Here is a 63,800-nt window from a genome sequence, read left to right as displayed (position 1 = left end):
TGAGGCTTGGGGACAATCAAACCTGGGACAATGGTGGCTCTGGGGTTCGCTCAGAACCCAGCCCTGACCTCCTGGCCCTCTGCCTTCGCAGGTGTCCAGGGCACCCCACACTCCTCAATTGCTTGAGTCTCCCATCTCCCCACTGGGTCAGGGGAGGACAGAACCTTCTAGAGACTCCTGGAGGCATCTCAGCTCTTCCAGCTAGTGAGCCCCATCTCGTTCTCTCTGGGGTTTTGGGAAGCAGGTCTCCAGGGATTGCTCTTAGGGCATCTCAGGAGCATCGCCCCAGGCAACCCAAGCTCAGTCCTCACCACCTCCTGCCAAGTCACCGCCTGCAGCCGCCCCACCTCGGAGAGTCCTGCTCTGCCTGGAGCCCTCAGGTTGAGGGGACCCTTTGAGCCCCTCTTTTTTTTTTTTTTTTTTTTTTTGAGATGGAGTCTCACTCTATCACCCAGGCTGGAGTGCAGTGGCGCCTTCTCATCTCACTGCAAGCTCCGCCTACCGGGTTCCCGCCATTCTCCTGCCTCAGCCTCCCATGTAGCTGGGACTACAGGCGCCCGCCACCGTGCCCGGCTAGTTTTTTGTATTTTTTAGTAGAGTCGGGGTTTCACCGTGTTAGCCAGGATGGTCTCGATCTCCTGACCTCGTGATCCGCCTGTCTCGGCCTCCCAAAGTGCTGGGATTACAGGCTTGAGCCACCGCGCCCGGCCTTGAGCCCCTCTTTAATCCTGCACTCCCCAAAGCTGCAAAGGAAGCCCCCAATCTCCTTCTGTTCTCTCCCAGCCCCTGGGAGAGATGTTTATCTCCCAGATATCTCCCAGGGGCTGTTTATCTCCCAGCCCCTCCCTCACACAACAGACTTCTAGTGACTTGCTGTGATCTGACTCCCGGGGTCCTATGGCAGCCTAGAGATCCGGCCATCTCCGTTTTGGTAACAGACATCCCCGTTTTGGTAAGAACAGCACATCTTGGCCTTAACGCCTTAATGCACACTGTCTATGCACTAGGAGCCATTCTAAGCAGTTCCTATACCTTAGCTGGTTTGCTCCTCACGAGCAGCGTGTGAAGCAAGTGCTATTATTTGCACACATTTTGTGAAAGAGGAGACCAAGGCACAGGGGTCACCTGAGGAATGAGAGGAAGAGTCGGGTCTTACTCGGTGACAGTGGGCTCCAGGGTCAGTGCATCTAACCGGAGGACAAGACTGCTCAGGACTAGTCCTCAGCATCCTTTGGAGAAGAAGCCAGAACATGCATAAAGAATAAACTGACTGAGGCCGGTCATAGTGGCTCATGCCTACAATCTCAGCACTTTAGGAGGCTGAGGTGAGCAGATCACTTGGGGTCAGGAGTTTGAGACTAGCCTGGCCAACATGGCAAAACCCAATCTCTACTAAAACTACAAAAATTAGCTGGGTGTGTTGGTGCACTTGTAATCCCAGCTACTCGGGAGGCTGAGACACGAGAATAGCTTGAACCCAGGAGGCGGAGGTTGCAGTGAGCCAAGATCGCGTGACTGCACTCCAGCCCGGGTGGCAGAGTGAGATTCTGTGTCAAAAAAAAAAAAAAAAAAAAAGAATACCCTGAATGCAAGAGTGGAACCATCTCTTTGTGTTACCTGTTTCTCTCTAGAGCAGCAGTTCTTGAATTGGGGTTGGCATCAGGATCACCTGGAGGGTGAGTGAAAACACAGATCGCCATAACCTGTCACGAGATTAGGAAAAACACAGAAACAAATGAGGATTGCCAGGTCCGAGGCTGGAGTGTCTGGCTTAGCAGATCCAGAACGCGCGTGAGAATCTGCCTTTCTAAATGCGGTCTCCAGTGATGTGGATTCTGCTGGATCTAGGAACCTCACTTTGGGAACTGCTGCTCTTGTAATTTTTTTTTTGAAACAGGGTCTTGTTGTGTTGCCCAGGCTGGAGTGCAGTGGCGCCATCACAGCCCATTGCAGCCTCCACCTCCCGGACTCAAGGAATCCTCCCACTTCAGCCTCCCAAATAGCTGGGACCGCAGGCAAGTGCCACCAGGCCAGGCTAATTTTTAAATTTAATTTTAAATTTCATGTAGATAATGGGGTCTGCCTCTGTTGCCCAGGCTGGTCTTGAGCTCAAGCAATCATTCCACTTTGGTCTCCTAAAGTGCTGGGAGAACAGGTGTGAGCCACCGTGCCTGGCCTCTTGTGAACTTTTGACCATCGAGGGAGACTAGGACTAGGCTGGTACTGCCCTGGTCCCTCCTAGGATACAAGGTGTGGTGGTCCCAGCTGGAACTTCCCAAACCAAGTGGTCCTGTGACGATGACCTCGTGGTTATGTTAAGAAAGATAAACGAATACATCATCCTCATGTGTTCAAGGTGCATTCTGGGCCCAGCACGACAATTCACGCCTGTAATCCCAGCACTTTGGGAGGCCAAGGCGGGTGGATTGCCTGAGCTCAGGAGTTTGAGACCAGCAACATGGTAAAAACCTGTCTCTACTAAAAATACAAAAAATTAGCTGGGCATGGCGGCTTGAACTTGCAATCCCAGCTACTCAGGAGGCTGAGACAGGAGAATCGCTTGAACCTGGAAGGCAGAGGTAGCAGTAAGCCGAGATCGCGCCACTGCACTCCAGCCTGGGTGACAGAGCGAGACTCCATCTCAAAAAAAAAAAAAAAAAAAAAAAAAAAAAGCGTTCTGAAGCATTTACAGGTGACATAGGTGATATCTGAGATTTGCTTTAAAATATTCCAGCTCCTGTCCCTGCAAAAAGTTGAGGGTGAAACAATGGCAACTGGTGAGAAGTCCTAAGCCACCCATTACACTGTTTTTGATGCATTGTTTATTTTTAAAGTGTTAATAACGGCCTTACTTCATGTAGAAACAGAATGTTCTGGCTCCCTCGCTTAGTAACTGTCTGACCTAGAGTAAGACATTGACTTATTAGGATATTGAAGCCTTGGTTCTTTCTCCCGTCCAATGGGGATACTGGCATCTTCCCAGCTGGGCTGGTTGTTGAGGATATCACGGATGCTGAGTGGCACTCAGCCTGGTGGGTAATTAATGAAGCTGTCATTACCCGAATTTGCTTCTTGCTCACACATTCTGCAGTCCCCACCTGGCCAGGGCAGGCCCTCCTGTGCCCAATGGGTAGGGGTGCTGCCCATTTCAAGGCACCTGCTCAATGGGTTCCTGGGTTGAGTGTGGAACTTGCCAGAAACCTGTCCATCTGGGAGCAGGAGGCGCGGGTATGGGATGCACGACAGAAGGCCTCTCGGCCAGCACAACCAGGAAGTTCTGGCTCGGAGCTCCCGCGGCTGCCCCACACCGAGGCTAAGGCCTGCTGGGTTTTTCTTTACGTGGTGACAGGGTCTGGGGCGAGAATTCCCTGGCATCCAGATCAAAGGGGTTTCCAACAGAGTTCATGGGGCTCTTGGCCTGCCAAATTGTCTCAGTCCAAGTGTTTTTTGAGTGTTGGTTTCGTTTGGTTTTGGTTGCAAATAACAGAAATCCATGTGTGCTAGCCTAAGCCAGAATCAGAGGTGCTCACTACCGGGGACCATGGACACATTGCCTGGAACCCAAGTTCGAAGAGGGCAGCCCCGTCGCCTATCAACTGGAAGCGAATCCTAGAAAACTATCACGGTGGCTGGGAAACCAAAGAAAACGGAGAAGGTGGCTTTTCTTTCTCTGTCTCTCTCCTCTCCCCCACTCCCTGTCTGTGGGTCTCTTTCTCTCTCCTCTTCCTCCTCCTTTTTGGCTTCTCTGTCTCTTTCTCTCTCCTCCTCATATCAAAGATTAAAGAGGCAGGAGCTCCAAGTTCCATCCTCTCTGTTCAGACAGCCACCAGGTTAGGACTAAGTTTTGCCCAGTGTTTTCCAAGTACCAAGCATGTGGCAGGAAGTGTCACCATCAGGAGTTCACTTAGTTCCACCATAGGCCGGGAGGAAAGTGCTGGTTTCATCTTTCTCACTTCCAGAGAAGGAAATGGAAGCAACACAGAAAGGTTCACAGAGAGGTGGTGCAAGAAGCTGCCTGAGCCCATGCCACTGAGCGCCTCAGTCCGGAGCCAGGCTCTAAGTCAGTTGTCCTGTGCATCACCCTCCAGCATCAAAGACTCAAGAGAAGGCCAGGTACCCAGTTCCGAAAGCCTTGCTCCCTTCTTTACTCCTGGATAACCCACCTCTGCCTGCCACAGACACCCAGAACCCTGCTGCCTCCATCTTCCCACTCATGCAGCTGGATGAGGCCTGAGCTCCAATCCCACGCCTGCCATTTCTCTAAGGGTCCACTCTTGGGTCAGTGACTTTGCCTCCCTGGGCCTCAGAGTCTCCATTTGTAAATGGGGCCATAATTCTGACCTCTCAGGGATCTAGGGAGAGTCAAGTGACATAATGACCCAGGTAAAACTTTCTGCATCTCCACATCGTTTTCAGGGTTGAGAAAAGAAAAATGGCTTGGTGTAGTCTGAGCTTTGTGGGGTGTGCAGAATTCATCAGGCCTGGAAAGATGACAATGTGGGGCCTGAGTTGTGCCCCTGCCCCCAGGCCTAGGGCCAGTTACGGGCATTTTGTTCCTGACTTGCTGCCTCACCGTCTATCTTCATGTTCCAGGAATTTCCGACACAAAGAACAATGCCTAGCGAAGCAACAGATTCTGGTATTTTCATATAAATTCTTGGTAAACAGCTTGGGAACTGCCTCTCCTTTTTCCCTTTAAAAACCTACTTGTAGCTGCTGCCGAGCGGAGTGTCTATTCAGAGCAGCTTGAATCCATCCTCTCAGGTTGGGATCCTCAGGCTTGGCCCAAATAAACTCTTCATTTAGTTTAACTAAGTAATGAAGTTAACTTTGCCTCTGTCATTTTCCCTTAGATCAACAGGGTCAAGTTCAAACTCAGTGCGTGAACCGGCTGGCATCGGCCTAGCTTTCCAGCCCACATCCTCTCGCTCTCGGGTGCCCCCTTGCCCTGGCCTCGCCCACCTGCTCGGAGGTCCTTGAACTTCTCTGCCCTGTGCCTTTGCCAGTGCCCTTCCCTCTGTTTGGAATGCCTGTCCTCCTCTTCCCTCTCCTGACCTCGCCACTTGCTCCCCGGAGCGGGTTCAGTGGGGTCTCCCCAGAATGTCCATATCCTCACCCCTGAACCTGCAGATGTGACATTATTTGGAAACAGGGTTTTTTGCAGATGGGATGAAGTTAAAGGTCTTCAGCTGAGATTATCCTGGACTTAGGAGGGCCCTAAGTCCAATGACAGGTGTCCTTCAAAGAGAAGAAATCCTAGAGGGAAATCTGGGACACAGAGACAGAGGCGAAGGCCACAGGAAGACGCTGCAGAGATGGGAGGGGCACATCCTCAAGGCCAGGAGCACCGAAGTGGCGGGCTGCCATCAGAAGCCAGGAGAGAGGCACCGGGCGGATTCTCTCTCGAAGCCCAGAGAGAGGCACATGGTGGATTCTCCCTCAGAGCCTCCGGAAGGACCCATCCGTGCCGACACGTTGGTTTTGGCTTTCTGGCCTCCAGAACTGTGTGAATGCATGATTGTTGTTTCAGATCACTTGGTGTGTGGGCATTTGTTGCAGTAGCCACAGAAACTCATACTCAGAAACTTCGCTCAGACATTGCCTCCTCTGGGAAGCCCTCCTTGACTTCTCACCTCGACTGACACCCAGAGCCCAGTATGACCTTCTCCTACCTCTTACCTTGGTGGCTGTGATCAGCGACGCACCTGTGTGGCTCCAATCCAGAACGTAAACTGAAGGGCAGGACTCCCTAACGGCTTAGATTACAGCAGCCTCTCCCAGAGAAGTCCACAGTCTAACAGGTCTCACAGCTGTCAACAAAACATGGTTCTGCAATGGTGGAACTTCGGCAGCTCACAGGGGCCTGTGGGAAGGGTGTTTTGGCGGCCAGGCTCCTTCTCACCCAGGCTCCTACTCCAGGCGTCAGCACGGGAAGAACCTCTGTGGGGGCTATAAGATCAGGTTTGTCCTGAAAGAGAGTCACCTGAAATGGATCCACCTGCCTTCTCTTTGGACCAACTTACTGATCTCCATGAGAATGTTCTAGAAAAAAGGCTCAGGGTGCGAGCTTATACTGGCAACTCAGATGGAAAGCAACCCAGGGAGGAATGTGGCCACATCCGAATAACAAAGGTCCAAAGGGATTATTATTATTATTATTCTGAGACAGGGTCTTCCTTTGTTGTCCAGGCTGGAGTGCAGTGGCACAATCATGGCTCATTGCAGCCTCGACCTCCTGGGCTCAAGTGACCTTCCCACCTCAGCCTTCTGTGCTGGGACCTGAAGTTGTGCACCACCATGCCAATTTTTTTTTTTTTTTTTTTTTTTTTTTTTTTTAATAAGAGACAGAGTCTCAGGCCAGGCGCGGTGGCTCAAGCCTGTAATCCCAGCACTTTGGGAGGCCGAGGCGGGCAGATCACAAGGTCAGGAGATCGAGACCACAGTGAAACCCCGTCTCTACTAAAAATACAAAAAATTAGCCGGGCGCGGTGGCGGGCGCCTGTAGTCCCAGCTACTCAGGAGGCTGAGGCAGGAGAATGGCGGGAACCCGGGAGGCGGAGCTTGCAGTGAGCCGAGATCGCGCCACTGCACTCCAGCCTGGGCGACAGCGTGAGACTCCGTCTCAAAAAAAAAAAAAAAAAAAAAAAAAAAAAAAAAAAAAAAAAAAGAGACAGAGTCTCACTTTGTTGCCCAGGCTGGCCTTGAACTCCTGGGCTCAAGCAATCCTCCCACCTCGGCCTCCCAAAGTACTGGGATTATAGGCATGAGCCATCATGCCCGGCCCAAAGGGATGATTTGGTTCAGTTTGCCCTTATGGAAAAAGCTGCTTTCAGGGGACTTGGATGGCACGGGGAGGTTTGTCTCCAGCAGGCCTGGAGTGGCCCACGGGCTTGCCAAACAATTTCCAGCGTCCTGGTGCCCTGTCTTGCAGTGGGGACCCAAAGCACCCAGGGTCCCATCCCGCAGCCGTGCGTTGAGACCCTGTTTGCTGTCAGGAGGGACAAAGTCCCCTCAGGCCCTGGCCACCCCTGCCTCCTGTGGCTGTGGAACTGTCCCCAGGTGGTTAGAGAGGTGGCTGCGCCTGAGAAGTTGCTTCCTCAATACAGGAGAACTTGTGCCGCAAGAGAGAAAACTCCAGACAGAGATTCAGAGAAGTGGGGCCGGCCTCCTTCTGCTCCCGGAAGAGTGGGAGAACGGGAGGTGGGGCTCTGATGTCCCAACAACCTGCCCCGCCAGTTTCCAGCTGTGAAGCCGTGGGGAGATTGCCACATACTCCCATCCTCCTCATACTCCATCCACACACGGGTAGTAAAACCACCTAGTGAGGAGGAGGCGACAGTGCAGTCAGGATCTTTGGGTGGTGATGGTTGCTCTTGCAGCAAGATGGCAGAGCTACACACACATGCAAAACACACACACGCACCACACGCCCATGCAGAACGGGACACAGATGAGTATGCTCCATGGAGAGTGCCAGCGTCACCTTCCCCGTTCTGATGTCACGTCATAGCCGTGTGAGATGTTACCATGGGGGAGGAGGGGTGGAGGGATCAGGACCTCCCTGTATATTTCTTCGCATGTCTTGTAAATGTATCAGAATTTCAAAGCAAGGAGTTTTTTTAAAAAAAATTTTTAAAGAAAAAAATCCAGCCAAATGACCTTAGTATAAAATATAATTTGACTTTGACAATTAATGGCAATAAAAGGGAACAAATTTGTTCGTCTTTCAGAACCAGGTCTTGAACCCCATCAGCCCAGGCCCACAGCCCCTCACCACTCCTGCACACGGCCCATCCTGCAGCCCTATCTGCCCCACCTGGTTCCGGCTGGGTTTCTGTCATCATCACCAAAGTGCGGGGGTCATCCAGCCCCTCAGGGCCCTTGAGTCCCTGGCTGGGGTCTTCAGTGACCCTTCTGTGTTTCTTTGCCTCCCAGCCTTGTAAGTTTCCTGACCGTTTTCACACCCTCATCTCATCTGGTCCTATGGAAGGCACGGCAGATGTTACACCCATTTCATAGCAGTGGAAACTGAGGCTCGGGGTGGCCAAACTCTTTGTCCAGGGATAGGCAGCTCAGGACCAGCAGGGCCACCATGGAACTCAGCTTCAGTCCAGAGCGCTCCAACATTCTGAGGCAGCCGGGTGTCTGCTCAGATTTCAGCTCAGCAGAGAGACACTGTCACCTGTCTCCAAAACGATCAGCTCCAAGGGAAGCTCTCAAGGGGAAACTGTATTAGGTTCAAAGCCAAAAAAATACAGCTGCTTCCCAGACGGGCCGGGCACACAGCACCTGCCTGCGATCACTGATCCATCTGTGTCTCTCCTCCCAGGCAGGAAGGAAGCAGGAAAGGCCAGGTAGGAGGGAAGCGAGGCTCTTTAGTCATCCCAGGGGCAGTGTGATGAAGGGGAGAGTCCCTGGGAATCAGCAGGCCATGGTTCAAATCCCTGCTTCTCCATGTACTGTGTCCCTCTAGACTATAGGCACCGTGCAGCTGGGACTGTTTCTAGGCTGTTCCAGGCTGAAACAGTGACAGACAGCAGATACCACAACTCATGTGCAACTTTATACACAATTAAAAGAAAAAGCACCACTAACCAGGCTGTTATTATAATGCTTTCCCCTTAAAAAATTAACTCTAATTTTTTTTTAATTTAAAATTTTTGTGGGTACATGTGGAAACAAAATGAGTTCACTGTAGGGGTATGGATTTGTTTCTGGGTTCTCTATTCTGTTCCGTTGGTCTACGTGTCTATTTTTATGCCTGTACCTTGTTGTTTTGGTTACTATAGCTCTGTAGTATGATATGAAGTCAGGTAAAGTGATTCTTGCAGTTTTTCTCTTTTTGCTCAGGATAGCTTTGGCTATTCTGGGTCTTTTGTGGTTCCATATAATTTTAGGATTTTTTTTTTATTTCTATGAAGAATGTCATTGGTATTTTGATAGGGATTGCATAAATCTGTAGATTGCTTTGGATACTATGGACATGTTAACACTGACTCTTCCAATCCACAAACATGGAATATCTTTCCCTTTTTGGTGTGTCCTCTTCAATTTCTTGCATCAGTGATTTACAGTTTTCATCGCCGAGCTCTTTCACTTTTTTGGTTAATTTCTAGGTTTTTTGTTTGTTTGTTTGCTTGTTTGTTCGTTTGTTTTTTGAGATGGAGTCTAGCTCTGTCCTCCAGGCTGGAGTACAGTGGTGTGATCACAGCTCAGTGCAGCCTTGACCTTGGGGATCAAGCCATCCTCCCACCTCAGCCTCCCAAGTAGCCGGGACTACAGGTGCATGCCACCACGCCCGACTACTTTTTGTATGTTTGGTAGAGACAGGGTTTTGCCATGTTGCCAAGGCTGGTTTCGAACTCCTGGGCTCAAGCAATCTGCCTGCCTTGGCCTCCCAAAGTGTTAGGATTACAGGTGTGAGCCACCGGACCTGGGCTGCCTGTCCTTCTTGGGAAGACTTTCCAGGTATTTGAAGGGACTTAGGGCCACAAACTCAATAACACGGTGGTTCTTGCAGACTCATGGAAGTGTCACCTCGGTGGTCTTGGATAAGAACTGGAAGAATTATCTGGATTACCAGGCAGCGATTCTTATTCTTTTATCTTTCTTTCTCCCCAACAAATGGAGTCTCTGTCTGTGCTGAGCCACCTGGAACTGGGATTGGGGGAATAAGCCTCCCTGCAGCCACCCCCACTGGGACTGCGCTGGTTCAGACCTGAAGCCAGTACAGCACTGGGTCTTGCCCAGGGCCCACTGTAACCATCACCTGGCTACCACCTATGTTCCCTGAAGGCCCTAGGGCTCTATGATCAGCAGGTGGTGAAGCCAGCAAGGTTTGTGTCTTTCCCTTCAGGGCAATGAGTTCCCTCAGGCCCTGGATAGGCCCAGAGATGCTGCCTGGGAAGCAGAAATTACAGTCTTAGACATCTACCTGATGATCTATTCTGCTGTGGCTAAACTGACACTCAAATCACAAGACAATGTCCTTCCTGCTCCTTCCTCCCCTTTCCATAGGCAAAGGAGCCTCTCCCTGTGGCCACTACCACCACCGGCCCATGGTCAGGGGTTCTGCCAGCCACTGCTGCTGTTCACTTAAAGCCCAAGCGCTCTTCCATCAGCTTGTAATGAATGCTGCCAGGCCTGGGACTCACCCTTCAGGGCACTGGGTTCCCTTCTGGCCCAGGGCAGCTCCAGAAATGCTGTCTAAGAGCCTAGGCCTGGACTCAGAGACCCTAAGGGCCTGCTTGCTGCTCTATCCCACTGTGGCCAAATGCGCAAGACAAAGTCCCCGTTACTTTTCCTTCCGCTTTTCTCAAACAGAAGGGGCCTCTCCCTGTAGCCACCGTAGCTGGGAGTGTACTGGGTCACACCTGACACCAGCACATCTCAGGGCCCAAGGCCTGTGGCATATTACCTGGGTATCACTGTTGGTTATTCAGGGTCTGAGAGCTCTTTAGGGAGCAGGTGATGAATCCTGCCGGGACTCGGTCCTTCCCTTCAAGGGAGTGGGTTCCTTTCTAGCCCAGGGTGTACCTAGAAATGTCACTCATGAGCTAGGGCCTGCAACGGGGGCCTCATGACTCTGCCCAGTGCCCTCTCCAACGGTGGCTGAGCTGGAATCCAAGATGCAATGTAAAGTCCTCTTTAGTTTTAACTCTCCTCTCTCCGAGCAGGAGGATGGAGTCACTTTCATTGCTGCCAACTGTGCTGCCTGGAGTTGGAGGAGGGGGCTTCAAGCACTCCCTTAGCCTCAAAGCCTGGTGTCGCCCTAGGTCATGTGCCCCACAGGTCCTCTGGCTCTAAGCCCAGCCTAGTACTAGGAGTTGCCTAGGAATGAAGTCCTTGTGTCCTAGACAGCTTTTCAAGTTTACCTAGTACCTCAAAGCACTTTAGTCCATGGTGGCAGGGCTTGCTGAGAAACTCAAGTTCTGACCACTGGGATGGGTGAGTCCCCTCTGCCTAGGGTTGGTCCAAATGCTCCCTCTGTGCATGGGCACTGGCTGAAGCCACCACGGCTTTGCTCTCTGCTGTGACAGGGCAGCACTGAGTTCAGTGTGAAGCCTCCTAGTCGCTCCAGTCCTCCTCTCCCAAGTGCACAGATCTCCCCCTGCCTCGTGGCTGCTGCTGAGGGAAAAAGGAGGGGTGGCACTGGCGATTCACGACTGTCTTTCCTAGCCTCTTCCATGCTTGTTTCTGCAACATGAAGTGAAAACCAGGGACTGTGATTGCTCACCTGAGTTTTTGTTCTGGTGATGGTGCTTTCTGTGTGTAGTGAGTTGCTAAAGTTGGGTGTTCCTACAGGGGAGATGAATGGAGTGGGCTTTTATTTGGCCACCTTGCTCTTTCCCTTTTGATTTCAAGGTCATTAAAGGCCTCTCTTAGACTTATACGGACATAGGTTTTCATCATGCATCATTCTTTTTTTTTTTTTTTTTTTTTTTTGGAAACAGAGTCTTGCTCTGTCCTTCAGGATGGAGTACAGTGGCACAATCTCAGCTCACTGCAACCTCTGTGTCCCTGGTTGTGCCTCAGCCTCCCCAGTAGCTGGGATTATAGGTGTGCACCAGCACAGCTGGCTAATTGTTGTATTTTTAATAGAGATAAGGTTTCGCCATGTTGGCCAAGCTGGTCTCGATGTTCTGGCCTCAAATGATCTGCCTGTCTCGGCCTCCCACAGTGCTGGGAATACAGGTGTGCACCATCGCGCCCGGCTTCCCGCAGTGCTGAGATTACAGGTGTGCGCCACCGTGCCTGGCCTCATCATGCATCATTCTTATGTGTGCATCAAATAAAAAATATAAGTGCAATAAATGAGATAAGGTATTTCGTAGGACATCTTTCTGAGAGCATTGGTGATGCAGAATTTGTGGTTCCTCTGTTGTTTCCGGAAGTTGGGTGCTGACACCCAACCTACATGTTTTGATATTCATATGTACAGGCAATGGCGCCTCCGTTGTGTCTGGGCCTGGAGGACAGTGGCCATAAGACAAGCCCTAACTGCAGGAATGTCAAAAGGTGAAAAAAAAATGGTGCCTCAGATTTGATTAAAGAAAAGGTGGTTAATGCCTGGGAATATTACTTGATAGAATGAGTGCATGAGTCAGTGCATAAACAAGCGATGAGTGAGCGGAAAAGTTAATTACCCTGAGCCTAAGGGAAAGTGCCCCGGGAGAACTTGCTGATGGATGAAACGATACAAAGCAGTCGAGCTTCATTATTTTGGGCTTAAACCAGAAGTTCTCACCGGGTAACTGTACCCCAGGGGACTTTGGCAAAATCACATTTTTGGTGGTCCCAGCTCGGGGGAGGGTGCTTCTGGCATCTAGTGGGTAGAGGCTGGTGTGCTGCTCAATATCCTACACCGCACAGGGCAGCCCCCACCACAAAGAATGATCCTGCACAAAACACCAATAGTGATAAGGTTGAGAACCTCTGCCTTGAGCCAAACGGACAGCAGTTCCCCTTGAAATGCACATGTTCCCAGAGGTGTTCAGACATTATGACCAACTAGCACATCACCACCTCCTGGATGTCTTCTCTGATTGCTCCCTTCCCTGCCTCCTGCCTAGGCTTAGCATCCCTCACTGGGCTCCCTCGGCACCTCCGGCCCCTGCTCCCATCTGTGCCTTCCCCACCCTGGATCATAACTCTCTTATTTCTCTGACTCCCTCAAGGACTGTGGGCTCCTTGAGAGCAGAAAGCAGGTCTTACTTTTCTCCACATGGCAGTATACAACCACCTTCCGGCCTTGGTATTTGCATCTTGACAGTTCAGTCCCATGCATATGATCTTGATTAAGTTCACAGTAATAATTATAATGAGTTTGGAGTTCTCATTGACACTTTAGAAATGTGGAGCCTGAGGCTGGGGCATGTTCAGTAACCTATGAGGGCCGCCCAGCTGCTGGTGGAGACTCAACACAAAGTAGGACCAGCCTGTCTAGACTTGGGCATCAGCAGCTCTGGGCTCAAAGTCCAGCTCTGTCATTTGCTTTCTTTTTGATTCTAGGCAACTTGCTTAACTTTCCTGAGGCTGAATTTCCACAGCTGGAAAATGCGGATGCTCATACTCTTCATGAGGTTTCGTGAGTATTAAGAGAACTAGTGTGTATTGTGCCAGGCTAATGATAATAATTATAACCACCCCTGTGTGCTGAATACTTACTATATAGCATCTCACACAATAGCTACAGGAACTCTCAAAGGCAGCTGCTTTTATTACACCCCGTTCAGAGAAGTGGAGACTGAGGCTCCGAGAGGACAAGTGCCTTGCCCGGGATTGGAACTCAGGCTGAACAGGCTCCAGTGTCTCCACCCCATCTAGTGAGCAGCCCTCCAGGGAGGAGGGATGAGCTCAGCTCTGTCCCCTCAATCCAGAGTCCTCCGCAGGATGGCACACCGTCTACACCTTCTACACCTCTGCAGGATGGCACAGTGTCTACACCTTCTACACCTCTGCAGGATGGCACACCGTCTATACCTTCTACACCTCTGCAGGATGGCACACCATCTACACCTTCTACACCTCTGCAGGATGGCACACCGTCTACACCTTCTACACCTCTGCAGGATGGCACACCGTCTACACCTTCTACACCTCTGCAGGATGGCACACCGTCTACACCTTCTACACCTCTGCAGGATGGCACACCGTCTACACCTTCTACACCTCTGCAGGATGGCACACTGTCTACACCTTCTACACCTCAGTGGCGGGAGGGAGCCAGCTTCGACAGGCCAGGCTAGCAGAAGAGCAGGGTGTCTGGAGCCTGAGTGTAGGGTGGGACTGCCTGCTTGGAATCCTGGCTTTGGCTCTTACTGACTTCACAGCTTTGGGTGGGTCCTTTCAGATCTCCGAGATCCACGGTTTCCTCATCTGAGAGATGCGCAGACATTGCCGGGCCCCCTGGAGTCTCTGCTGGTTGTAATTATTCGCTTCCACCATATGTGGCTAGCTGGGGGTGGATAGTCCCTTAGGGCCTCTGTCCTCAGCTCTGGTGAGCCCTGGGGACTTCAGCCAACTCTAGGCCAGTGAGAGCAAGCCATCTACAACAGGTGGGGCACCCATGATTTAATGGGTGACCCTGGCTGTGACCCTCGGCTTACCTAACCACAGAGCTCATGTGCCAAAATTTCATGAAGGGACTCAAGCTTGGAATCCACATAAACCTCACCCTCCAAAATAGAGATTGCATTTGTCTCCTTGTGTTGTATTTGTTGAACTTGCTGCTCTTGGGGGATGTCATCTTGCTTTTCCATCCAAGGAAAAGTCAAAACCTCTCCTGGCAGTGACAAATGCCCCCTTTATATGCTTGTACACGAGTCACTTGAACACGCACATACCAAAAGCAAGAAGAAAATAATTCTTGAATGATGTGAATGCCCTGACGCTCAGAAATGACAAAGACACAAAGGCTATTAGTCAGCCATCTCCACCTGAAACTGGATTTGGAGTGTTTCGTAGAGAACGTGGATTTAATGGGAAGAGAGTGTGAGTGGGGGTGCACGGGCTGTGAGTGGGGGTGCTCGGGCTGTGAGTGGGGGTGCTCGGGCTGTGAGTGGGGGTGCACGGGCTGTGAGTGGGGGTACTCGGGCTGAGTGGGGGTGCACGGGCTGTGAGTGGGGGTACTCGGGCTGTGAGTGGGGGAGCACGGGCTGTGAGTGGGGGTGCACGGGCTGTGAGTGGGGGTGCTCGGGCTGTGAGTGGGGGTGCTCGGGCGGTGAGTGGGGGTGCACGGGCTGTGAGTGGGGGTGCTCGGGCTGTGGGTGAGTGGGGGTGCACGGGCTGTGAGTGGGGGTGCACGGGCTGTGTGAGTGGGGGGGGTGCTCGGGCTGTGAGTGGGGGTGCACGGGCTGTGAGTGGGGGTGCTCGGGCTGTGAGTGGGGGTGCACGGGCTGTGAGTGGGGGTGCACGGGCTGTGAGTGGTGGTACTCGGGCTGTGAGTGGGGGTGCACGGGCTGTGAGTGGGGGTGCTCGGGCTGTGAGTGGGGGTGCACGGGTTGTGAGTGGGGGTGCTCGGGCTGTGAGTGGGGGTACATGGGCTGTGAGTGGGGGTGCACGGGCTGTGAGTGGGGGTGCTCGGGCTGTGAGTGGGGGTACACGGGCTGTGAGTGGGGGTGCACGGGCTGTGAGTGGGGGTGCACGGGCAGGGCTTTTCAAATGCAGACACTTGGGTGTTGTCTCCACACCAGAGCATTTTGGAATGAAAAAGGTTGAATCCTGTCAAATAATTGATTAATACCAATTTCCATGGGGCTGTTTTGAACAGAGCGGGTTGTTGGTTGAATTTAATCATTTCTCACACGAGCCTGTGTATATGTGTGTGTGTACATTCTGTGCAGACACCATTGGAATCTGGATTGTGTAACAGATTCCCCAGGGGCTCTGCCCATGTCCCCGTGGGTGTCTTTGTACCTCTCCCTGCCTGGCAGCAGGTGGGCTGCCTCCTCCCTTCGGGGAGCCTCGCCACTCACCGATGGGTGCTGGAAGCGTTACGCATACTCGGGTTCACTGCCCAGCCCCAGTGGGGCCGACTCCACCGTGTGGCTCAGGGCTACTGACATCATTTGCAAAATGAACAAGCAGGCCCCTTGTTCAACAATGACTAAGAGTTTTTAAATGGTGACAGCAGATCACTAAACCAAGCATAGGGTCCTTCTGGATGACAGCACAGGCTGCACAGCCCTGGAGACAGCCCTGCTGGGACTCAGGCTTCCTCCACAACCCGCACAGGGATTGCAGCAAAGGTGCCCTCCATGGGCCCTCGTCACCTCCCCCCGTCTGACTGTCTCCTCCTGTTCCACGTCCCCACTCTCGTGCCGATTTTTCCCAGGAACCTCCCTAATGAATCACTTTCAACAAATCCCCCTCCCAGGGTCTGCTTCAGGGGCTCTATGTTAACACAGGGTTCCAGGAGCAGACCCCAGCTGACACGTCATCCCAGCGATACCCACGCTGCTTCCCGCCCCTGAATTAAACAGTGACAAAGTATCACAAAACACCAGAGACTCAGCATCTTATTTGGTTGTTTTTATTGTTCTGTGGCCTCCTCCCATCTGCTAACATTTAGGCCTCAGCACATCAGGAGGCTAGAACTAGGAATCACACATTAGTAGGCAAGTTCATTTCCATTTCTTGATGGATGAATTTATTCTGGGAACATTTGAGATGGGTACATACCTCCCAGAGCCAGACTGGGGAGAAATCTGTTGAAAATATCAAGATGCTGAGCCTTGTCTTAGAAAGGGGCTTCAGAACTGTTTGCATGGGCAGCGGCTTCTTCCCGGGGTAAAGGTCTTGTGGAGTGGCAGGGCCTTGCTCCCAGGATGGTAAAACAGGGACCCAGAGCGGTTAAGTGGCTCCCACAAAGTTGCCCAACCAGGCTGGGCCAAACCGGGATTGACGGCTAGGTGTCCCATCTCTAAGCATCTTGGAGTCTTGCTCTGCTGAGCTGAATGTGAACTTTGAGGGTCAAACTACTTTTCCCATCGGTTTCCAAGGCTTAGCAGAAAGTGGAGGAATGTTCTTGCAACCCAGCTGGAAAGGAAGCAAAGAAGGATCAGGGTGAACCGCTGCAGGGCAGACCACAGAGTCACAAACCTTTCATCTCCCTGCCATCACCGCCACCGCCAGACACACCAGGAAGATACCCCTTTCTGAGAAGACCCAATTCTGAACTCACGGTGACATCTTCACGGCATCATCTTGTTTAGTTCCTAACTCCTCCCTTACCATCAGTCCCATTTTGTAGATGAGGAGGCTTGGAGAGCTGGAATTATTTATGGAAGGTCACACAGTGGTGGAGCAAGAATTGAAACCCAGACCTAGCTTGCTCCAAAGGCTGTACTTTTTTTTTTTCTTGAGACAGAGTCTCACTCTGTCACCCAGGCTGGAGTGCAATGGTGCAGACATGGCTCACTGCAGCCGTAACCTCCCTGGGCTCAGGTGATCCTCCCACCACAGCCTCCCAAGTAGCTGGGACCACAGGTGTGCGCCACCATGCCTGGGTAATTTTGTATTTTTTGTAGAGATAGGGTTTCGCCATGTTGGCCAGACCAGGCTGGGCTTGAACTCCTGGGATCATACCATATGCCTACCTTGGCCTCCCAAAATGTTGGGATTACAGGCAGGAGCAGCTGCGCCCAGCCAAAAGCCTCAACTTCTAAACCATCCTAAACTGCCTCTCAAGGTCTCTTCCTCATCCACTGGCCTCCTCCCTCCCTGTTAGAAGCTCAGTCCTCAGTTGCATCTGACCTACTCCAGGGACGGCTCCTGTCAGCAGCAGGTAATAGACAAGCTGGCATCGGTCCCTACGGGCTCCAGATTTTCCGGGAGGACTCTGGAATCTGAAATCTGACATTTGCTTTTCAATGACGTCCTGGGAGGCTGTCACCTGCTTTTAGGGGCTCCTTTTTGCCCTCTGTGGCTATCCAGCATTCACAGGGGTGGGTTTAGGGGCTGGATTTTCAGGTTTAGGGCTGCAACTCCAAGGCCCTTTGCATGCACCTGCACCTCACCTTTGAGGGCACCTGAGAGCAAGGCTGTGCCTCCCCTGCGCCTCCTCTGGAGTCAGCCTCCCTGCCACCTTCCTGTCTCTACCCCAGGGGCCTTCTTTTGGCTCCCCGAAGCCAGCGTCCCTCCTGCCTCGGTACTTTCACTCTTCCAACTCCCTCCACCTGGGCGCCTGTCCTCCTCAGGCAGCACCTTCTCACCTGGGATCTTGGCTCAGACTTCAACCCCCACAGGGCCTTCCCTGCCCCCAAATGAAGTGGCTCCTGCCCCAGGCTCTGCCCCTGCCCAGGGACTCTGCCCCACATTGCCTGTTCACTTCCTCACCCACCTGCCTTTCTACTGATCTGTTGATCTGTTGGCTTGTGTAGCCTTCCCCTACCAGGATGTGGCCTCCCTGAGAGCAGGGGCTCTGTGCGATTTGTTCACCATGCCACCCTGGCATGACTACCGCTGAGCAACCAAGAGGCTGGAACCATGACCATCAGATAGTTGGCACCCAACAGAATTGTTTGACAGAAGTGAGAAGAGATGGACAAGGCTTCCCGGAGACATCAAGGCAAAGGAATGGAAAGCAAAGTTGCGACCTAGTTTGGTCTTGGGTTTTGATTCAGAGGGATACAGAATTGCTCCCGCTTCTGATCACACACAAAGTTCTTCTATGTTCCTGCCTTGAAATTGCAGTAGGTCCTCATTCAACATCATGGAGAGCTTATTGGAAACTGCAACTTCAAGCAAAATGACTTACCATTTAACAAAAACAATTTTACCATAGGCTAATGGAGATAAACAAGACTTAAGGACAGGCACGGTGACTCATGCCTGCAATCCCAGCACCTTGGGAGGCCAAAGTGGGAGGACTGCTTCAGGCCAGGAGTTCAAGACCAGCCTGAGTAACATAGTGAGAACTCATCTCTAAAAAAAAAAAAAAAAAAAAAAAAAAATTCGCCAGGTGCAGTGGTGTATGTCTGTAGTCCCAGCTCCTGGGACTGAGGCTGAGGCAGGAGGATGGCTTGAGCCCAGGAGTCTGAGGCTGCAGTGAACAATGATTGTGCCAGTGCACTCCAGCCTGGGTGACAGAGTGAGACCCCATCTCTTAAAAAACAAATGAATTAAGCTTCTACAGCATACAGTGCATATAGTAGGTCGTTGCCTTTAAAGTTAGTTTCCAGGAACCTATTGATGATGCTAGGTGAGGACTTACTGCAGAAGGGAATTTCAAATTGTACCAGTAGGGAAAGCACTACTCTCACCCTCCTGCTGCTCAACCTGGTGGTGAAAGCTGCCAGGGCACCTGGTTGCCCACATTGACCCTGGCCACCAATCTTGGTCTCCTCCCACTCACCTGCCTGCCGTTGCTTTATTGAAAGTGCCTCTGTTGTCCCCTTCCAGGTTCTGCCACATTCTTTGAGTCACCTTCTGTGAAAAGAACACAGCTCTGTTGGGGCAGATGTATCTATTCCTGCTCTAATGCCCCGCATGGCTCACCAGTGACTGCCAACTGAAGCCTGCTGACCTGGCCCTCTCCTCCCTCCCCCAGCTGAGGTCACTCAGTCCCCACCTGCGGTGCCTCCTCTCCCTCCCCAGGCCCCCCAGCTGGTGTCACCAGCTCTGTCTACGTTTCTGGCCTCACCTCCCACCACCTCCACGGCTCACCACACACTCCAGCTTTGGGGATGGCCAAATTGCTTCCAACCTCAAGAGCTTCACACACGCCATTCTGCCACCCACTATTTCTTATTCTTTAGGCTGAGCTTTCATGTCCCCTCCTTGGGAAGCCTTTCCTCACAACCTGGTCTAAGGTGTCCTCATGGCATCCAGCATGTGATGTCAGGAAGGCTTGTCACTATTAGATTGTAGAGGAATGAATGGATGAAAGAGCAGGTAGATAGATGAAAGAATAGATGGATATGTGAATGGATGAGTGAGTGGATGGATGGATGGATGGATGGATGGTGGGTAGACAGGTGGGTAGATGGCTGGAGGGATGACTGGATGGAGGAAAGAATAGATGGAGAGATGGATGGATGGATGATTAGATGGATGAATGGAAGAGTGGTATCAGCCATGCTTTCCAGTTCTCTGAATGAAAGTAGCAGAGGCTTAAATATGAGCAGTCCCAGGCTCTGCTCTTCAGCACGAGGTCATGTTTACCACGAGTCCCTCTATGAGACACACCTCCCTGCCCACCATCAGACCACAGGTCTATTTTAATTTTTAAACCCAGGTCCCACTTTGTTCCCTATATCTCAGCCCTGGGCTTTTATTTTTTTTCTTCACATAAGAAACATTCACGGCCTTTTTTTTTTTTTTTTTTTTTTTTTCTGTGCCCTCTGCAAGAAAGAATAGTTTCTTCTTTTACCTGGATATTCTTTGTAAAGTTTGTGTCGTAGGATTCGACCATCTGGAAAACAAGTGAGAGGAAAAAACTTCTTTTAGTTTAGAAGGCCAAAACTGTTTTCACAATAATACTGAGGAATTACTGGTGTTTTTCACTCTCACCATCTCACTAGTGTACAATGGAATCAGAGGCTACATGAGCATTTTTAATGTCTCAGCTCTAGTTTCTAATATGATAATATCCAGAGCCATCAACCCACAAAGGAAAGCCCTGTGAGATCTCCTTAACATCTTTGAGGGTAAAGCAGTCTTGAGAGCAAAATCTTTCAGAACCGCTGTCTTTGTTTGTTTTTTTTTTTCCTTTTAGACGAAGTCTCACTCTGTTGCCCAGGCTGGAGCGCAGTGGCATGATCTCAGCTCCCTGCAACCTCTGCCTCCCGAGTTCAAGTGATTCTCCTGCTTCAGCCTCCCGAGTAGCTGGGATTACAGGCCTGTGCCACCATGCCCAGCCAATTTTTTTAGTAGACATGGGGTTTTGCCATGTTGGCCAGGCTAGTCTTGAACTGCTGACCTCAGGTGATCCACCCGCCTCAGCCTCCCAAAGTGCTGGGATTATAGGCGTGAGCCGCCGCGCCCAGCCAAAACCACTATCTTTTTTTTTTTTTTTTTTTTTTTTTTTTGAGACAGAGTCTCGCTCTGTCGCCCGGGCTGGAGTGCAGTGGCCGGATCTCAGCTCACTGCAAGCTCCGCCTCCCGGGTTCACGCCATTCTCCTGCCTCAGCCTCCTGTGTATCTGGGACTACAGGCGCCCGCCACCTCGCCCGGCTAGTTTTTTGTATTTTTTAGTAGAGTCGGGGTTTCACCGTGTTAGCCAGGATGGTCTTGATCTCCTGACCTCGTGATCCGCCCGTCTCGGCCTCCCAAAGTGCTGGGATTACAGGCTTGAGCCACTGCGCCCGGCCCAAAACCACTGTCTTAACAGATGAACTGGAAGCCAAATTTCAACACACTGTTTAGTAAATGTCATTACAAAATACGTTCGCAGGGGAAGAGATGGCACTCTTTTGAGTCTGATGTCATTACTGCAAATGACAAAGTAACTTGAGTATGAATCCTCACTCATCCTCTGAGCCTCAGTTTCCTCACCTAAAAATAGGCATAAAATTAGTACCTCTTAAAGTTACTGTGAGAATTAAAAGAAACAATTTCATTTAAAACATAACTATGCAGTATTAGGAGGAGCCATATGAAAATGCTATCATTGTGTGTAAAAAGTGGTCAACCGCTGACAATTTCATACATGTCCCATGACTAGCCGTGAGTCCCCACTTCATAACTCCCGCTGTTGTATATCGCCGGCCTCCACCTCTTCCTCAGCCCCCACCCCATGGTAGCAGGAAAGCATTTGCCGACAGGAATGTGACCAGGACAGGTGGATGTTTGAATGTGGCGTCTCTCCCAAATTGAGCTCACTTCTCCATCCTGGTGATCAGCGCTGCCTTCTCTGCTATAAGGTCAATCAAGCACACGTGCGTGGTAGCCAGACATTTTCCTTTTCTTTTGTTTTGTGGCCATATTAAAAATCATCAGGGTGTTTGGGACCAGCAGGGACATTGATTGGTCAAGGTGCTAACGCTCCATGGAACCGCTCGGTGGGTCAGTACCTGCTGATCAAAAACTGCAGCAATGACTATTTTCCAAAGCAAATGGCTAGGGTTTTTGCAGGCTGGGGGAGCTCCTGGAAACTTTCCTGCTCCCCCTTTACCTGGGGATGAATTCTGGCCCATAACACCACAAGGAGACGGAGGTAAATGGGGACCCTGGACCCTCTCCTCAGGCCAAATATAATCACTTATAATTTGTTACCAAAAGTGATTACTCATCACTTTTCTCAAATTTCCTCCCACTCAAGGCTAGACGAGCCTCACTTCATTCTTCTGAAGCAGTGTCTTGGGCAGGACAAGGAGGCGCCAGCCCCCACAGCTCAGCTTCTGTGTGACCTCAAACCTACTCAGAAAAATGCACCAATTTTCCCTGACCCCACTCTCTGAAAAACCGATTTACTATACATGTCAGTGTTCATTTTCCTCTTGCATAAAACATGCACCCCTCAAATGCCTGGTTCCAGCTGCCGGATGGTCAAACTTGAAGGACTATGGGTACCCACTAGAAGCCTCTCTTAGGGGAGGATGGCATCTTAGGTGTGGGCACAGGATCTGTCGCTTACTCTCAGATGGTCCAGAAAAATACACACGTAGATTTATAAGTGGGGAGAGAGCATAAAAGAAAATGTAACAGTAGTTTTTTAACAACTGGTGAATCTGGGTGGCGGGTTCAAGGTACTACTTTTGCAACATTTTTGTAAGTCTGAAATTATTTCAAATATGCAGTTTTTAAAACCTTAAATAAAAAGCTTCTTCCTTGGTAAGGCTGGGACAAGGGGGCCACTCTTCCGCTGACATTTTTGCTCCAAGGGAAGTTGCTGGAATTCAAAATGTTTTCAAACGTATATATAATTACCAATAAATTACCAGTAATTATTGCTAAGTGTCAGCCCCCTGAGAACAAGGCTAGGGGGAATTCCACTTACATTTCTATTTGGAAGGCTCAAATCATTCCTTTGCGAGGGGAAGCTCACACACACACACACACACACACACACACACACACACACAGGCTCTGAGGCTGGTGGACAGGCTTGGAATTCCAGCTCTGCATCTTTTGGGTAAATTCCTGAACTCATATCCTCCCTTTCCTAGGACGGATGATGGTGGCACACACTCACTGAGGACCTACTGTGGGCCAGGTGCTATTCTAACACTTCATAGGTGTTTTCTCTCACTCAAGCCCCACAACTACCCCATGAAGTTGTCACTATGGTTACCATCGCCATCTCTATTTTACGGATGAAGGAACTGAGGCTAAGAAAGGTTGGGTGACCTACTCAAGGCCATGGAGGAAGAAAGTTACAGGCTTTGGATTTCTGTCTGTGGTTCTCAGCCCGCACTCTGAAACCTATGCAGCACTGCCTCCTGGTTCTACTTCTCCTTTTGCAGGCTTGCAGCAAAGTTTAATGTAAAGAGAGCACTCCAAAGGTGCGTGTTAACAGCAGGCATCATTGGTGTGGTCATCATTGAACGACTGGCTCTCTTTGCCTAGTTAGCTCTGTCTTGAAATGGGAGTTTTTTGAATTGGTTTGAACCCTTAAGAACTAGTTTGACTTGGTTTGACCTTGGTCTTAGACATCATAGGGCTGAATGAAAAGATCAGGGGATGAAAAAGACAAGTGCCCAAGGCATTCCTATTATGCTGTCAGTATTAAAATGGTGGCATAGTCCAACGAACTCGTAGATCACCCCACAGCTCTCTTTTGGAAAAGCTTATCCCTTCCACACTCCAGCAGCCTCAGACAGGCTGGCAGGCCCCCGGGGTTTCACATTCAAAGGACCACACACCCCACCCACCCACGGCGGGATCAAGTGGATAGAGACAAGCAGTGAGGAAACAGTGAAGGTTGTGTTCTGTGCTTGTGAAGTGATGGACACTCTACACAGATTAACTCACTCCTCAAAGAGCCCCGTGAAGTACCGCAAGTATTATGAACCCATTTTACAGATAAGGCAAATGAGGCCTGAAAAGGTTATATTATTTGCTGCCCACAGCAGTAAGGGGCTGAGTAGCTGTGGGAGCCCAGGCTATCTGGCTGGAGAAGCCACCCTATAACCCCAAACAAAGCCCTGCAAATAGCAAGTGGGACGTAGAGGAAACCAAAAAGGCATCTCTTTATTTCAAAGCCTTTTGTAGATAATTTCTTCAAAGTTCAGGATTCCAAGATTCTCATCACTTTATCTGCAATGAAAATGACATTAAATGCATGACTGATTTTATGTCTATGCCTTTCTTGAAACACTTCAGAGAAATACATTCTCAAATCAGAAAAAAAAAGAGGTTTTGGCAGATCATGCACCTCCCAGTATGCTTTTGGCAAACAGAATCACTGTAATTACCACCAATCTTGTCTGAGGGTCCTGTCCTTAACTATTAGGGATATGAGATGCAGAAGTGGAGACAGGGGCCCCTGGGTGTGGTCTCAGTCTGATTGACCTTGACTTTGACAAGGTGAACCCGGCCACCCTGAAGTCCCAGATTCCTGGCTCGCCACACAGTTCATCCAAACTCCATGCCAAAAAGCACACTGAAGTCTTTCAAGTTGATTGCCTTGCGTGGGGTTCGAGACGGTTTTAGCTACCACCAGGAATCGCTCTGCCATTGTTCTTTCTTTTCTTAGGAAAATTATGCCAATGAAAGCAACACCATTCACTCATCTATTTATTGCCTTTGTGTCAAAGAGAAACACAAATTAAGTCAAACTGAACAGTCCTGGCAGCAGTTCTGGGAAGTTAAGGATTCTCAGACAGTTCTCATTCTATGCAGTTTGAAAACAGATACAGATGCTCCTTTAAAATAGACACAGATGCTTCTTGACTTACAATGGAGTTATGTACTGATAAGCCCCCTGCAAGCTGAACATATCTTAAGTCAAACTGCATTGAACACAGTTAACCTACCGAACACCATAGCTTAGCCGAGCCTACCTTAAATGTGCTCAGAACACTTACATCAGCCTAGAGTTGGGCAAAGTCATCTAACACAAAGCCTATTTTATAAGAAAATATGGAATGTCGCGTGTAATTGATTGATTACCATACTGAAAGTGAAAAACAGAATAGTTCGATGGGAACTTGAAGTACAGTTTCTACTGAATGCATGTAGCTTCTGCACCAGTGTAAAGTCTAACAATCGTAAGTTGACCATCGTTAAGTCGGGGCCCATCTACACATACGTGGATATAAAATAGCCAGTGTTTACTGACCACCTACTATTCCTTAGGGCTGCTCCCACAGCTCTGCACTTATGATTTCAGTTATGCCCCCCAACAGCATGAAGTAGCCCCATTTTACAGATGAGAAAACTGAGGCTCAGCGATAGGAAGAAATTAACCCCAGTGTCGCCCAGCTGGGAGGTACAGAGCTGGGGTTTGCAGCCAGTCTGCTGGTTCAAGAGCTTCTGTCACATGCTAGTGTGGCAGGGAAAGGGTAGGGGCCATGAAAGAAGGAGCCAGGCAGGGGGAAGATGTAAGAAACTCTTGGTCAGGCTCAGGAGCCTGGGCTGCTTCCTGGGGCAGGTCGTCCGTGGGGGTGAGAAGGGGACGGGGCAGGGGCCAGGGTCAGGGCAGGGGTGCCACACTCACCTGCTTGTCGGCGCTGCTTGACGCACTGCCCACGGTTGGGGATGCCTTCGGCCACGTCACCTGGGCTCAGGATGTGGCACTCATAGCCCGAGGGACAAAGCAGTGGTTCGGCCCCATCCTCCGTGGTGCTGCATGCCTCTGCTGTGGGAGGGACACACGCTGGGGTCTAGAGGGCAGACCCCCAGGATGGGTGCAGGGAACGCAGCTCGTCCAGAGAGACGGCCTCGCCTCTGTACCCCAGGTTCCGGCTAGGCCCTGGGTCTCACTCAGCGGCATGTGGCACATGTGCACACCCACAAACACGCACACAAACACAGGCAGTCCAAGCTCACCTGATCCCAAACACACTCTCACAGGCTCAGCAGCATCCATGTAGACATGTTCACCCATACACCCTGAAACACACACTCACCCCTACAGCTGCACGGGGACACACATTTACACAAGCACGTCGGACACACAAATACACACATATACACATGTTCATCCCCACACACAAATCCTGTACACACATATCCACACCCACGTATACACACGTTCACCCGCACATGTACACACTCACAATACAGTCACACACTTTTGCAAGCGCACACACACACACACACAAATATTCAGCCACAGCCACAAGGACAGCCACACAGTTGCACACACAGCTGCACACTCTGTGTCTAGCTGGACACAGTCACACAACACACAGATGGGTGTGGAGTCAGAAGCACAGCCACAGGGTGCCCACTCTCACCTCCTAGGCCTCCAGGCCCCCGGCCTGTATGCTCTTCCTTCCAGAAACTGCCCTCTGCCTCCCGGTACCTCCCCTGCCCCCAGGGAGGCCTCATCATTAGACAGCCGTGAACCCCTTATAATTCTAGGAATTTGAAAACCAACCCTAAATGCCCTCCCCTTCAATTCACCATCCAGGAGGAGGCCTCATTCTTGGGGAGAGTCGAAGCCCTTATTCTGTCCTGGGCTTTGATTCTGGCCGAGCTCCCAGCCATCAGCCCTTCTGCACTGGGGTGGGGAGGATCAAAGACGGCTGAGTGTTTGGCTGAAGGGCCCACGCATGGGGGACAGCCAGCCTGGTGCTGCCAGCTTTCTGGAAGCAGCTGAGAAGGAGGGATCCAGGCTCGGACGTAGGGTCTGGGCTTTACCCGGCAGGTACCTTGCAACACCTCCTCAGGGCCATCCAGGAGCCAGCCATTGCCACCAAGCCATCGAGGTTTCGGCTGCACCAGCCAGTCTAAGACTAACACAATACAGGGTCAGATCAAGGCCCTCCTCTGGCAGCTGAGAAATGCCCAAGCTTGGAGGGTGGGGGTGCCCCCATTTCATGATAGCACAGTCTCCCCGTGGGAGAAATAACTATGGTTCCTGGCACACCTTCATCCCTTGCTTTTAGTGATAGAACCTTTCACTGTGGGCGGGGCACTGGGCCTCCAAGCTGGGGACTAGCCTTCCCTGCCTCCCTTGCAGCTATGTGTGGCCACATGACAGGGTTCTGGCCACAAGAATGTGAGCAGCAGTGACCATGCAACTTCCTGTCTTGCCCTCTGATTGGGGGCTCCCTGCTCCCCTCCCTCCCTCTTTTCCTTCCTGCAGGCTGGGAGCCATTCTGACCATGCGGACAAGGACATCACTCGGACTGCAGAGTGGCAAGAAGGAAGGAAGCTGGGTCCTTAGATGGCTTTGTGAGCAAAGCTACCCGCCTGCTGTAGTGTCGACCTCCACACTAACAGCTGAGAGAAGCAAACGCCTCACAGGCTGGGTCTCTGTATTTATGGGTCTTTTTGTTGCAGCAGCATAGCCTGTTCTCTAACTAATACTTTATTTTTTTAACTTTTAGGTTCAGGGTACACGTGCAGGTTTGTTGCACAGGTAAATTTCACGTCGCTGAAGTTTGGTGTATGGGTGAAGTTTGGTGCACAGGTGATCCTGTTACCCAGGTATAACCAATACATTTTTAACAGAAAGAGCCACCCACACAGTTTATGGGAAGGCCTTCAAAAGGGAGGGGTCGAAAAGTCAAATGCCTCTAGGGGACAGGTAGAAGACATTCAACAGGAAAGCAGATCAGGCAGGGCCACGGCAAAGCAGAGAGCCCCTCCTGCCTGGATGAATCAGCTGCTGGTTAGCCCTGACTAGTCATTTCCAATGCTCCCAGACTGTTTTCTTTTTCTTTTTTTTTTTCTTACTGTAAGTTCTTATTCTATTTATTTATTTACTTATTGTTTATTTATTTATTTTGAGATAGAGTCTCGCTCTGTCACCCAGGCTGGAGGGTAGTGGCACGATCTCAGCTTATTGCAACCTCCACCTCCCGGGTTCAAGCAGTTCTCCTGTCTCGGTCTCCCGAGTAGCTGGGATTACAAGCATACGCCACCATGCCTGGCTAATTTTTGTATTTTTAGCAGAGATGGGGTTTCGCCATGTTGCCCAGGCTGGTCTCGAACTCCTGGCCTCAAGTGTTCCACCCCCTTCAGCCTCCCAAAGTGCTGGGATAACAGGAGTCAGCCATTGCGTCCAGACTGTAAGTCTGTAGTTTTTTTTTTCTTTTTTGAGACAAAGTTTCACTGTTGTCACCCAGACTGGAGTGCAATCGTGCAATCTCGGCTCATTGCAACCTCTGCCTCCCAGGTTCAAGCGATTCTCCTGTCTCAGTCTCCCAAGTAGCTGGGATTACAGGCGTGCACCACCATGCCCAGCTAATTTTTGGATTTTTAGTAGAGATAGGGTTTTGCCATGTTGGCCAGGGTGGTCTAAAACTCCTGACCTCAGGTGATCCACCCACCTCAGCCTCCCAAAGTGCTGGGATTACAGGCGTGAGCCACCGCGCCCGGCCAAGTCTGTATTTTTTAAAATAGAAATCTTCTGGTTTTTAAGTGTTGACAAGTAATTTTAAAACTTTTTTATTAATGATTATGATTATTATTATTATTCTGTAGAGATAGGGCATCTCCCTATGTTGCCCAGGCTGGTCCCAAACTCCTGGCCTCGCACGATCCTCCTGCTTTGGCTTCCCAAAGTGCTGAGATTACAGGTGTGAGCCACCATGCCTGGGCAGAAAACTTTAAGCATGTTGGAGATCAAAACGGCTCTGAGATCACATTTGCTTGTGACCTCTGCATTTGTTTGACTCCAAAATAAGACAAAAATAAAATTACTAATATTTATCTTGATAAAGAGAAGAGAAAAATGATTATCTAGCATCTTTGAAAGTACATTGATGGGTACTGGTAAAAATGCTGGTTAGCTTTTTCTGCAAAGGAGCACTCGCTGATTATAATGACAGTGGAAGTTGGAAGAGCGGAGAAAGGAGCCAGCAGTCTGTGACCTCCGAAACACGAATGACATGATGGTTCTGCAGCCTCTATGCCCAACTTTTCGGTTCTTCCCCCCTTCCCCCCACCACATCGGACCATGTGTTAGGAAACATTTTCAGGTAAGAAACGCAGTAATATGTGCTGTTTGTATTCTCTTTCGCCTTGATCAAAGGCTTCTGAGCAGCAGGGAAATAAGCAAATGTTTATAGCGAAACTTGGTCTGGGCTCCCCATTGCTCTAGTTGAAGACCCTTAAAGGCCTGGTGGCCGCAGGGTCTCAGCTCTTCATGCCCTCACTGGAACTACCTGGGATCGCCTCCCAAATAAATGCCCTGGGCCCAAGTCCTTGTCTCTGGGTCTGCTTTGGACGGACCCAAATCCAGATGGCAATGAAGTAGTAAGGTGCCTGGAATAGGGCCTGATGTGTTCCACGTCATCTTATGTTAGACCAGTGGTTCTCAATGCAGAGCAATTTTGTTCCCCAGGAGGCATTTAGGAAAGATTAGAGACAGTTTTGCTTGTCTGGCATCTAGCAGGGAGGGGCCAGGGAAGCCACTGCCCATCCTACAGTGTACAGGACAGTGCCCCCCTCCTCTGCCCAGCAAGTAGAATCATCCAACCCCAAATGTCAATATGCCAAGATTGTGAAATCTGGCGTTAGATAGCGTTGTTGTTATTACTAACTAGTGGTATGATTGCTTTTCCTGCTGGCCAGTGAATGAATGAATGAGTCAATATTTATTGAGTACTATGTGCCCGGAGACCATTTTAGACGCTGGGGTTACAGCAGTGAATGAAACAGACAAACTCCCTGCCCTGTGGGGCTGACCTTCAAGTGGGGAGAAAACAGTCAATGAACAGACCAGTAAAACACAGTCTTCCAGATTATGCTACAGAGAACAATTAAACAGCGACGGAGGGTGAAAAAATGGCCAACGAGGGGATGTCATTTAGAGAGGGAAATCTTTCCTGAGAAGCGGCCTTTGGAAATAGATCTAAAGGAGGCAAGGAAGTGAGCCATGGGGTGTCTGGGGGAGGATAGTCCTGGTAATGAAGGACCCTACATGTGGGCCCAGGTGCCAGGGCAGGGGCCCCACATTCCCACACTCATGGCCTAAGGCAATGAACACTTCTCTACAGTCAAACAACTGGATAGAAACTGCAGTTCTGCCTGCTGTGTGACCTTGGGCAAATGATTCAACTTCTCTGAGCTTCAGTTGTGGCATAGGGCTGATAACAGTCATCTCATCACGCTGTGTGAGCATGAATTGAGACGATGCATGAAAAGGCTATTGGGAATGCCATGTACAGTTGTGTCACCTGTGCACTGCTCAAAAGCACCTGGTCTAGGCAGGAAGCAAGGTTAGAATCCCTATGCCAGGTCACATTCCAGAGGAAGGGGCACCCACCCAGAGGGGAGTGCCTTTATGTGCTTGTCCACCATAAGGCGCAACATTTAGTTTTTCTTATGAAGGCTGAGTAGGAGGCTGCCTGGCCTGGAGCAGTGGCCAGGTCCTGCCCAGAGGCAGTACTGAAACAGTCCCTGTCTGTTTTGATGAGCATCATAAGACTATAATTATGAGCATGATTAAGTGTGCTGAGTCCCCTGTCATCGCTGTGACCTCACCCCAAAAGAAACAAAGTGAGGTCATTCTTGCCATCTCCAACTCTCCTTTCAGCCTTGGGAGGAGGGGCTGGGCTACCTTCTCGAGCCGACTTCTCTAATTAAGGCCCATGGGAACCCACAGTGTCTCACCCAAGGTACAGTTCAAACAGCTGTTGTTATCACCCTGAGCAGAGCTGAGGGGGGAGAAAACTTCCTTGCCCCAAATCCTACCCACTTAGGGGCACATTTTCCCCACCCAAGGGCACATTTTCCCCAGGAAATAGCTACTTGTCCACCCTACCCCCCACTTACTGGCCCCCACAGGGTCACCTCCTTCCCTTCCCAAACCTTCTCTCCAAAAGAGATCTGAAACTCCATCCTGCCAATGACGAATCCCTGAACATTGTTTCTCCCCAAGAGGTTGGTGTCCTGATTCAACACACATCTCATTATCTGCTCCCAGCCCCGCACAGCGCTGAGCACTTCCGACTGGCAGCTCCACCATGAGCTGCACGTTGTCCCTTCCCTTTCCCTTTCCTTCCCTTTTTCTTTTTCTTTCTTTTTTTTTTTTTTTTTTTTTTTTTGAGACAGAGTCTCACTCTGTCGCCCTGGAGTGCAATGGCACAACCTCAGTTCATTGCAACCTCCGCCTCCTGGGTTCAAGTGATTCTTCTGCCTCAGTCTCCCAAGTATCTGGAATTATAGGCTCCTGACACCACGCCCAGCTAATTTTTATATTTTTAGTAGAGACGGGGTTTCACCATGTTGCCCAGTCTGGTCTTGAACTCCTGCCCTCAGGTAATCCACCTGTTTCACAGGAGAGGAGACTTAAGAAAGTGACAGCTGGCCAGTGGATCTGAAGCCATGCACCCGCTCCTCTGTGGGGCACACCCCGTCTCGATTGCTAAGCACCCGGTCTCCACCTCAAATACCCCAGGGCCAGGCATGAGAAGTGTGGCAGGCCTGGTGGGGTGAGTGGGAAGCTAGAGGACACTCCTCATCCGGGGGCACCTGACGTTCCAGCTGGTGGCAGGTGATATTTTAAGGAAAAGCCACGAATTTGGATGTTTTAAATGAGAAACCCACTGCACCCCCATCCTCCTATCAGCAGGCATTTTCCCGGGAATGGGTGTTTGCTGGACTGTGGCTCCCTGGAGGCATCCGGGGTCCCTGACCCCACCCCATTGTTAGAGGAAGTGGCATTTTCTCCAGAAGGGCGTCTCCCACAACGCAGGTCCCCAAGGGCAGTGGGACATACAGCAGGTGCACAGCAGCGTCACACCTGCTCAAGGAGCGCCCATCCCAGTTCACAGGTGCGCAGTGGAGGCGTCAGGGACCCACCCAGGTGGCCGAGCTTAAAGCCCAGTTCCTTTTTCCTCTCCGCAGAGTCAGGCTCTCTCCCACCCGGGACAGCTCTGTTTACCTGTTCTCCCTTAGGCCCCTCCCTCGGGCCCAGGACCTACCTGGCGGGGGCGGCACGGCCTCCAGGCAGGCGTAGGCACATCCGTTGTAGCAGCAGCGCCGGTGCCGCGGGCACTCCGAGTCAGCCTGGCAGCGCACGGCCTGGCAGGCGCCGGGGGGCATCGTCCGCGGGGGCGGCGGGCAGCGGTCGGCTCGGGGCTGCCGGGACCCGCCGGGCGCGCCCGCCTCCTCAGTCTGTGGGAAGAGGGCGGTGTCAGCAACTCTGGGAGAGTCCCGGCCCGCCGGGAGCGTGCACGGGAAGGGCCAGTGCGCCGGGGTGAGAAACAGCAAGCAGGCAGAGCCAGACTCCGAGGGCGGCTCAGAGGGTCAGCGATACCATGTTTCTAACAGCCGGCAAGAAATAACTGAAAGCCCAGAGCAAAAGGATAAGCGAATCTTGGTATGTTTGCTGGAGGACAATTACTTAAGTATCAGCCCTGTGTGAGAGATAGATTATATATAACACATAATATATATGGTATATATGTATACACATATGTATACATATGCATGCATGTATGCAATGCATGCAGACATATATGTCTCTATATACATATGTATATGTACATATGTGTGGATTTCTTATAATCCATACGTTTATATAGGGCTTTGAGAATTTACAAATTATACGCAGAATGATTAAATCCATGCAACAACTTCGATACATCTCAGAAAATAATGAAAAGAAAAAAGCCACATCAAAAGAGAACACCACAGTGGGATTCCACTTATATTTATAGCTCAAAAACAGGCCAAGATGATGTCTGGCATAAGAAGTCAGGAGGAATCTGGTGGACAGTGACTGGCTGGGAACACGTGGCCTGGGGGCTGGTTACATGGTGTGTTTATTTTATGGGAATTCGTGGAGCTGAACACTTAGGATTTATGTGCTTTGAAGTATTATTTTTGTTTGTTTGTTTTGTTTTTGAGATGGAGTTTCACTCTTGTTGCCCAGGCTGGAGTGTAATGGCGTGATCTCGGTTCACCACAACCTCCACCTCCCAGGTTCAAGCGATTCTCCTGCCTCAGCCTCCTGAGTAGCTGGGATTACAGGCACGCGCCACCACACCCAGCTAATTTTGTATTTTTAGTAGAGACAGGGTTTCTGTATGTTGGTCAGGCTGGTCTTGACCTCCTGACCTCAGGTAATCCACCCACCTTGGCTTCCCAAAGTGCTGGGATTACAGGTTTGAGCCACCATTCCCGGCCTGAAGTATTATGTTGTAACAAAAAGTTCAAAAATAAGATATAGGGGCCAGGCACTGTGGCACACATGCCTATAATCCCAGCACTTTCGGAGGTCGAGGTGGGTGAATCTCTTGAGCTCAGAAGTTTGAGACCAGCCTGGCCAACATAGCGAAACCCTTTCTCTACTTAAAAAAAACAAACAAAAATTAGTTGTGACATGCTCATTCACTCCTGTAGTCTCAGGTACTTGGGAAGCTGAGGCGGGAGGATGGCTTGATCCCAGGAGGTCAAGGCTGCAGTGAGCTGGGATCGAACCACTGCACTCCAGCCTGGGCAATAGAATGAGACCCTGTCTCAAAAAAAAAAAAAAAAAATTTAAAAAAAAAAAGAAAAAAGAAAAAGAAAAAAAGATATAGTACTGTACTTAATATATAGGAATATGGGTGAGTGACCAATAAGATCAATATTTTAAAGGTAAGACTGAGAAAGTTTAAGTAACCAGGCAAACTGCCCTGGGTCCCCTGACACCGGAACCCATCCATGCCAGTTACACTATTCTGCTTCTGTGAAAATGGGGTGTGTGGTGGGCAGGTTGTGTACATTTGCACACACACACAGAGTTAGATACAGGATAGATTACTTGGCAAAAAACTACCTTGGCTTGCCCTGCCTCCTGGCCTCTGCCTAAACTGTTCCCTTCATCTAAAATGCTTCACCTACTTAACTCCCCACAAGTCCTCCCCCAACATATTCAAAATCTGGCCTGCTTGTGCTGGCCAAGTACATAGGGCATATCTACAAATTAGAATAGTATACAGCCATGAAAACCTGTCCTTAAGGTGTTGGCAAAAAAAGAAATAAGACTCAATGTGCCACATATGAAAGATTGCCAGGATGTGGTGGCTGGTGAAGAAAGCCACGGTTCGGAACAGCGTGTAGGTTCTGCCCCATCTGTGTTTTTAAAAATGCACACAGATGTAATATGTATATATTTGCATAGGCTTAGAACGTTTTTGGAAGGATACACAAGATCACACAAGAAACCATTATGAAAGCTGCCTCTGGAGAGAAGAATAGGGTGTAACGCTGAGACAGATTTCTTCCTATTGTACACTCTTCTGCACTGGTTCAATATCTTTTTACCATGTACACATTACTTTTTGAATTTAAAGATGTACAGAGTGAGGGCACATCGTCCAAGCCCCTGCTCAATCTAGACTTGACTCACAGAACCTCACAAAGCTACTGAAGCTGCTTTGATGGCAGTGTGGGCGCCGTCACCTCCAGGCCTTTGCCCAGGCTGTGTCCTCTGCCGAATACCCATTCCTTCAGGTCTTCAGAGGGACCATTCCCCCAGACTCAAATCAGTGCTCATAGCTGGGATGTGCTTCCTTAACACCAGCCCTCCCAGGCCAGGGGTAGAGCCACGCCCCTCCCCTCCCCCTCCCCCCCACTTCTGTGTCCCACACCCGCCCTCCCTTGTCACTCTTGCTCCGTAACCGGTGAGCGACCCCCTCAAGGGAGGTCCTCGAGTCTCCTGTGTCTCCTCATGCACATACAGTTGGCTGAATAAAGGTCCCCAGAGACACCAGGCCCTACTCCCTGGAATCCTACATGCAAAGGAAAACGGGTCTTTGCAGACGTGATTAGGTTAAGGAGCTTGACACAGGGAGATAATCCTGCATTTTCCGGGTGGGTCCTAAATCCCGTCACAAGTGTCTGAGAAGAGGGGAGCAGAGGGAGATTACACACGCGCGCACACACACGCACACACGCACACGCATGCACACACGCACATGCACATGCATACACACATGCACACACATGCACACAAGAAAGTCATATGAAGAGGGAGGCAGAGATGGCGTCTACAGACCAAGGAATGACCATGATTGCCAGCAACCACTGGAAGAGAGATTGGCAAGGAAGGAACCTCCGGAGTGGGGGGCGTGGCTCTGCTGACCCCTTGATCTCAGTCCAGTGAAACTGATGCTGAACTTCTGGCCCCTGGAACCATGAGACAATTCATTTCTGTTGGTTTAACCGCCCCTCCCACCCCAGTTTGTGGTCCTTTGTAACGGCGGCCCCTGGAAACTTGGTACCTGTCCCGCTGCCTGGCACATTCTGTAAATGAATGCCACCCCAGGCCCAAGTCCCCATCAGTGCCTCCACAGTGGCCTCATCCCTGGCTCGCTGCCTCCAAATCCATCCATTCTCCAAACTGCAGCCCAAAGAGGCTTTATGAAAGGCACCTGTGGATTTGGTCACCTCTGTGCTGCAAGTCCCCAGAGGCTTCCCAGCACTCTCGGGACAAAGTCCCAGCTCCCCACTCAACCTCCAAGCCCTGTGCCAACCAGGTACATGTTACTTTTTCAATTTAATAACTTAGATATAGGATATATTGGCCTCATCTCATCGCCCCGACCCTCCTGTCCTTATATGCCAGCAAACTGCCCTTCCTCCTCCCCACGCCCTCCAAGCACATTCCTCTCTTCAAACTGTTTCCTCCAACTGAGCTTGTCTCATCCAGCAGAGCAGAGGGGCAACCAGAGTGGGCTCTGCAGCCAACGGGTTTGGTTCAAATCCTGGTTCTAGGGCTTAAATCCTTTCTGCCACTCACTTGCTGTGTGACTGTGGGCAAGCCTCAGTTTCCCCCTATAGAACTTCCTTCCTGGGGTACCCTGAGTCTATACCCAGGATGGCGTCTATGCCCAGGATGGCATCTACAGCAAGGATGGTGTCTATACCCAGGCTGGCGTCTAGCACAGTGCCACTGATCTTCATTGCCACATGCTGGTCCTCTGCCTGGAAGGCTTCCCATCCGCTTCTATTGGCCAAACCACCCTTCCGTCCTCAGCTTAAACGGCCTTCTGAGGGCAGCTTTCCCCAGACTCGTCGGGATGTTTCTAGTATGGTCCTTCTTCATTTTTAGGCCCTCGCCACCCCACACTGAGAGCAGAGGCTGTGTCTCTCCCTGCCTGGCTGGGGCGGACCGCAGTCCTGCGTCCCTATCTGGGTAGCTGCAAACTGCACGCGGTGCCACCAACGCCCTGCAGGGGGCACCAGGTCCCCGGGAACAGGTCCTGGCCGGGTGCCCCTGGGAACCGGTGGGATCACCAAGGCCAGAGATTTTCAGCTGCCCCCAGGGAGCCTCAGGGCCTGAGACTGAGGGCATGAGGGGTGGAGAGCAGGAATGGCCAAGCAGGAGGGGGGCCTGTGCGGCAGGAAAGCCTGGGGAGGGGGGCCCGTGACCCCCATCCCTGCTTCACCCAGAGAACCCTTCTTTTCACTCTTGTAGACATTGGCTGTTAAATTCACAAAAAGTGAAGATGACCACTAAGCTGGCATTTGGTGGATATGGAGACGAAGCCTTAAGGAGGTGAGTGGTTTTCCCCAAAGACAGAAGGGAGGCCAGAGCGTGGATCAGTCCTTTTATCACCCCCTTCTCCATCCAATCTCCCTCACCCCTGTAACCATCACTAATAACTTTCCAGCCGCAGCAGGTGTATAATCCCATGCCATTAGCTCTTAGTTCACTCGCTGCAGAATTAACTAAATTGGACCCATGATGGGGTCCGCTATTTTTAATCCTCATCTAACATGACAGCCGCCCCAGCCTCCTTCGGAGGGTGGTTAAGAATGCACCGTACGTCGTGGGGAGGGAGCGGCTTATTTTTCTGCCCAGCTTATTTTTCCATCAAGCCTCATTTATGAAATTTAATGGAACCGGGTGATCAGAAGCAAAACACTTTTCAGCCACCTCAAATGCCTCCCAGTCCCGTGGCTTCCTTAATGGCAGCCCCAGACGGGAGGGTATGCAGAGATCAATTTTAGATGTGCCGCTGTCTCAGAGGAAAATTCAAAGGTCGTTTCTCAGAATTTGGAGAGAACAAAGACATAAGCGCCTTAGAAGCCCCATCTCCCGAGTTATTTACTGCGTGGCTGAAACAACAGATGGTCGTGAGTGATAAAGCACTGATTTCACTGAGAGGTCCAGATTAAAGGATTACGTGTTTTGAAAAATATTTCATGTCACGCAAGGTGACACTCAAAGAGGGTTCTAAACAAAGGTGTTTTCTGGAGTTCGGAGAAAGAACTTTTACTCAGAGAAACAAACAGCTTGCCCTCCAATTTATTCCTGGCCCCCAAGGGTTAAAGGAGTCAACAGCCAATCTTGGCCTAGACGTTGGACTGCAATTGGCTTCCCTGACCTCCTCCATGTCTCTGGCGTCTGTTCCAGCACTCCCCTCCTGACTCATTCTCTCCAGCCACCCAGTCCCACCTCTGGGCCTTTCTTTCCCCACCCACCTACCATATCTGCCTGGCTCTCACCTCCTCGGGGTCTGCTCACACAGCCCTCTCTTCCTCCTCTCCCTGTTGGTGGAGCTTCACACCCCTCATCACTCTTGGGTGGACTGTATATTTGGGACTCATTGGTTCGCTGTTTTTCTCCCTCCTAGGGACAGGAACTTGGTTTTGTTCTGAACTGTGTCCCTGGCTCCTAGAGCAGCGCCTGGCACATAGCAAGTACTCAGTACGTATTCTTTGGGTGGAATAAAAGCTGTGATGATGATGATGATGATGAAGATGAGGATGATGATGGTCAACACACCCTGGCAGCTTGCTGGGCACCCTTCTAAGTGCTTAACACGCATTAACTGGCTGATCTGCACATGGGCCCTGTGCAGTGGGTTCTGCAGAGCAGGGGTCCTGCACGGGTGTGGGGGCAGCCCTTTGTGTTTGTGTAAGGCTGTGCTATGGGCAAGCATCGTCACCCTCCTATGCTCACTTAATGTGGATGTGAGCTAGGGGAGTGGGTCTTAATATCCCACACTCCAGAGATGAGGAGGGATGCTTTCAAAATGTAAAGCTGGACTCGGCCATCCTCAGTTTCTGAAGACTCGCTGCTCCACCTGGCCTTGGAGCCTTCCGCATGCTGTTCCTTCCACCCGGAACACTTCCTAACTCTGTTTCACAGCTGAGCTTCCTCATCCTTTGGGGCAAGAACTTAGGAGCCCAAGATGGAAGGGACCGAAGCTCATGACCTCTCATACAGCAAAGGCTGCTTTGCACAGGGATTAAGGGCTCAGGTGCAGGAATCCAACACGTCTGGGTTTGAACCCCATGGCTGTGTGATCATGCAGGAAAATCACTAACTTATCTGAGCCTCATCTGCAAAATGGACACAAAAGTAATACCTGTTGCCAGTGTTTGTGTGAAGATCAAAAGAGATCACACCTGTGTGTGCTCGGCTCAGCACTGGCAATACTAATCCATAGTTCACTTGATTTTTATTCCTTTTATTATTATTGAGATAAGGTCTCACTCTGTCACCCAGGCTGGAGTGCAAGGGCACGATTTCGGCTCACTACAACCTCCACCTCCCAGGCTCAATCAGTTCTCATGCTTCAGCCTCCCAAGTAGCTAGGACTACAGGTGCCTGCCACCATGCCTGGCTAATTTTTTGTATTTTTAGTAGAGATGGGGTTTTGCCTTGTTGCCCAGGCTGGTCTTGAACTCCTGAGCTCCGGTGATCTGCCCGCTTCAGCCTCCCAAAGTGCTGCTGTTACAAGTGTCAGCCACCACGCCTGGCTCCTTTTATTATTTTTAATCAATGGACTTAGAAGCCTCTCATCCCATAGTAACTTCATTCTTCATCTCTTCCAGTCTTTCTTCACTTCCCCTGTATCCTCCCTCAATTCACTCACTGATGATTTAGTGAACGCCCACCATCTCCATAGCATTAGGTTAGATGCTCAGCAGGTGCAAAGGAAACCTAAGGAGCTCCAATCCAGCTGAGGCTGCAGATACACATATGAGAAACCCACCAGTGAAATGTGGGATTGGATAACCTCCTCATTTCTGGATAAGACCAGGGCAAACAACTCGCAGAGTTCCTAAGAGAAGGGGCCATGCGGAAACAGCCGCCTAGCGTGTGCAAGAGCACTGCCCTCGGAGGATCACCTGAAGTTGCCTCCAGCCCTCCCCGGTAGGTACCACTGCTGTCCCCATTGCATAGGTGAGGAAACAGAGGCACGCAGTCACCATACAAAGACACCAGGCTTAGAGCCTGGGCTGTGTGATTCAAGCTCACGGCAAGGGAGGCAGCATTTAGTAAGCTCTTACTATGTGCTGATGCCGTGCTGGGTCCTCACATATCGAATCTTCAGTGTCACCCTCTGGAGCTGCTGCTATTCTAAAACCACTTTACTGATGAGGAAACTGAGGCACACACACAAAAAACTAAAAGCATTTGCCCAAAAGCAAGCAGCTGTGAAGTGTCAGAGGCAGAATTCGAACCTGGGTCTGTCCTACTCCTCCAGTGGCATTCCTAACCCAGGAGCCTGGAACTGGGAGCTGCTTCCCAGCGGTGCCTGTCAATTTCTTCCCATTCCTTCAGTCCAGGGGCTCCCTCCCCCTCCCAAAGTGTTCCCTCTGCCCTCCCGTGGCCCAGCCCCAGCTCAGGGTGGAGTCAAAATGGGGGATCCAGGTACATATTTGTCCTGGCCCCCTCTTTGCAGCCCTTCCCTCCCAGCTTATGTTGCCTCTCAGATGAAAACAAAATAATGCCGCATGAAATCCCTCTGAGAAAGGAGGACACTCACCCCAGACGGACAACGCTTTCGTGAAAACCGCAGAGCAACCCGTGATTTCCAGCTTTGATTTTCATTCCTGCTCAGGGATTGTATAGTAAGTCTATTTCAAAGCAGCCACTGAGCACACATTCATTGTACAACTCAGACAAGAGCTCTCCAGTTCTGTATGCCTTACCTGGATGAAAATGATTCCCGGCCGGGTGCGGTGGCTCACACCTATAATCCCAGCACTTTGGGAGGCCAAGGCAGGTGGATCACCTGAGGTCAGGTGTGACGGGAGACCAGCCTGGCCAATATGGTGGAACCTTGTGTCGACTAAAAATACAAAAATTAGCCAGGCGTGGTGGCGGGCGCCTATAATCCCAGCTACTCAGGAGGCTGAGGCAGGAGAATCACTTGAACCAGGGAGGCAGAGGTTGCAGTGAACTGAGATGGCACCACTGCAATCCAGCCTGGGTGACAAGGGTGAAACTCTATCTCACAAAAAAAAAAAAAAAAAAAAAAAAAGGATTCCCTTAAGATTTTCGATCTGGTGGCTATTTTGTTCATATAGATGAACAAAAAGATTTGCAAAGCCATTCTGCCACTGATATCCCTAGGAAGCAGGTGGGGAAATACCCATTCTGGGCTCCGGCAGTGGGAACCCTAATTCAGCAAGTCCAAGTCCAGATTCTATTAAAGCAAACAAGCTGGATGTGTAACCAAAGGAGGCTGGATACATAAGTGAGGGCACAGGGAACACCACACAGGCCTTAGAAAGGAAGATGCCCGGGCGTGGTGGCTCACGCCTGTAATCCCAGCACTTTGGGAGGCCGAGGTGGGTGGATCACAAGGTTAGGAGTTCAAGACCAGCCTGACCAAGATGGTGAAACCTCCTCTCTACTAAAAATACAAAAAATTAGCCAGGCATGGTGGCGGGCGCCTGTAATCCCAGCTACTTGGGGTGAGCCGAGATTGCGCCACTGCACTCTAGCCTGGGCGACAGAGTGAGACTCTGTCTCAAAAAAAAAAAAAAAAAGGAAAGGAAGATGCCAATCTACCATGTTAACATACTTCCCACAGATTATTAAGTGAAAATGCAACATATAAAACAGTGTGAATAAGCCAGACACCAAATAGCACATACTGGATGATTCCATTTCTATGAAACGTCTACAAAAGGCGGATCCATAAAGACAGAAAGCGGATTGGTGGTTGCCAGAGGCTGCAGGAAGAGAGAAGGAGAATTGAAGGCTAATGGCTGCAGGGTTGCCTGTAGGCACGACCCTGTGAATATACTAAACACCACTGAATTGTACATTTGAAAGGGTGAATTGTCTGTCATGTGAACTTCATTTCAATAAAAGAAATTTGAATCAGTATGAATAAAATACCACTAAGAAAAAACATGTGTGCTGTAACTGCTTCATGAAACAATCTAGACAGACGCCCCAGAATGTCACCAGAGTTTACATCTTGGAGGAAGAATTCAGATCATTTTTACTAATTTATAACTTTCTCTGTTGTCTGAATTTTTTTTTTTTTTTACAGTAAACGTCGTTCTTTTAATAATCAGTAGAAGAATTTATAAGCCATTTCCATTTAGGGAAAAAGAATCCAATCTTCAGAGCTGCCATCAAATCTACCCACATCCCTCCCTCAGTGCTCGCCACCCCCTTCCTTCCACATGCAGGAGCTTTTACCCTTCTTTGGAAAGTTCCAGCAGCTTAGCGGCCAGACCAATAGAAATGCACCCCAGCACTGGTTTGCATGGTGGAGGAAGAAAGCCAATTTTCCTCTAAGTATTACTTGCTCTTCCTCTGGAATTTGGACGTCAAACATCTAAAAATATGTCTCTCACTGGAACAGTGGGCTTAGAGTTCAGCGTGCGTAGATGAATGCCATTTCCTGGTGCCCGGCGCCCTTAGCACTGGGCCCTGGGGACAGAATTTGGCACAAGGTTAATAGGACTTCCTCAGAGGGAGACCAAAAAAAGAGAAATTCACAAGACTGCAAACTCGACCAACTCTTCCCGACAATGTCGTTGTCAATCAGTGCACCCGAGAGTCCTCTAGAACTTTCCATCCCCTCTATTCTGTTCCGGAAAGTTTTAACATAATTTATTCATTCATTCAATAGTAAATTCATAATTTCCAGGCCCACTGCATTTCAGGCACTGGGCTGGAAATGGGGAGTTCCGAGTTAAATCAGAAGACATTGGCCCTGCCTTCATGTGGCTCAGTTTCAGGACAAGTCACAGACACCGCACCAAACAGCACACAGATAAGACGAACGAATTGCTTTTTGTGGTCATCTGCAAAAGCAGTTAGAGAGAAACCTAAACAAATCATACCAATAACAACAACAGAGCTAAATGCCAAGAAGGAAGAGCTGGGCTGTTATGCAAACGTTTAAGGGAAATCATAACGAGGCGTTTGCGGAGAGGCCTCGGAGGAGGTGGGCACGAAGCTGCCATGGCCCACGAGCCAGAGTGGGCACCGTGAGCGGACACTTGCTGAAAGGCTGCCTCTTGGTGCTGGGGACACAGAGGACTCACAGGGACTCTATGTGCCATCACAGAATTCCTGAGAGGTGTCTCAGGTTCTCGCTGCTTTTTAGAAAAATTACTGTGGTAAAATAAATATAACATGCAATTTTCCATTTCAGTCATCTTAAGTGTGCAAGTTGGTGGCATTAATTAGATTCATGATGTGTGCAACCACCTCCATGAGCTATTTCTGCGGCTTTTTCATCACCCCAGGCAGAACCTCTGTTCTTATCAGACAGCTGCCCCCCATTCCTCCCTCCCCTAGTCCCTGGCAACCACGAATCTCCTTCCCATCCTGCTGGATTTGCCTCTTCTGGACATTGCATCCAAACAGTGTCACATGCCTGTGGCCTTTGTGTGTTCAGCATCATGTCTTCGAGATTCATCTGTGCAGTGGTGTGTGTCCAGGCTCCGTACCTTTCTATGGCTGAGTTCTAGTCCCCTGAGTGGACAGATTGCGATGTGCTCAGCCCACGGGCATCCATCTGCCTCCGCCCTGTGGCTCCGGTGAGTCCTGGCACAGAGGTGTCCTGCTTTCCTGTCTCCCTCTCCCGGGTGATAACCACACAGGGACCTGGGACGCTTCTTTACTTGTTGATGTCCACCTGGAATTTCAGGGCTGGAACCTCAGATGAGGAATCTCAGGCCCAGCGAGGAGAAAGTGATTTGTCCAAGGTCCCCCAAAAGTCAGCTATTCACGGACTTTTCATTCCTTCCACTCGCCCATCCATGCCAGGTTCTGGGCTAGACACCAGGGTGTGGCCAAGCCTACAATGAGTTTGCTTCACATCAGTACGACACACCCCCTCTCTCTAGCACCCAGGCAGCTCCGGGCCTTTCCTGGGGTTCTCAACCATGAGCCCTCGAGGCTCCCTCCTGGGTGCTGCTGGGGGTCTCTGGAGCCCACTGAGCACCCGCTGACCCCCAAGACAGAAGCATCTTAATAGTCTTGATGATGAAGTCCTGCAGGGTGTGAGCTCACATGGTTTGAGGAGCAGAGAAAGCTCCCAGAGACTGGGGATATAGTGATAGCCCCACCTGTCCCCAGCCAAAACAGCACAGATAAGTCATTCTCTTCAATGGTCTCACTTTCCTTGTCAGTGAAATGTCTCTCAATCAGGGTTGCCAGTTGCAATCAACAGAAGCTAACTCCCTTCCGTCCCAGAGCAGGCTGGATTCGTGTCCCAGGGAGCTGCAACAAAATGCCACACACTGGGGACTTCAAACAACAGAAGTGGATTCGTTTCCAGTTCTGGAAGCCAGAAGGCCAAGACCCAGGTGTTTGGCAGGGTGGGTTCCTTTGTGGAGGCTCTAAGGAGAAAAGCTTTCCATGCCTCTCCCAGCTTCCAGCGGTGGCTGGCCGTCCCCCACGTTCTCTGGCTTGTAGGCGCATCACTCTGATCTCTGCAACGCTCTGTCTTTCTGTGGCTTTCTCCCCCTTCGTCTCTGCTTCTGTGTCTCTTCTCCTTTGTTTTGTTTTCGTTTTTGTTTTGGGAGATGAAGTCTCATTCTGTTGCCCAGGCTGGAGTGCAATGGCACGGTCTCGGTTCACTGCAACCTCCACCTTGCCTCCGGGGTTCAAGCGATTCTCCTGCCTCAGCCTCCCAAGTAGCTGGGATTACAGGCATGCACGACCACGCCCGGCTAATTTTTGTATTTTTAGTAGAGACGGGGTTTCACCATGTTGGCCAAGCTGGTCTCAAACTCCTGACCTCGGGTGGTCTGTCCACCTCGGCCTCCCAAAGTGCTGGGATTACAGGTGTGAGCCACCACGCCTGGCCTCTTCTCCTTTTCTTATAAGGACACCAGTCATATTAACTACCCACCCACCTCCAGCATGACTTTGTCTTATTTTGACTAATTATACCTGTAATGAACCTGTTTCCAAATAAGGTCACATTCATAAGGACCAGGAGTTAGGGGTTGGATGTATCTTTTGGGGGACACAGTTCAACCCACAGCATGGATCTGACAGAATTTGAGGGCAGGGAGTAATTTGGGAGGGGATACCAGGAAGCCCCATTTGGGGAGTAGGGAAGCTGGGCAGGAAAGGGAAGGTGCCCCTTCAGGGAGTGCTAAAGGGCAGGTGGCTACCTGGGCACTGGAGCTCAAACCCAGTGGACCTTGGAGAAACCGTGTGGAACACTCCTCACCCGTGTCCCACCAAAGGTGAGAAGCCAGCCGGGCCATCCGGCTCCAGTTCCATTTGCTCCTACAGGTGTTACCTCCCCGGCACCTTGGCCTGCCTGTGTGTGGGCTGAGCATGCTTCTGCAGCCAGAGAAAGCCTTCAGGCCAGCAGACACAGATGCTTACGGTACAAAGATGAAGGTGAAGGTGAAGGTCAGAACTCATGGAATGGTGAGAGCACAGCTCCAGGCCATCTGCCTCTCCCACTCTTGCTATCTCAGCAAAAAATAAAAGGATATTTGGAAAGCTTTCAAGAGCTCACAGAAATAATGGGGGAAAGGAGAACTAGGTTGGGGAACTGAGGAATGCGAGTTGTGTGGGCCACTGCTGGCTCCTACGGTCCCCTACTGCTATTAGCACGGGGGTGCCTCCAGACAGATGGGCCCCCCTGTCTGGCAGGATGCATTTGAAAGAGTAAGTAGCATCTGTTGCTCCTGGCTGCCCCTCAGCAGGACAGGCATCTCTGGGCAGGGTGCAAACTGAACCACCATTTCCAGTTGCCCCGGTTGGGTGCTTAGAGGGGAAAACAGACCCACAGTCACACTGACAGCAGGGGCCGTCCTGCCCAGTCCAGAGGCTGCGCAGCACCCAGACCCACATGTGGCTGCCGTGGTCCCCACCTGGTGGATTTGTCGAGAGGCTCCCAAGCACGAATGCATGGCAAATGCTTATCCTGACACAGCATAAGCGCTCAGTAAATCATTGTTCTCAGGAGTTTTATCTAATGCCAGGAAAGAAAAGCCAAAAATACCAACTCCACAGAACTGACTGAGCTCCATGGAAAGGTTATTGGACTATTTACAAACATTTTGCTTCTGTTTTATTCAGTCTCATAAATATTTGGTTCTGGAATGGGGTTTTTTGTTTGTTTGCTAGTTTGTTTGTTTGAGATGGAGTTGCACTCTTCTTGCCCAGGCTGGAGTCCAATGGCACGATCTCGGCTCACTACAACCTCTGCCTCCCAGGTTCAAGCTATTTTCCTACCTTAGCCTCTCGAGTAGCTGGGATTACAGGCATGAGCCACTGTGCCTGGCCGGGAATGGGTTTTTAAATCTGTCCGTAGTACACATCTAGGGAATGCAGTTCTGTGCCAGGCAGGGAACCATAGGCTCCATGGCCTTTTTACTGAACCCTGCAAAGAAGGCACAGCTGTGTCCCATGCTGCAGATGAAGAAACTGAGGCTCAGATAGGAGAAGGAACCTCCGGAAGGTCTTAGAGAGAGAAGGTGGGAGACCCAGCACTTCTCATTAGAAGCCTCCCCTAAGGGCCTCCCATGGGAATGGAAGGCAAGAGACTCTCACCCCTCCTCAATGCCTCCCTTCTGGCCAGGTCTGGTCTCCCAAGCAGCTCTCAGATGCACCACTTCTGCCTGTGAGCTGAGCCTCGGCTCCTGCTGAGCCTTCTTCCAGGAATGGCCTTCCTCCTCCTAATTCCTAATCCTTCCCCAAGCTCCAGTCAGGGTCCCTTCCTCCCACGGGAATGGAAGGCAAGCGTGCTCGTCTCTGGCACTATCTCTGCATGCTTAGACCAACACGCATAAACAGCACTCAGGACATTAACCGACCCCACTCTAAGAGTCCAGTCCCCTACACAAAAGTCACTCTGCTGGGGGACGAGGCTTTGACAAAGCAGAGCAGGCTACCGGCAGCCATGTGCTTGCTCAGGACTGAGCCACCAGCTCTCCGTACGCAGCCTTGGCCAGTTTCCAAGGTGTACTCACAGCATGGTTGATTTCAGGCAAGCCACGTGAGGCCACTGAATGGCAGTAGGAAGAGATGTGGAGTACCTTCTCTCCTAGTCATACCACACGGATGCAAGAGACATAAAACTCCAGGAGCAGAGAGAATAGCAAAATGGAGCAATACAATTGGAAAGTGACGCATTTCTAATAAGAAGTATTTCCTGGCTGGGTGCGGAGGCTCACGCCTGGAATCCCAGCACTTTGGGAGGCCGAGGCGGGTGGATCAGCCGAGCCCAGGAGTTTGAGACCAGCAAAATTCCATCTCTACTAAAAATACAAAAAAGTAGCCGGGCGTGGTGGTGCATGCCTGTAATCCCAGCTACTCAGGAGGCCTAGGCACAAGAATCACTTGAGCCGGGGAGGTGGAGGTTGCAGTGAACTAAGATCGCATCAAGAGACTCTGTCTTAAAAAAAAAAAAATTCTTTCCTTTCTTTTTAATATAAATGATTTAGTTGTAAGTTTATATAACTTAATTTGTGATCATGGCTGTGCAGAGCAAAAGTGGCTCTCCAGAGGGGGTGCAAGCCAGCTTCAGCCCATCCCCAGCGTCTCCTCACCCTGACCAGCCCATAGCCCTTGAGGGACAAAGCCCAGGCTGAAGGTCTGACTCAGCGTAGGGTCAGAAAGTAGTGCCTCATGGGGAAGTCTCGACTTTGAGCATGTGAGGGCTGCTTCCTATCACCCCTAAGTCCCTGTCGCGTGTTTTGGTGGAAATTAGAATCACAATGAAAAGGCCATGAAAGTTGTAAGTTCTCCATCTTCATTTCGCAGGTGAGGACTGAGGACCAGAGAAGGGCAGTGAGTGGTCCAAGATTGCACAGCACATTAGAGATGTTGCTGTGATGAGTTCTAGGCCAGGCGCTCTTCCCAGCCCTCCCTGTCCTCTGAGCCACAGCCAACAGCCTGTCTTTGCCCAGGGCTTTCTGTGAGGCACAGTTGTTCTTTTTTTTGAGACAGTTTCACTCTTGTTGACCAGGCTGGAGTGCAATGGCGCGATCTCAGTTCACTGCAACCTCCGCCTCCTGAGTTCAAGCAGTTCTTCCACCTCAGCCTTCTGAGTAGCTGAGATTACAGGCATGTGCCACCACGCCCAGCTAATTTTGTATTTTTAGTAGAGAAGGGGTTTCACCATGTTGGTCAGGCTAGTCTTGAACTCCTGACCTCAGGTGATCCACCTGCCTCGGCCTCCCAAAGTGCTGGGATTACAGGCGTGAGCCACCGCGCCCTGCCGGCACAGTTGTTCTGCGTAAACCTCGCCTGTGTCTAGGCGCTAAGGAAGGAGGCCAATATCTGTTGATAACCAGGGAGTTTCAGTTCAGCGCGGGGCCAGTTCAAAGCACTTGCATCCTGACCAGTGGTGGCTACAAGAGAATCAGCTCCTGTAGCCCACCCAGGCCTGTGTTTCAGAGACTCCCCCGAATCCCACGTGCACATCAACCCCGACCGTCCTATGTGGATGTCACAGTGCTGGCTCCTATGACATCTTGGGACGTGGTGGAGATAAAATCAGATGACATATTGGGAATCTCTCTGTGGTTGTAGAACCAAAGCACTACAGGTGAGGGTTAAATCATCCTGTTGCACCAGAGAAGAGCACAGAGGAGTCAATACAATCTGAGAAGAGACTCTCACCTTCCTCATTGCTTCCCCTCTGGCCAGATCTGGTCTCCCAAGCAGCTCTCAGATGCACCACTTCTGCCTGTGAGCCTCGGCTCATGCTGAGCCTTCTTCCGGGAATGTCCTTCCTCCTCCTAATTCCTAATCCTTCCCCAAGCTCCAGTCAGGGTCTCCACCTCCTCCAGGAAGCCTTAGGTGACTACACCCTCTCACGTGAGCTTTCCCTTCTCCAAGTGCCTCATCATTTCACTCTACTACTCTCTCCACCTCTTGGAGGCCTCCTGTCTCCCACCACGAGCACGTGGCCAACATGGAGACTATGAGCGCTGGAGGCCCAGATTTGCCTCAGTACAGTTTCAGACACCCCACCGTGCCTGGGGTCATTAATCATTCTCCCTTCCCTCTTCTCCAGCTGGCAAACTCCTATTTATCCTTTAAAGCCCCAGGTCCAATGTCCCCAACCCTGAAAACCCTGTCCGACTCTCTTGGGGAAGAGCTGCACACACATCCCCTGCTACCACTGCATCTGCTCATAATTCACCCACAAGAATGTACCAGGTGCCAACTTAATGGCAGGCACCAGGGGCACACGCTAGTGAAACAGAATCCCGCCCTACCCCAAGGAACCTACATGCTACCCTGTTAGGCAACACCAACCAAAGTCACAATTATTTGATTGAAAGCTGCCAAGATGTACTGCCAGCTTGCTCTGTTGCAAAGACGTTCTGCCTACTGAGTCATTTAATCCTCACGCAGGTGCTGTGGGTGCCAGCATTACCTTCTCGATCCCTCTGTGTGCTGACAGTGTCCTGGCTCACTCTGTCCCTGCGGATCTGTGATCTCTGGGGAGCGGGAGGAAGCAAAAATGATAGGCTCCTCCACCCCATTCTCTCTCCTAGTTCCCTTCCCGCTTTATTGCTTCCTCAGCACTCGCAAACTGCACACACTAATAAATGAGATCTCTCTCATTTATTCTCTGCTGCCCCCAGCCCCCCAGTGAGTTCTCCAGGCAGAGATCTGAGGTCTGTATCCCCACAGCCTAGGACAGTGCCTGGTAAACGGTGGCGACCCAGACACAGTTGTGAGAAGGAGTGCATCCCTCTCTCTTTTGCAGATGAGATCGCTGGGGTTCAGAGATGTCAAGCAGCTTGCCTGAGAGAAGTCACACAGCTAATGAGCAGCAGAGCCCGATTCACACCAAGACAGCTGGCCCCAGGGCGTGTGTTTCTTGCCACTCGCTGCCTCGCACCTTCTCTTTGTACTGCCGTCGTTTGTCACCCAACTGCCTCTGCACCTCGGTCACGCCACCCTTGAGGATGGGGGCTGGTACCTCCTTCATCTTACACCCACAGGACCCCAGACAGTGCCTTCCCCAGAGCGGTTTCTGCTAAATTCTGTTTAGCAGAACGTATTCACTCTGTTTGCAGAATGAATAAACAACCACATGAATGCGTAAGTATATTTCACAAACATTTGGTACTGATCATGGAGACGGAATGCTCCGTTTAAGTCCTGGGGCTCTGAAATTAGATGCTGTCTTTCAGGAGCGTGTATACTTTTGTAATAAGGCAAAAGCGAGGCACGATTCTTTTGCACACATGTGATGTGTCTTTTGCCTCTTGACTCACAGGCAAGGGTCCTTTTCGGGGGGTGAACCCCATCTGCCCACCACACAACTCAGACACACACGGATAGGAAGACGCCTGCCCTGCCACGTTTTGGGACAGCACTTACAGGAGAAGGCAGTGTCCAGGGATCACCTCTCCTCAAGGCTGCCTCCCACCCACAGAGGCTGCCCAGTCTCCCCATCCCAGGCACTTACACGGGATTTCTCGGCCAGCCTCGCAGGCAATGCCCGTTTCCAGATATTCTTGGCAGAGCCGGCGTGGAGCAGAAGTAGCGAGAGGCACAGAGCCTGGATGATCTGCCTCCTGCGGCTGCCCGGCCCCACGCTGGTTAAAGGCATTTCCTCACTGGGCAGCAACCTTCCAGACGCACACAGAAGAGGGGCCCCCTCGCCGCGTGGGCCTGCGAGTGGGGACAGGAGCGTGCACAGCCTGCTGGACTTCCTTAGTTCCACCCAGCAGAGTCCCTCGGATCATGTGTCCGCATCCAGCACATGCCCCTTCCTCGATGGTGGCTGGCCTGCCCGGTTATTTTTAGCTTGCCCTATAACATCTGGCCCCAGAGGCTCCGACCAGGGCGTCTGCAGTCCAGGCAGCTCAGTGGGCGGTGGCAGCAGGAGGAGGGGGCACCAGCTTGCTTGGAGACGTGGCCGGGAGTGGCCTGTCACTCTCCACTCTCCATAATGAGCACTTCCTTGCAGGCTGGGGCGGTCTCCTCCCGAGGAGGTGTGCTTGATGCAGGGCTTGGGGCTGGACATGCAGGGGAGTGCAGCAGGATGGATGGGGGCTCGGCTGTTACCTTGTTCACATTTCAAGCTGGGCTGACAAACTATCTGCCCATAAAAGCTCCTTTGGAAGAGGCTGCTGGACGGGGACTGGCTGAGGGTGTGGCTGTGAGGAGACGACTCCCACCCTTGCACCCCCCAGGGTCCTCCTCTCTGATGTGGGCCTGTGGGTAGTTCCTCATAGCGTGTGTTTCTTGTGAGATTTAAATGAAATTGAGCACAAGAAGTGTGCTGTCACTGTCAGCCTGTGTATCTGCACATGTGTGCATATGTGTGTGCACATGTGTGTGCATGTGCACGTGTGTGCTTTACAGGAATGTAGCACAGTGGGCTCAACATTTCACAAACTTTATATTCCCTTGTCTGTTCTCAGCACTTCCAAGACAGATACTGGTTCTTTGTTTTGTTTCGTTTTTTGAGATGGATCTCGTTCTGTCGCCCAGGCTGGAGTGCAGTAGCATGATCACAGCTCACTACAACCTCTGCCTCCCGGGTTCAAGCGATTCTCCTGCGTCGGCCTTCCAAGTATCTGGGATTACAGGCATATGCCACCACGCCTGACTAATTTTTGTATTTTTAGTAGAGACTGGGTTTCACCATGCTGGCCAGGCTGGTCTCAAACTCCTGACCTTAAGTGATCTGCCCGCCTCGGCCTCTCAAAGTGCTGAGATTGCAGGCGTGAGCCACTGCACCTGGCCCCAAAACAGATACTGTTTTGATGCCCACTTTACAGATGAGGAAACAGAGGGGGCTGCCTGAGGTCATGCAACAGCAGCAGAGAGGAGGCTGGAACCCAGGTAGGTCAGACGCTGTGGCACCCCCTAGGTGAAGCAGAAGGGACCCAAGCACTAGGCTTGACGCAGCTGCCTGATCCCAGCTCAGCCTCTGTGAGACGCTGGAAAGCCTCTTGCTCACGGTCCTCAGTTCTTTCATCTGTAAAAGGGGCACGTGAAAGCACCTGCCTCATGAGGTTGATGTGGGGCTACAGGAGAGGGTGCCAGCCGTGCCCAACACTTGCACAGAGTGAGTGCTCGAGAAAGGTCGGTTCCTCCCTCCCTAGAGACCCTCACCCCCCACCCCCTGGCCAGCACAGCCTTTAGAATGCCCTGGGCAGGCTGGGCGCGGTGGCTCAAGGCTGTAATCCCAGCACTTTGGGAGGCCGAGGCGGGTGGATCACGAGGTCAGGAGATCGAGACCATCCTGGCTAACACGGTGAAACCCCGTCTCTACTAAAAAATACAAAAAACTAGCCGGGCGAGGTGGCAGGCGCCTGTAGTCCCAGCTACTCGGGAGGCTGAGGCAGGAGAATGGCATAAACCCGGGAGGCAGAGCTTGCAGTGAGCTGAGATCCGGCCACTGTACTCCAGTCTGGGCGACAGAGCGAGATTCCGTCTCAAAAAAAAAAAAAAAAAAAAAAAAAGAATGCCCTGGGCAGGTACCATCAACCCCTCTCAGCCTTTTGGTGAATGACAATAGTAGCAAACACATATAGTCCATGTAGGTCAGGTGCGGTGGCTCACACTTGTAATCCTAGCACTTAGGGAGGCAGAGGATCCCTTGAGCCCAGGAGTTCAATACCAGTCTGGGCAACATAGTGAGACCCCATCTCTACAAAAAATACAAAATAAAAAACAGTAGCCAGCCGTGGTGATGCACACCTGTAGTCCCAGCTACTTGGGAGACTGAGACGGGAGGATCACCTGAGCTTGGGAGGTTGAGGCTGCAGTGAGCCGTGATCACTTTGGGAGGCCAAGGCGGGCAGAACACTTAAGATCAGGAGTTTGAGACCAGCCTGCCCAGCATGCTGAAACCCTGTCTCTACTAAAAATACAAAAATTAGCCAGGCATGGTGGCACATGCCTGTAATCCCAGCTACTTCTTAGGCCGAGGCAGGAGAATCACTTGAACCTGGGAGGCAGAGGTTGCAGTGAGCCGTACCACTGTACTCTAGCCTGGGTCACAGAGCAAGACCCTATATCAAAACAAAACAAAACAAAACAAAACAAAACAAACAAACAACTTAAAAACCATCTAGTCTGTGGGTTAGACAATGTTTGAAGCACTTCCTGCATTTTAATGCATTTAGGTCTCCTATTAGCCTTATAAGCAGGTGCTGTCTAGGGCCCCATGCACAGAGTGGTTAAGACACTTGCCCAGTGAGCAATGCAAAATTTAAGTTCACCATCAGAGTCCTGTAAATGCAGGAACCCAAGAGTGAGAGTCTTTTTACATTTTAGACCCTAGATGCCTCCTTTGCCTCCCACTGGGGCCAGCCCTGGTCGTTACCTTACCCTAGATTCTAGAATATTCGTTCATTTCTTCATCGGGAAACTACTGGCTGAGCCCTTATGGGGGCCTTGTCCAGGGTGCTGTACTGCCTCTTCTTTGAGCTTTTTGGGACACAGTCTCAGTGCCCCTCCCTGCAGGGTGAGGCTGTTTATTTAGAAGCCAGGAGTCACCCACATAGGTGATTTGGAGCTGCTACCCCTACCAGGACGACCTGGAACAGGTCCTGCCCCATCTCTGTGCCTCTGTTTTCTCATCTGTGAAACAGGGATAAGGAGCCAGAACCTACCCGCAGGTTTGCCACGAGGTCCAGCTGCACTTACGCGACGATCTAGGCTTAGCACATGCTTGCTGTTAGGAGATGTGCGTTCTGCGCCACCACCTCTTGGGCCTCCTCTACCCTCACCCTGTTGCCCAGGCAGAGTGCCACCCTTGGCCCAGGTTCCATTTGAGAAACTTCCTGCTCCTTGGAACCTGGGGTCTCGCACTCTCCTAAGGCAGCCAACGCCTCCCAAGTGGTTTTTGCTCATCCTCCATCTCCTCCACCTTCCCCTTAAAAGGTAGGCGTTTCCGGTTGATGTTACAGTCTTGGCCCATTTCCTGCCTTTCTCTCTCTCTCTCAATCCCTGGGTGGCCCCATTTCTGCCAAGAGTATGACTCCCCTCCCTCTGGGTAGATGAGGTTCTAAATGCCCTCTCTCAGCCTCCTTGCTGGGCAAGGCGCCAGCCCTGTGCCCCTGCAGCGCCCTCCACCTGGAATGCTTTTCCACCCAGCTGTGGCATTCCTCACCCATCACCTCCTCCAGACTTTTGCTCACGTGTCATTTTCTTGCTGTGGTCCTCTCTGACCCCGGGATTGAAAACCACCATTTCCATACCACTGGGACTCACGCTGCCCCTCTTGGTTTTATGCTTCTTCACGCTCATCTCCACCTGACAGATTCTGTATTTTACTGACTTTGCTTTCTGTATTTGTTGTCTATGTCTCCACACTAGGATGTCAGCTCCAAGGGGGCAGCTTTTGGGGATCTGTTTGTTCGCTTTGGAATCGCCGATGCCTAAGCAGTGCCTGGTACAAAGCAGACACTCAATAAAGACTGTGGAATGAAGAGTCATGCATAACACATTTCATCTGCCTGCTTGATGGCTCGATGTGGCTGTTGCTCTCTGACTGTACTTCCCTGTGAAACACGGTTGGTCCGAATTGAGATCTGTCATAAGAATAAAATGCAGACCAGATTTGGAAGACATAGGAGCGCATGTGTCTTTATGACAGAATGAATTACTGTCCTTTGGGCATGTTCCCAGTCGTGGGATTGCTGGGTTGAATGGTAGTTCTACTTTAAGTTCTTCGAGAAATCTCCAAACTGCATTCCACAGTGGCTGAGCTAGTTTGCCTTCCCACCCACAGTGGATCTCGCTCTGTCGCCCAGGCTGGAGTGCAGTGGCGTAATCACAGCTCACTACAACCTCTGCCACCCGGGTTCAAGCAGTTCTCCTGCCTTGGCGTTCCCTTTTCTCCACAGCCTTGCTAACATCTATTGTTGGCTGGGGACAGGAAAAAAAATGCCAACATTTCATTAGGAGTTTTTATGTTGGTTGTGCATTCAACTGTTAATGTTTATGCTATATTGGGTTAAATATAGTATGGTATTAAATTAACTGTACCTGTTTCTTTTTTGAGATGGGGTCTCACTATGTTGCCCAGGCTGATCTTGAACTCCTGGGCTCAAGCCATACACCCACCTCAGCCTCCCAAAGTGCTGGGATTACAGGTATGAGCCACTGCACCCAGCTTCATACCTGTTTCACATGGCTACTAGAAAATTTACAATTACACATGTGGCTTGCCTTAAGTTTCTACTAAGTGGTGCTGGTCTGAGATATCAAACTCCCTCTCTAAGATTCAATCCCCAAAGGACAGTAATTCATTCTATCATAAAGACAAGTGCACTCATATGTTTGTTACACAGTGCTATTCACAATGGCGAGGACGTGGAATCAACCTAAGTGCTCATCAGCAGCGGACTGGATAAAGAAAACGTGGTATCTGTACACCATGGAATACTGTGTAGCCATAACAAACAGCAAAATCATGCCCTTTGCAGCAAGGGCTCCAATGGATGGAGGTAGAGGCCATTATCCTAAGTGGCCCAATGCAGGAACAGAAAACCAAACACCACACGTTCTCACTTGTAAGCAGGAGCGAAACATTGCATACATATGAACATAAAGATGGAAACAACAGACACTGGGGTCCAGTAGATGGGAGAGGGGGGAAAGTGGACATGGGCTGAAGAGTCACCCGTTGGGCACTGGGACCCCAAGGCTCAGCAGCATGTAATTTACCCATGTCACAAATCTGCACATATATACCCTTTAATCTGTAATAAAAGTTGAAATTTTAAAAAAGAAGAACACAGACTCTGGAGCCAGCCTGCTTGGGTGTAGATACCTGCTCTGACACCTCCCAGCTGTATGACCTTGGGCAAGTGACCTGCCCTCTCTGTTCTTTGGGTGACTCATCTGTAACATGGGAGTAGCATACCTGTCTCACAGGGTTGTCGTGAGTGTTGAATGAATAGTATGTAGAAGACGGTTGTACATGTTCCTCTGTCCTCACTTGACCATAAACTTTTGAGGACAGGGCTGAGTGTTGTCCATCTCCGAAGCTTTCTTGGGGACATGGACAGGAACCTCTTTTAGTGAGCATTTCCTATATGCCTGGCACAGTGCTGGGCTCTTTAGATCACCATCTCCACTTCTCTTCATCATGCTCGCTCTGCTATAGCTTCTTCCTTGACAGCTTCCACCCCAGGGCCTTTGCACAGCCCCCCAGTTGCTCTCTCCCCAGACACCTGCTTAGCTGGTCCCTCAATTCCTTCCAGTCTGTGCTCCAATTTTGCTTTCTCAATGAGGCTTACCCCAACTGAACTTTTAAAATCACCATCTGTCTCTTTTACACCACTGTAAATTCCCAACCCCTTTTGTCCTGCTTTCTTTTTCCATAATGTACTTATTATGTTTATCACTGATTGTCTCTTTCCCCGTGGTAGTCAGAATCATGGGCCCTTAAAAGATGTCCACATCCGAATCCCTAGGATCTGTGACCATATGGCCTTGCCTGGCAAAAGGGACTTTGCAGAAGGGATTAAATCAAAGATCTTGAGATGGGGAGAATATCCTGGATTATCTGGGTGGGACCAATGTAATCACGAGGGTCGTTATAAGAGGGAAGTAGAGAGTGAGAGTCAGAGAAGGAGATGAATGGTGGAAGTCGGGTGGGGGTGGAAGTCAAGGGAAAGTTGATTTGACACGGATGCTGTGGCTTTGGAGATGGAGGAAGGGACCAAGAGCCAAGGAATGCAGGCGGCCTCTGGAAGCTGGAAAAGTCAAGGGAAGTGATCCTCTAGAACCTCAGAGGGAGCACAGCCCTGCAAACCCCCAGAGTTTACCCCAGCGGGACTCAGATAGGACTTCTAATCAACAGAACTGTGAAATCATAGACTTGTGAACTTGTTGAGTTCACAGTTGGTAAATTACATGATGCTGAGGCTTCAGATCCCAATGATCCCATCACCCAGGCCATAAGCAGAGCACCCAATGGGTGGTTCTTCAGCCCATCCCCCCTTTTCCTCCCTTCCCCATCTAGTGGTCCCCAGTGTCTATCATTCCCATCTTTACAATCACTTTTAGTCAATGTTTAGCTTCCACTTGGAAGTGAGAACATGTGACCTTTGGTTTTCTGTTCCTGCGTTAGGTCACTTAAGAGCAAAGCCTCCAGCTCCATCCATGTCACTAAGTTTATGGTCATTTGTTACAGCATCAAGAGGAAGGTCGTACTTTGGGAGGCTGAGGTGGGCAGATCACTTGAAGTCAGGAGTTCAAGACCAGCCTGGCCAACATGGGGAAACCCCATCTGTATGAAAAATACAAAAATTAGCTGGGTGTGGTGGTGGGAACCTGCAGTCCCAGTTACTCGGCAGGCTGAGGCAGAAGAATTGCTTGAACCTGGGAGGTAGAGTTGCAGTGAGCCAAGATGGCGCCACTGCACTCCAGCCTGGGCGGCAGAGCCAGACTCTGTTAAAAATAAATAAATAATTAATTAAAAATTTAAAAAAAGAGGAAGGTCCTACATCCACAAGCGGGATATAGGCTCTGCAAGGTCACGTATCTGCATCTCTTACTGCCTGCAACCCAGCACCTTGCACAGGGACTGGGTGGCATCAGCCCTCAGTAAGTCCCAGACCGATGGACAGAATCAATGTCATCATCCTGGCCCCGTCAGGCATGATCCCTGTTCTATAAAGCAATGGAAGGCCACAGAATTTAGGTGCATTTTCCAAAGTCCGAGCTAGTGACTGAACTCCAAAGTGCTTTCCTCAATATACACAGGGCTTGGCACACATGAGGCACTCAATAAATGTCCTTCAATTGAGCTATCCACTCCGCAGCGGTGTTCAGACGACAGGGACCCAGGATGCCGAGCAGTGACTCTTCAGTTAATTTCTTGCAAACATTAACTTATAAAACCACCTCCTGAAGCCTTTGACACAAGAAAGGTAACTACTACTCGGAGAACACAGCAGTACTGCAGGTCTTGTGTGCGAGGAGAAAAGCTCCAAGAGGAGAAATAAACACAGAACAAATCTGCCAGGGAAACCAACTGCTTTCCTTTGATCAGCGACAAGGCAGGACTGCAGCCTGACAGCCGGGCTGGATGCTCCCAGCTGGGGCCTGAGGTTGCTCCCCAGGGCTTGCGTGCCATCATGATTTCAGGGCCACCACCCCTTCCCGGCTTCCCGCCAGGCTCAGAACTTTATGTCCCAAGTGGCAGAGGCCCTTCTAGTTTATCTGAGCTCTGGCAGCCTGAACTTGATCCCAACTTAGCGGGCAGTCCTCCTGGGGACTCACCAACTCATTACTGCAACTTCCTGCGGATCTGTGGGCGAGGTTTCCTCTGGGAAGGCCTTGGAACTGGCTGGGCCTCTCGTCTCCTCTGAGCTGGGGTCTGACCTGTGCTGCCGGCCAAAGGCTTCTGTCCCTCAGAAAAAGGAGGAAAATGTTATATTTATTTATTTATTTGTTTTATTTTATTTTTATTATTATGATTTTTGAGACAGAATCTCACTCTGTTGCCCAGGCTAGAGTGCAATGGCATGATCTCAGCTTACCACAACCTCCGCCTACTGGGTTCAAGCGATTCTCCTGCCTCAGTCTCCCAAGTAGCAGGGATTACAGGCAAGTGCCACCAAGCCTGGCTAATTTTGTATTTTTAGTAGAGATAGGATTTCTCCATGTTGGTCAGGCTGGTCTCGAACTCCCGACCTCAGGTGATCCGCCCACCTTGGCCTCCCAAAGTGCTGGGATTACAGGTGTGAGCCACCGTGCCTGGTTGTTATCTTTAAAAATATAAAGGGCACAAGTGCTTCGATGCCTTGCTTTAAGGAGGCAGAGGACATGCTCCTAGGTGTAGAGTCCAGGAAAACATCCTTACTGCCAATAAAATGCCCCGACCTGGTCACTGAGGCCTCACATTCCTTTCCCAGGGAGATAGAACCTTTTTTCCATAGTGATCAGATCATGCAAAGGGGACAGGCAGCATTAATTCACACTTCACACTAAAATGTGAATGACTTCCAGCAGAGAGAAACATACCGGCACGAGGAGGCGGAGCAGAGTACACCCATTCATTCATTCAAGTATGTGAGTACTTACTATGTGTCATGCCTGAGGACACCAAGGAGAGTAAAACCAGGCCCAGCCACAGCCCCTCTAAGGCTCACTGCCACACGGAGGAGCCAGATATTAATCAGTATTTTTAATAATCACTCAGATGGTACCATTTCGTGCCACACATGGTTTTGAGGGCTTTAAAAATAATCACTCTAGCCGGGCATGGTGGCTCATGCCTGTAATCCCAGCACTTTAGGAGGCTGAGGGGAGCAGAACACATGAGGCCAGGAGTTCAAGACCAGCCTGACCAGCATGGTGAAACCCCCTCTCTACTAAAAATACAAAAATTAGCCAGGTGTGGTGGTGCGCGCCTGTAGTCCTAGCTACTCAGGAGGCTGAGGCAGGAGAATCACTTGAACCCAGGAGGCAGAGGTTGCAGTGAGCCAAGATTGTGCCACCGCACTCCAGTCTGGGCAACAAAGCAAGACTCTGTCTCAAAAAATAAATAAATATAACAAAATAAGAACATTCACTCATTTAACCTATGACAACTCTTCTAGGTGAGCACTATCATCACCCCCATTATACAGATAAGGAAACTGAGTCTTAGATTAACAATCAAGTGGTTTTAAAACAGTCACCATTCATCCATCAAAACTCTGATAAGTAGGTTCTCCTACCATCCGCACTTTACAGACAAGGGATGAGAGTCAGAGAGATTAAGAATTTGTCAACTGAGCACAGTTCATCAGTGGCAGAGCTGGATTCGAACCCAGACACTGGTGTTCAGAACCTGTGCTTGAAACCCTTACATGATACGCTTATTATAGGAAGGTCAGGTGCAGTACGGGCACAGAGTAAGGGATTTGACCTAGCTGGAGGGATCATGGAGCCGAAGGCAAGAGAAGGGCTAGAGCCCGCTGGCCATGGGGAGGAGAGGAAGGAAGAGGCCGGCAGACCCTAGGTTTGGGCCTTGCTTGAGTGGTAGGATGGCACCATCCAAACAGAGGCACATTAGGTGACCAGCCCTAGCGCTTCTGCCTTTGCAGGCCCCTTTCTCTACTGAAAAAAATACATTCACAATCATCTTTTACAGGTGCATTGATTTAAAAGATGAATAATACAAGCTGGATTATATTCTTTTTTTCCGCCCTATTTTAGAAAAATTAAAACACCTTCCCGGGCCCCTCCAAGTCTCACGGACCCTGGACACTGTGCCTGCTGTGTCTCTGAGAGGAATCAGCCCTGGATCCAACCACTGTGCTGTGTGACTTGAGGCCAGCCTTCACACTCTCTGAGCCAGGAAGTCAGGAAAATTAAAGGAGACAGTGTAGATCAGCCCAAAGGCCCTCAGCACTTAGGAGGTGCCTAATTCACAGCGGTTCCCTCCTCACTGTGGCCTTCGCAAAGAGCAGGGAGCAGGGATATGGGAAAGGCCCCTCCCATTGCACAACTGGCCTTTAGGCGGGCCCCGCCCAGCCCCGCTCCCAGCTGTGAATGGAAACAGATGTTCCCTGGGGCTGCCTTCTTAGAGAGCCAGACCTCGACCCCACTTCATCCCTGCTGCCCTGTTACTGACCTTCACTTATGGTCCTCTCCCCCTTCCCACACAGTCCTCCCAGGCAGGGGACTCCGAGTCGCTTCCTCACACTCCAAAGAGCCTGCTCTTCTCCCTCTCCCGCCCCCACAGGGCGCCCCACCCAGAGCCAGGCCACCCAGAAACTGAGCCCTGGGCTCGGGTCAGCACGGCCTCCCATGCTTCATTCTGCCATGTGGGGTTGCTGCAGGAAAACATGGTCGTCCTTCAAGCAGTAGGACGCCGGGAAACCAGGAGTGCGTGAGTCCAAAAGCCCAGCTGGCCTTGCCACCCTTCCCCCGACCAAACCCAGGCCCAGAACTTCAGCAGACGCAGCCCGTTCCAGCTGCAGGGGCTGGGCCTCTGCTGCTCTTCTATTGATTTTAAGCTCAGGACCTGGACGACCCCTAAAGTAGGGCTTGTGGCTCAGTCATTTGTTTTCATTTTTCCTCCAAAAGCAAATCTGATTGCGAGACCCACCCCCACTCTCCCACCTCCCACGCTGAAAACCTTGCCCCTGCCTTCTTAGGACAAAGGCCTTGAAAGACGCAGCCTTTTTCAGCCCGGCTGCACACTGACATCACCTGCAGCAGGTGCGTTTCAACAACACCCACAGCCGGGTTCACCCCACACCGAGTGAATCAGAATCCGACTCAGTTACATCCCAACCGGTTAGTTCCAAAGCTCACCCATGATTCTACTAAGCAGCCAGGGCCAGGAGGCCCAACAAATCTGGCCTCTCCCCAACCTGCCCCCACCCGCTCGGTGCTCCCTCTCCCTCCTCCCAGCCCAGCACAATGACCCTCTCCGTGTGCCTACTCACCATGCACTCTTCGCCACACAGCCTTTGTGTATACCGTTCTCACTCCCCAGGGCACTCTTCCCTGTTTTCTTTGCTGAAAAAATTGTTAAAACTTTCACATATCTCAGCCCTTAGCAAGACAGTTGGTCCCTTTCTCCTGGAAATGTTCCCTGATCTCCAGGCCAGCTCAGTTCCCCTAGAAAAGACTTTCCTAGCCCCTTGTCCCACTGCTTGACAGCACCTGTGCAACCCCGAAGGTGGAAGTGACATTTTTGTCTGTCAGTGCCTGACTCTGCCACGGGACGGTAGGCACCCTAAGGACAGGGACTGAGTCTTTTTTTCTTGTTTTTGTTTTCCTTCTCATCTACCGTGCACCTAGCACACACAGTAGCTCAGAGAATGTTCACCGAATGCATGCGTGGGCGCTCCTGCCCTGACTTTGCAGGGACCTCCTCAGACACCCAGCAACCTGAGGGTCATCCACTTCCCAGACCTGGTTGGCCTGGCCCCCGCATCTGCAGCAGCACAACATTGCAAATGTACTAAATGCCATTGAATTTTACACTTTCCAACAGCGAACTTTTTGTTTTGGAGATGGAGTCTCGCTCTGTCTCGCCAAGGCTGGAGTGCAGTGCTATGATCTCGGCTTACTGCAGCTTCCCCATCCCGGTCGCAAGCGATTCTCCTACCTCAGCCTCCTGGGTAGCTGGGATGACAGGCACGCGCCACCACACCTGGCTAATTTTTGTATTTTTAGTAGAGATGGGGTTTTGCCATGTTGGCCAGGCTCGTCTCAAACCCCTGGCCTCCAGTGATCCGCCCGCCTTGGCTTCCCAAAGTGCTGGGATTACAGGTGGGAACCATGGTGCCCAGCTTACAATGAGTAACTTTTTGAGTTTTACTTCAATGAAAAATAAGGTAGAAAGTAAAAGGACCTGGCTAGCAGAAACTGATTTGAGGACTCCACGCCCCACACCCCAAGTCAGGGCAGGAAAACTAAGTGTCAGCCCCCCAATGTCATCACTTCTGTCAGTCCATCGCTAATCCTCCCCACCCCGCTGTGGTGGGCTGGTTGGGGGCTCAAGGTCCTCTGCAGTGGGTCAAAGTCAGACAATCCAGGAAGATGTTAGTGTTGGCTTCATAAAAGCTGATCCAGACAGAACCATTCAAAGCTGTCACTTGCCAGGAACGTCATTAACAAATAACCAACTCTAAGTCCAGAAAAGCTGGATGTCAGACCATCCCCCTGTGCTGATGCGTCTCCCAGGAGGTGGGCTTGCAATTTCACAAGCTCTTCCCAGAGGACACCAACTTTCCAGAAAAGTAACTGCTTCCCACCTTCCTACACACCAGTTCCACCTGTGTTTCTGGGGATGCCCCACGGCGGGCCCTGGTGATGAGGGGTAGGGGTCCTGGTAGGCGAGGTGACCTGGACAAAATGTGAGTGGGATCCCTCCGTCATGAAGGGGGCCATCAGTCGGAAGGCAAAGATCATGAAGACCGATGCTGTAAGGACACAAAAGCCTAAGAAAGCCTGGGAAAGTGACTTGAGACATGTTAGGGAATTGGAAAACCCCCTTAAGACAGGGCGTGAAGGAGCGGTGTCCAGGGGGTGACTTCTAAACCCACAGAGGAGAGGAAGCTGGCCAGTCACGTAAGTGGAGGCCGTGGTGGAAGGAATTTCCCGGACACCTGCCCCTGGTCCTAATACCTGCTGGACTGGAAACTCATGAGGGTCTTGAGGGGCAGGAAGGCTCTTGCTGGATCCAGAGATGAGTGGAGAAATTGAAGGGCAATGGCAGCAGGGTTTCAAAGCCAGCCCCTCCTTAGTGGTGATGGCAGCTGATATCCCAACAGCCAACCAGGTATTCCTTCCCCCTCTTATTGGTGATTGGTTCAGGAATCAGTCTGTCGTCCGATTTGGACCAATGAGGTGGGAGGGATGTCAGGTTAGCAGCTTCTGGGAAAGTGGTCCTCATATCTCAGAGATGCAGGAAAGTGATGGTTCAGGTGCACATCTGGACTTTACTCAGTAGGGATACGATGCCCAGATCTGCAGCAGCCACTCTGTGACTGTGAGGAAAGCCAGAGTGTGAGACCAACACTGAAATGATGGTGTTTGGCAGTGGGGGGACAAGCCGGGGGGCGGGGGGACGACCCTGAGTCCTTGGTGACATCGCTGAGCTGTTGAATTTAGTCAGTCTCGGAGCCAGCCTACCTCTGGACTTCTTGCTACATGGGACAAACTAATCTTCTTTAGGGTTAAGCTAGTTGAGTTGAGCTTTTTGTTGCCAACCACCAAATACATCCTGACTGATACACACCACGTTCTCATCCAGCCGGACTGACGAGCAGCTGTGAAAGCAGAAGGGAAAAGGGAAAAGGGAGTGAAGTGACTCATATTTCATGAGCAACTACTGTGTGCCCTACCCTGTAGGTCTCTCCTTAATCCTCTTTCCAGCCCTTTGAGGTACATATTACTATTGTGTCCCCACTTAACAGAAGAGAAAACCGAGGCTGAGAGGTGAAGACACTGCCTGATTCCACCCAGTGGGACTGGGATGTGAACCCAGGTCCACTTATGCACCTGGCCAACCTGCTTTCCGGAGAACAGTGACAGAGCTGCCCTGGCAGGGAAGGGAAGCCTCAGCTTGAGCTGAGCCATCTTTTTCTGGGAATATCCCTTGTTACCTAAGAGCTGAGGACACTGACCTGCCTGATGATCCACAGCCATCCAGAGCCAGGAGCCCACCCAAGAGAGATCAGGAGCTCAACTTGATGCCATTCAACCATGGACCGCACTGTCACGACCTGCATGGAGACTCCTCATGGAACCCCTCCTTCTTCCTTCCTGGAGGTCAGTGACAGCTTGGAGTGATCCATGGGACAGCAGAGCACACTGAGCTCTCTGATGCCCTTCCTGGCAGGGACCTTGGGGAACACGTTAGCATGGCAGGAGTTTAAAAAAATAAAAGAGAAAGAAAGAGTCCTTGATCCTTATTATGCAGCTCCTGGTGCAAATAAATCTATTGCTTGCAAAAACAAGCTGTCCGATAATAAATCACAGTGTGATGGGCGCATAAATCTGGAACTCAAGCTCCCAGCCGCTGCCTGGCCAGGCATGCAGGGCTCACACACAGCAGGCCTGTGGGAAAGGTGACAGCCCCCGCCCAGGCCCACGCACCTGCTCAGCCTCTCCCCTTCCTCAAGAACCGGCTTCCCGTGGTTTCTCTAACGCTTATTTTTTATTTTATTTATTTATTTTTCAGATGGAGTTTTGCTCTTGTCACCTAGGCTGGAGTGCAGTGGCACGATCTCAGCCCACTGCAACCTCCACCTCCCGGGTTCAAGCGATTCTCCTGCCTCACCCTCCCAAGTAGCTGGGATTACAGGCTCCCACCACCACGCCCGGCTAATTTTTATATTTTTAGGAGAGACAGGGTTTCACTGTGTTGGCCAGGCTGGTCTCGAACTCCTGACCTCAGATGATCCACCCCCCGCTTGACCTCCCAAAGTGCTGGGATTATGGGTATGAGCCACTGCACCTGGCCTATATTTTCATTCTTCTAATAACAAAGGCACAGGTTTTTTATTAATCAGTGGGAAAATGGAAACAACCTTGGATGTTGAAAACAGAGGAGATGCAGAGAATTGGCTATACAAGGAAGAGAAGGGCCAAGAAACCACAAAAGGGGTGACAAGGCAAC

The 63,800-nt window shown here is 50.8% G+C and overlaps 1 protein-coding gene and 1 long non-coding RNA gene across 5 annotated transcripts; both read right to left on the bottom strand.

Moving 5' to 3' along the window:
* Positions 1 to 16,017: 16,017 nt before the first annotated feature.
* On the bottom strand, positions 16,018 to 50,000 carry WFDC1 (WAP four-disulfide core domain 1). Of its 3 annotated transcripts, XM_050772842.1 has the most exons (7): positions 49,167 to 49,813; positions 31,488 to 31,680; positions 26,262 to 26,345; positions 25,103 to 25,243; positions 19,874 to 19,915; positions 18,857 to 18,930; positions 16,018 to 16,539 (listed from the first exon to the last, which is right to left on the bottom strand). In XM_050772842.1, the coding sequence occupies exons 1-6, from the start codon at positions 49,308 to 49,310 to the stop codon at positions 18,872 to 18,874; spliced, it is 663 nt and encodes a 220-aa protein (XP_050628799.1). In that variant the 5' UTR covers positions 49,311 to 49,813; the 3' UTR covers positions 16,018 to 16,539; positions 18,857 to 18,871. The 3 variants fall into 3 exon arrangements, with proteins under 3 accessions (XP_050628799.1, XP_050628800.1, XP_050628798.1); XM_050772843.1 differs by lacking the exon at positions 26,262 to 26,345 and having other exon boundaries at positions 49,167 to 49,816; XM_050772841.1 differs by lacking the exons at positions 16,018 to 16,539; positions 18,857 to 18,930; positions 19,874 to 19,915; positions 25,103 to 25,243 and having other exon boundaries at positions 25,250 to 26,345; positions 49,167 to 50,000.
* A 2,098-nt stretch (positions 50,001 to 52,098) lies between these two features.
* LOC126944372 (uncharacterized) lies at positions 52,099 to 62,894 on the bottom strand. 2 transcript variants are annotated; one of them, XR_007722037.1, is made up of 4 exons: positions 62,806 to 62,894; positions 60,115 to 60,187; positions 56,954 to 57,077; positions 52,099 to 53,250 (listed from the first exon to the last, which is right to left on the bottom strand). It is a non-coding gene; the product is annotated as an uncharacterized LOC126944372 (long non-coding RNA). The 2 variants fall into 2 exon arrangements; XR_007722036.1 differs by lacking the exon at positions 62,806 to 62,894 and adding an exon at positions 61,805 to 62,200.
* Between the last annotated feature and the right edge of the window lie 906 nt (positions 62,895 to 63,800).

Source organism: Macaca thibetana, chromosome 20 (assembly GCF_024542745.1).
Source record: "Macaca thibetana thibetana isolate TM-01 chromosome 20, ASM2454274v1, whole genome shotgun sequence".
Lineage (NCBI taxonomy): Eukaryota > Metazoa > Chordata > Mammalia > Primates > Cercopithecidae > Macaca > Macaca thibetana.
Note: the sequence above shows the minus strand (reverse complement) of the source record. Positions and strands in the feature narration are given on the sequence as shown.

What these genes read in the sequence shown, in the direction of transcription:
- WFDC1 (XM_050772841.1), bottom strand. Translation starts at nt 49,310, where the DNA reads ATGCCTTTAACCAGCGTGGGGCCGGGCAGCCGCAGGAGGCAGATCATC. An exon ending in GGCTGGCCGAGAAATCCCGT is followed by an intron (nt 31,681 to 49,166) that starts GTAAGTGCCTGG and finishes CTCTTCCCACAG; the next exon opens with ACTGAGGAGGCGGGCGCGCC. An exon ending in GGCCGTGCCGCCCCCGCCAG is followed by an intron (nt 26,346 to 31,487) that starts GTAGGTCCTGGG and finishes GTATTGTGTTAG; the next exon opens with TCTTAGACTGGCTGGTGCAG.